Genomic DNA, 72,089 nt, shown 5'->3' with positions numbered 1-72,089 from the left:
ACCTTTCCCAGGCAGTGTGGGATTGCACAACTTACCCGGTCTTTCCCCTTACGGATCACGGGATTCTGATTGTCACATCAATAAGGCTTGTCCTAAGGACTGCTTCCCCTTACCTCGGATCGACCAGCTCGTAGATGCCACAGCGGGACATGGGCTTATGTCATTCATGGACACCTATTCTAGATATAACCAGATTTCCATGCATACCCCTGACCAAGAGCATACGAGTTTCGTGATGGACAAAGGGCTATATTGCTACAATGTCATGACGTTCAGACTCAAGAATGTTGGAGCCACTTACCTGCGACTCGTAAACATGATGTTCTATGAACAAATAGGTAATAACATGAAAGTTTATGTTGACGATATGTTAGTTAAATCTTAACATAATAATAATCATGTGGACGACCTCGAAGAATGCTTCGCCGTGTTACGGAGGTATAACATAAAGCTCAACCCTCATAAGTGCTCTTTCAGAGTATCTTCGGGAAAATTCCTAGGCTTCATTGTAAATGCCCGGGGAATAGAAGCAAATCCAGACAAGATCCAGCCTCTGATTGATATGCCCTCACCTCGAAACCATAAGGATGTCCAAATTTTGGCTCGAAGGATGGCGGCACTGAGTAGGTTTATCTTGAAATCTACAGACCGTTGTTTTCCATTATTCAACCTTCTAAGGGGGGCAATAAGTTCGAGTGGACAAAAGAATGCGAGTTAGCTTTTCAGGAGCTCAAGAAGCACCTCGCGGAACCCCCTATCTTGTCGAAACCCATCACGGGAGAATTTTTGTACCTGTACCATGCTACGACCAAGCACGCCATCAGTGCCGTACTCGTCCGAGAAGAACAGAAAGTGCAAAGGCATATGTACTATGTCAGCAAAAGGTTGTTGGGGCAGAATCGAGATACCCCTTAATGGAGAAGTTAGCTCTTAGCCTAATCCACTCATCTCGAAAGCTCCGACCTTACTTCCAGGCGCACCCCATCCATGTATTGACCGATGAACCACTAAGACAAGTCTTATCCAAGCTAGAAGCCTCGGGTCGGCTGCTAAAATGGGTCGTTGAACTCGGACAATTCGAGATAACTTATCATCCAAGGACGGCCATAAGAGGACAGGCCCTGGTAGACGTCATAGTGGAATGCACTGGAGTGACTAACGATCAAGTTATAACCCCGGCCCGCAAGCTGTGGAAACTTTATGTTGACAGGTCTTTCAATGAAAATGGATCAGGGGCAGGTGTAATTCTAATCACCCCAACAGGAAGTCGATTTCACTTTGCTTTAAGATTTGACTTCGAAGCATCAAATCACAAAGCTGAATACGAAGCTTTACTGGCAGGACTTTGTATAGCCAAGGAACTCAAGGCCAAAGCGATACATTGCTACAGTGACTTCCAGTTGGTGGTTAATCAAATTTTAGGGGAGTATCAAGCTCGTGGGATGAGAATGGCTGCGTATTTAGAAAAGGCAAAAGCAACACTCGAGCATTTCAAGTTCTACTCGATAGAACAGGTCCCCCGAGAACAAAACTCGAACGCAGATGCCTTAGCCAGGCTCGCTACATCCACCAGGGTCGATGAGTTGAATGTCATGTCGATCGAACATCTAATGACACCTAGTATAACCAAGCCTAAGCAGGAAGATGTTTGCATGATAAATTTCGAGCCAACTTGGATGACCCCGATAGTTGAATACCTTGTGGCCGACATTCTCCTAGAAGAATGGACTAAGGCTCGAAAACGGATGTATCAGATCCCAGGTACACCATTATAGATGGAAGGCTATATAGAAGAGGATACTCCATGCCATTACTTCGATGTGTGACTCCACCCGAGGCTAAGAAAATCATAGAAAAAATTCATGAAGGATTCTATGGAGACCACAGTGGGGGGCATAGCCTGTCCAAGAAAATCATACGCCAGGGGTACTTTTGGCCTACCATCAAGGCAAATTTGTTCGATTATGTCAAGAGATGCGACAAGTGTCGGTTCACAACAATTCCTCGAGCTCCACCCTCTGAGCTAACTATGATGACCTCCCCGTGGCCATTTGCGGTCTGGGGAATCGACCTCATAGGCTCATTGCCAACTGGCAAAGGCAGAGTGAAGTACGCAGTAGTGGTCGTAGATTTCTTCACGAAATGGACCTAAGCCGAATCTCTGGCAACAATCTCCTCGAAGAAAGTCTTGGACTTCGTGGCAAAGAACATCATATGTCGATATGGGGAGCCAAGGAAGATTGTGCCTGATAACAGTACTCAATTTGACAGTGATATGTTTACCAAATTTTGCGAAAAAAAATGGGATAATAAAGAGTTTCTCCTCTGTAGCCCATCCCCAGGAAAATGGCAAGGTCGAAGTTGTGAATAAAACCCCAAAGAGTTCGCTGAAGAAAAATTTGAAAGAAGTTAAAGGGAAATGGGTCGAACAATTACCCCAAGTTCTGTGGGCATATCGAACCACAGCCCGTACCTCAACATGGCATACCCCCTTTTCTCTAGGATATGGTTGCGAGGCTATGTTTCCAATCAAAGTCGAAATTCCCACAATTCATGCCCTCGCTTATGGTCAAGCCTCGAACCAATCCCAGCTCGAAGTAAGCCTGGACCTGATTGAAGAAAGAAGGGACGAAGCTCAACTAAAAAATGATGCATACCAACAACGAGCTACCTGGTATTTCAATAAAAGAGTTCGAGATAGAAAATTTGTTGTAGGGGATTTGGTGCTGAGGCATGTATTCTTGGTGACACGGGACCCAGCTGCTGGCGTGCTTGGGCCTAATTGGGAAGGACCTTATCAGATAGAATCAGTCATCCGACCCGACGCATACAAGTTGGAAAGATTGAATGGGAGTTTGGTACCACGAGCATGGAATGGCGAACATCTACGACCTTACTATCAATAGTGTAGGAATGATGTCACCTGTAACCTTGCCTGTTAATCTTTACTATATTTCGGTTAACAAATTATTCGAATAAAGTTTGATTTCGTTTTAATATGTTGTAATTTTTGCAATCTCTCTTAATTAAATAACCAATGGTCACACTCATAGGATATTAAGGGGACAATAGTGGTACATATACCATCAGCTTGAAAAAATGAAATAGCATATACAAAAACCATACAAGTGTTTGGATATAACCAAATGCACAAGCTAAGATAGTTTGGACATAACCAAACTATAAAAAAAAAACATATAAGTGTTTGGACATAACCAAATGCGCGAGATAAGTTAGTTTGGACATAACCAACTATCAAAAAGATATAAGTGTTTGGATATAACCAAACACGTGAGCTAAGTAATTATGGACATAACGAAATTATCAACAGATAAAAGTGTTTGGATGTAACCAAATATGCAAACCAGATCAAAAACATAAGTGTATGGACTACAAACCAAACACAAGCTTAATAGGTTTGGAACAAACCAGATAAAACTAATCGACAGTAACTTGAAACGTAAACCTACTTCGCGTTAAGTCGAGATCGAGGCTGGAGTATCTTGCAAAATGATAGTTTCGACCTCATAACTTTGGGGAGCTACCCGAGGATGAGGGAAAGTAACTAAAAAAGTAAGATATAACTAAACCACTAGTGTTACGCGCCATATAAGTACCTTCAGGTGCATGGTAAAAGCAATCTCTAACCTTGACAAAATAACGAGATTGGATCCGGATATTTCGAGCAAACTGTGCATGAATGCATTGAACCTCAGGCTTAAATCCACCATATGTTTGTATGAATAAACAGACATATAAGATACTTTAATATAAAATGCGTAAAATATTTCGACCTAAGAAATGTAAAGCAAGTATAATAAAGCAAAATAAAAAATGGTATCACAAATATCATTAGTATGAGCTCAAAAATAGCTCATAAGAAGGCAGCTCTTTCACGAGTTGTAACCCAGGAGCATAAAAAACAAAAAAACAAACACAAAAACTATTACAAGGTATTCAGAGGGACGCAACCCTGAAGCAAGATCTAGGAAGAAGGAGCATTTTCCTTGGCCTTCTCAGCATCTTCCTTGGCCATTTTAAGCATCCTCCTTGGCTCTCTCTGCCTCATCCCGAGCAGCCTCCTCCTCATTAAGCCGAGCTTCCCATTTAGCCATGAGTTTTGCCTCAAAAGAGCCTAAGAAGCTAGTGTCGAGGTCGACATTATTGGCCCAGATTCTATACATGGCCAGGTCGACCGCCCGATCCTTCTTCTCCTTAAAATTTGCAAGGAGACGAGCTTTTTCGCCCTCCATGATCTCGAAAGTGGCGGCCTTATCTTCCTCAAGCTTGGCATTGATCTTCTCAAGCTCCGCAACCCGGGCATTCACCTTCTCAAGCTCCGCGAGCCGGCCATTCAGCTCCTCGAGCTCGACTGTCTTGGCCTTTAGCTCTTCAGCTTCAGCCTCCACCTTTGCCTTTGTGGCCCTAAGCTCATCACTGAGCTTGAGTTGGAGATCCCTCGACTCCTGAGCATAAGACATGCTCGAGTGGACCTCATTGTTCAACTTATTGTTAAGTTGAGCCGAGATAGCAAGATTCTGACATACAAAGAAATCAAATTAGAATATGAACTAAGTATAAAAACAGCTAATAGCGAGATGAGAAAGATTACCGCAGCAGTGATCTCGATGCTCCTCTCATAAAGAGTGTTGCAGTCTCGAGCATTATTCAAGAACTACCAATGAGGGGCGTCGAAGCTGCCAAAACTCTGGCCCACCCGAGACAGAACGTCTGAGCCAAGCACAGCCCCATGAGGTCCGGCTGCGTTATCAATTACATACTCATCGATGTGAGTAGAAATCGAAAGCATATGTGTTTTGGAGGATGAGGGTCTTTTTGGAGGTGGGCCAAGCGTGGATTCGACCTGGATCGAAGGAGGAGAGGGAGGCAAGGTCGTAGTGGATGCCTCAACCTGAGGAGTTTGATTTACAGATGAGCTCGGAGAAACTGGAGCTGGTTGAGGAAGTGTCTTCTCGGTCCTCTTAAGGACCTTATCAGGTCGGTCTGACCTCCGCGACCCCCTCAAGCGCTTACTCCTTTGGGCTACATCGCCAGCAAGTACATTGTCGAGGTCAGAATCCATGTCACCTGCACATTCACATCGCATTATGAGATATTCCAAAACAAAAAAAATTAGCATGATGAAGATAGGCAAAGAATGAAAAGACAAGCGGAGAGAAACCTAATTGGATCTCCCCCCCCTGAGCTCGTGCTCGGCGACCACGTAATTCCCCATTCTTCAGAAGAAGCAGGGGAAGTGCCTTCCTTATAAGTGGAAGTCAACCTCATAAGGTCTCTATAGTCATTCGTCCCATATTGAATGGCTATTCCGTCCCATACCTCATTCAGACTATACATGGTGTCATACTTCCCGAGCCAACTATCAAACCTATGAACCCTCTCATCTACCCAAGACCATACATAAATGATCCCTATCGTCCTCACACAACACTAATATGTAGGGCCTATGCTTAAGTAGTGAGGGAGACCACAAATTCGAGCTAATAATGACTGTACCTCTGTCACCCAAGCTCGAGCTTAAGGCTTCGTCGTTAGCCTCATTCCCCGATTGCGGGCTCCTGTGACGCAAAGCTGGAGATGGAGGCTTAACATTTTGCCTCGGGGGGAGGTTGCTGGTTAGGAGAGGCACAAGCTCCCACTGAGTATACTTTTTATTGGACCAGTCAAATGTGGACTGATCCCCCTCCAAGAGGCCCCAGGCTCGGAGCTTGTCTTCGTGGAGGAGATAGAAGAGGGACCTCCTGCCATAGGGAATTCAGAGGAAAGCCTCCTTGTGCTCTGCCATCTCCTTGGAGAGGGTGGGACGACGATAATTGGCTGGAAAAATGAACATATTATGACTAAGTGCAAGCTTAAACAAAAACTTGAGCACAAAAAAGAAAGAATTTTTAGATACTTACGAATTCGCCTGAATGAATAGTATCGAGATGAAGCTAGGCCATCTGTCCAGAAGAAGGCCTTCCTGAAGTCCAGAGGATGGTTGGGAAGATCCTCAAAGATCTTCTTCTCCTTGGGATAGCTTGAGAGGTATTAGAAGCCGTCTCCTCCCCGAGCTCGGGAGGGATTGCTTTTCAGACAAAAGAGAAATAAGATCTCTTCAGGCGAAGGTCCTTCCCACTTTAGCTCGTGGTAAAGCGACCTCAGGGCGGACAGAACCCTATAAGAATTGGTGTTGAGCTAGAATGGAGCCAACCCAACGAAATCCAAGAAGCCTTTAAAAAAGGACTTCAAAGGCAGTACAACCCCCGCATTCATGTGCTCCTGGCTCCAAGCTGCATACCCCAGCTTGCTGTCAGGATTCCCATCTCCCGGAGCTCCACACCTTAGTGAGCCTGACACTCCAATGTTGTGAAGGGCCAGAATGTCAAAGATCTGCCCTAATGATGAGATCGAGCTCCGATAGTGCTCGGCTTAGAAAAATTCCCTTCTCAGGGTAGGTACGGAGGTTGGCTGCAAGGTAGAAGGTTCCACCATCAGCAAGAATTGGAGATCACCCGGCTTGAAAGCAACTGTCACCCTAAGCGTAGGGTCTAGGGGGATCGGTCTAGGCTCGGGGTCTGGATCTGGGTAGAGGGTGACCCTTAGTGTTTTCCTTTTTCCTTCTTCGACCTCATCTATCTGACATCGAAAGTGATCTCGAATGTCCTATTGCTCACACCTCAGTTCGTGCTCCCAGATCAAGCGCTGGTTCCGAGTGAAAGGAGGCTCTGGGCTCTGAGTTACTGGTGAATAAGGAATCGCAAGCTTTGACCCCCACCACTTTCTCGAGTTCTGTGGCATCTAACAAGAAAGCCAAAGGGTGAGGGCCAAGCGATTAGGAAAAATGAAAAAACTAGAAGACCTAAGCTCGAATGATCGAGGCTACAAGGCAAACTCGATCCAAAGGACGAGGCCAGTCTCAGGGTGTGCATTCCACTGAAGGAAAGGAAGGTGGACTTGTCATTGGAGATCCCGATATATCAGGGAAAAAAGGTGGCAGTTACTCAAAAAATAATATTTTTGGAAACGTGCAATTTATAAAGCCCTAATTTTGTACCCAATATCTTGGTGTACAAGATATGTCATCCGAAATTCAAAAACTCAATAAAAGAACCATATTTGGGTCTTTCACACATGAACTGGGTTTGGAACCCATGATGTTAGAACTTAAGTCTAATATTTGTAAGAAGAAACATTCTAGTGCGTTAAACTAACGAGTGGAGCAACAGTGCAATAATATAAGCGCGCATGAAAACAATGCATATATATAGACATACGAAGCCATGAACATAAAACTTACACAATATGATCGGCGGAAACTGAGAAATTGATGATTGTATAAGCGGCTGCAAATACGATCTCACAAAATCAAAGATGCCAACGTTGCTTTGTCTTCTCGGCTTGGAGAACATGCAAGAACTGGGCAAAGAAGTTTCTGGTTTTCTCTCTCTAAGAAATTGAACGTAAAAGAGAAATGGGGAAGACGAGTGGGGATGTATTTATAGGCCCCCAGGAATGTTAAAAGTTGAATTAATCAGGGCCATTGGCCAGATTCCGTATCAGATCTGACGGCCAGGGAAAAATGAAATGATAGTACCATAAAGTTCGCAGGTGAACGAACGTGGGCAGAGTTTCGAGGCACTCAAGTACTTTGGTTGGCTAATACCCAACTGACGCATGTCCACACTCAAGTATATTTGATGGTACGGTTCCTAATGTAAGTAGTTCAAAAGTTTCCTTCTCATAGGATTCGAACTAATACTTTTGAGGGGACAAAATGTTACACCCAGATTTCGAGACCAGAGATTATGACCTCGAAAACTGGATTCATCAAGTATGAGCTCGAAATATATGAAAACACATCACATGGTCCAATTGTAAAACCTCCGAAATAAAATGGAAATCTCGAAGACGTAACCTCGGGATTCTTTCTAGGCTCGAAATGGCATGACATCGGGATATATCCGTTATTGAGTGCCTTCGGATTGAGCAAGCCCGAGCTTAAGAAGTGCAAGCTCGAGTGTGATAACCTCGATAGTATTTATCTGCTTCAAGTAGATCTTGGAGTAAGATGGCAAGTTCGTAACGAGTCTGTAAGTCTTGACAGTCACGATGCTGATTGCTGGCCTCAAAGATTCAATGAGTCACCTAAGATAACCCGTTGTGTATTTGTGAACATATTTATTGTTGTAAAATCCCAACATTAAGGGGATATTATTTAGTTTGTTATTCATTCCCGGGTCTTCAGGGGACGTTTCCTTGTATGTAGAAGATATAGCATTTTATGTCATTATTTTAAATTGATATACATAATATCTTCCCGAAATATGTGGGAACAAACTCTGTAAACTTCCCTATAAATAGAGAAGGAATGACCATTTGTAAGGGATCGATAATCAGAGATCTTGAGAGAAAGCTCTGGGTAATTCATTCTTGAAGAATTTCTAGAAAACTCTAAGTCTTAATAACACAGACTCGTGGACTAGGCCGATTTAACTGATGCCCTCTAGCTGGTTTACAAAGCCACCCGATACACCTTGGTAGATGGAGTCTTGTATAAAAGAGGCATCTCCACCCCGCTCCTCTAGTGTATAAATAAGGAGGAGGCTTTGAAGGTTCTATGAGAGATACACGAAGGAGAATGTGGAAATCACGCTGGGGGCAATCCATGGCAAAAAATGTCTAATTTAATCTTTAGTCTATGGCGATGACATGTCGTCGCAATAGGGTCAAAAATATGGTGGGAAAGTTGACCGCAAAAAAAATTCAGTCAAATTTCACTTCCTATAAGCGACGACAGACTGGACGCGTAGCACACGAAAGGATTTGTGCAGTATTAACTATCATACAGTGACGACATGTCGTCGCAGTAGGGTCTCACCGTTTGAGTGAAACGATGCATTTGATATATGTGACGACATTCTTGTAGTCTATAGCGACGACGTGTCATCGCTATAGAGTCAGTCAATATAACTCCCTGGCCCGAGCCTTCTTCTTCATTTTCTACCAAAATTTTCTGGAAAGACCAGAGTCCATCCGAGCCTTCTTCATCAATCCGAGCCTTTTCCTACCATTTTTTCCTTGTTTTGGTAATCTAATCTCATTTTTATTGTATTTTATGGTTTAAAATGTATTTTTTGTTAGTATATGTGTGTATGTTTTTGTGGTTATTTAGTTTTTGTTAAAAATGAGTTTTTGAGATTTTTATGTTTGTTTTTTTTCTTTTCGTTTCTCAAATAACAAAGGAATCCACTTGGGTATTGCTCAAATTGTAGAGATCCTCCCTTGGGTATTGTTTTTAATTGTATTTTTTTAGTAATTGATGAATGTATTGATGTATGTTTAAATTATAATTTATAGGTGTGTGATTAGTTATTTTAGATAGTGTTAATTTTTTTCAGATTCGTTTTAAATACTTAAAATGATTATTAGAAGTATATTTTTTTATTAATTTGATTAATTTTGTGTTTTTTTAAGATGAAAATTGTATATTTATATATTTATGTTTTAAGAAAATATGAATGTATGTTATAAAAAAATGTTAGTTTGATGATATAATTTTTTTAATTGTATGTTAGGTTAGATAAATCCATGTTAGATGTTTAATGTTATTTAAGATTATAGTTTATAAATAAATGTTGATGAATTTATTGATAAATCATGTTAAGATTTTGTATTATTAATTTATAATGTGCTTTTTTTTTTATGTTGATATGAGAATTTAAATGATTTTATGTAATTTTATGTATGCTCTAGGGCTGATTTTTTAATTTATATGCAGATTTTAAATTTTGGGATAGATTAGAATTGAGTCGTTATGCTGCCGAAATTTTTGTAGATTTAGAAAAACTAAACATTACAAAATAGTTTTAAAGTTAGTGTGATTAAATTTTTTAATTAGTAAATTTTAAATCAATTAATAAAAATTAATTAAAAAATTATAAAGTGTGAATTAAAAAAATACTTTTACAATTATAAAACTTTATTAATATTTTTTATAAAAAAAGTAGAAATTAAAATAATAATTTTTAATGGTAAATTAATAAATTTGTAATTAAATATTTATTTATTTAATTACTTCTATAATATATTCATAAAATTTGATAATATATGTAGATAAAATAGGTAATTAAGTTAATTTTACTCTTAAAATTAAGTTAAGATTTAAATAATAATTTTAATATAATAAAACTTTATTGTTGTTTTTGAAAAAATAAAAGGTGAAAATTTTATTATGAATTTGATCATTATTTAATAACATAATAATAATTATAATTAAACATTTTATTATATAACGAAACGTTATAATACATTCATAACTAACAATAATATATATTCATAAAATTTGATAATATATATTCATATAAAATAATAATTTATTCATAAGATTTCACAATCTACTTAAAAAAAATTAGTATTTTGTGATAAAAAAAATTATTAGCAAATAAAGGTGGTTTTTTATGATTATCACACTATGATAATTTATTTTCCAATTGAATCAATTATGACGATTGACAAGAGTTGGATAACTAATAGACGGCGTAACTCTGATGATTTTTGGAATGGTCTTCAAGAATTTATACAAATGGCCAAGAATCATGTGAATGCTTCGGAAGAAATCAGAGGCCCATGCATTCAATGTGTCAATATGCTAAATCAAAAACTGGATGTGGTGGAGTCTCATATACACAAATATGGGTTTCTGCAGCGATACGTGAAGTAGACCTACCACGGTGAAGTTGATATACCTCCAATAGTGGACGACAAGGCTCCAGTGACTGATGAGATGATTAACATCATCAATGATGTTACTGGTGAACAATACACTAGCGAAGAAAGCGTAAATGAAGGAATTTCATATGGTGGTGGCAATAATGCGGAGAATCAATTTGATGACATGTTTCAAGAGGTGGAAACTGAGTTATACTTTAGTTGTACTTGGTTGTCTTCCTTGAACTTCTTGGTGAAGATGATGCACATGAAGGTTATGAATAAATGGACAAATAGTTCCTTTGATGAACTTTTGAAGTTAATGAAATCTTCATTCCCGAAGGAGAATAACATTCCGGCATCATTCAATGAGTCTAAGAATAAATGAGGAACTTAACCAAATGTATCGTTTTATTCCTGAGGACCTTGTCCTTTCTGTCAAGTATCTGGACTGGTTGTTCCTCATAAGAGAGATCTGCCTCAAGTTCCAGCTCTTCGTAACTCAAAACATGAGTCACATCAGATACATACCTTCGAAGAGCTGAAGCATGAAATATGTTATGCATGACTGACAACGCTGGTGGTAAGGCCAACCTATAAGCCACCTGACCAATCCGCTCCAGGATCTCAAATGGACCTACAAATTTAGGGCTCAGCTTGCCCTTCTTCCCAAATCTTCTCACCCCTTTCCATGGCGAGACTCTAAGGAAGACATAGTCTCCTACCTGGAATTCCACGTTCCTACGTTTGGGATCTGCATAACTTTTCTGCCTACTCTGAGAAGCGAGCATCCGAGCTCTAATCTTCTCAATGGCCTCACTGATCCTCTGAACTCCCTCAGGACCCATGTATCTCCTTTCTCCTATCTCGTCCCAATGAATGGGAGATCTGAATTTCCTACCATACAACATATCATAAGGTGCCACCCCAATGGTAGATTGATAAATGTTGTTGTAGGAAAACTTATCAAAGGTAGATACTTACTCAAGGATCCACCAAAGTCCAGCACACATGCTCGCATCATGTCTTCTAAAATCTGGATTGCCCTCTCATAATGTCCATCTGTCTGAGGATGATGAGCAGTAATGAACTTCAACTGTGTTCCCATGGCCTTCTGTAAACTTCCTCGGAACTTGGAAGTGAAAGTGGGGTCCCGATCTGACACGATCGACCTCGGTGCTCCATGGAGGCGCACTATCTCTCTCACATAGAGATCTGCGTACTGGTCAACTATATATGTAGTCTTCACTGGTAAGAAGTGAGTTGACTTGGTGTAGCGATCCACAATAACCCATATTGAATCATGTTGACCAATAGTCCTGGGTAACCCCACCACGAAATCCATCGTGATGTCTTCCCATTTCCACTCTGGAATGTCTAAAGGCTGCAATAACCCTGCTGGCCTCTTATGCTCAGCCTTAACCTGTTGACATGTCAAGTACTTAGCCACATACTCCACTACACCCATTTTCATCCTCAGCCACCAATACAATGATCTCACATCCTGATACATCTTCGTGGTGCCTGGATGCAAAGAATAAGGTGTAGTATGAGATTCAACCAGAATCTCCCACCTCATAATAGTGTCTAACAAAACATATATCCAACCCTTGTATCTCAGCAAGCTCATCTCAGACACTATGTAATCTCTGGATACTCCAGCCAAAACATCATCTCTAATCTTGATCAGCTGTGGATCACTCAACAGCGTAGACTATAGCATAATATTAGCTAACTGACCCACCACCAGCTCTTGTCATATCCTCAGCTAACTCTCTGGCTATCAGCCTCGCATTATAAATCTGTCCTGGACCCTTTCGGCTTAAAGCATCAGCTTCAACGTTGGCCTTTCCTGAATGATACAAGACCTCACAATCATAATCTTTTACTAACTCTAGCCAACCCCTTTGTCTCATATTCAAATCTTTCTGTGTGAAGAAGTACTTCAGGCTCTTGTGGCCAGTTAAATCTCACACTTTTCCCCATAAAGGTAATGCCTTCATACCTTTAAAGCAAAGACCACAGCCACCAACTCCAAATCATGAGTGGGATATCTCTATTCATACTCCTTCAGCTGACGTGAAGCATAAGCAATCACATTTCCTGCCTGCATCAGAACACAACCCAAACCATGATGTGAGGCATCACAGTATATCACAAACTTCTCCTAATCTATTGGAAGACTCAGAACTGGAACTGTAATCAACATTTGTTTCAGTTCCTGGAAGCTATTCTTACACCTGTCTGACCACACAAACTTCTGATTCTTGTGTGTCAACTCAGTCATTGAAGTAACAATCTTAGAGAACCCTTCCACGAAATGTCTGTAATAACCTGCCAATCCAAGGAAACTTCTAACCTCAGAAGCATTCTTTGGCCTTGACCAATCTCTGACCGCCTCAATCTTGGCTGGATCTACTTTAATCCCCTCCTTACTGATAATGTGCCCAAGGAAAGACGCCTGAGACAACTAGAACTCACATGTCTTGAACTTTGCAAACAATTTGTGCTCCCTCAGTCTCTGTAGAACCAACCTCAGATGTTGCTCATGTTCTGACTCTGACTGAGAATAAACCAGAATATCATCAATGAAGACGATCACAAATTGGTCCAAATAATTCTTGAACACTATGTTCATCAAATCCATAAAAGTTGTTGGGGCATTAGTCAGACATGACTAAAATCTCATAATGCCCATATCTAGTATGAAAAGCAGTCTTTGGTATGTCTCCCTCCTTGACCCTCAAGTGATGATAACCAGAATGAAGATCTATATTTGAGAATACCCTTTTACCTTGCAACTGATCAAACAGATCATCTATCCTTGGCAGAGGATACGTGTGCTTAATTGCTAACTTATTTAACTCTCTGTAATCAATGCACATCCTTAGAGAACCATCTTTCTTCTTCACAAACAAAAATGGTGCACCCTAAGGTGAGAAACTAGGTCTGATAAAACCCAAATCTAACAGCTCTTTCAACTGTACTTTCAATTCTTTTAACTCAGATGGGGCCATTCTGTAAGATGCTCTAGACACTGGCTTCGTCCTTGGTGTCAGTTCTATCACAAACTCAATCTCTCTGTGTGGTGGCAACCTTGGTAAATCTTCTGGAAACACATCCAGAAACTCACAGACTAGTCTGGTCTCTTTTGGTCTCACTGGCATGACTTGAGTAGTGTCAACCACACTGGCTAAGAATCCTATGCAACCTCCTTGCAATAGGTCTCTAACCCTCAAAATAGATATCATAGGTATGCGAGGTCCATGCACGTACCAACAAACACAAAAGGATCCTCACCTTTTAGGCTCAAAGGTGACCATCTTCCTTCTACAATCTATGGTTGCCCCATACTTCACTAACCAATCCATACCCAGAATCATGTCAAAGTCAGTCATGACTAACTCTATCAAATCCAGTGACAACTCTCTACCCTTAACTGTCACTGGCAAAGATCTGACCCATCTTCTGGATACTACCAACTCCCCAGTGGATAATAAGGTCCCAAACCCCACAACATAATAATCACATGGTTTGCACAGTCTATCAATAATTCTACCAGAAACAAAAGAATGTGTAGCACTAGAATCAATCAAAACAGTATAAGGGGTTCCAGAACTAAGAAGCTGACCTGTAACTACTGAGGGTGAAGCCTTAGCTTTTGCTTGAGTCAATGCAAACATTCGAGCTGAGGCTGAGTTGTCTGCCTTCCTGGTTCTTCCTTTCTTGCTTTAGGGAAATCTTTCTTGAAATGATCCACTGCTCCACATAAGAAGCAAGCCTTTGCCCTACACTCTCCCAAATGGCGCCTCTTGCACCTAGGGCACTCTGGATAAGTCTTCCAAGCCTCAGTGTCACCTTGGTGGCCCTTTGTAATACCACGTGGTCGCCTATCAGGGCCTGGATCTGGGAAGGTATCAAGAACCTTCCTCTTCTAATCAATGGGGCCTTCACCCCTACTTGAACCCACAAATGGAGGACTTGTCCTCCTCAACTCTCTTTTGGGTGCATTGTCCCGCCAGATTTTGTTTTCTGCACTCTCAGCTGTAAGTACCTTCTTCACCACCTGTGCATAAGTAGTTACTTCTACCACAGTGGTGATACGACATCTCGGGCTAGTCTAGGCTATAGCCCCTGGAGAAACCTCTCCCTTTTGGTCTCATCAGTGGGCACCAACTCCGTGGAAAACTTTGCCAATCTATCAAACTTCAGGGCATATTCAGTCAATGATAAACCTCTCACCAAATTCGAGCATCTTCTCGAAACATGTATGTGGCACAGGCCACCCTCTCATTACCAGACACCCTCATGAAGTCAAGGATGGTGGTAATCATGCTCATCCATTGCTCTGCCTTAGCTGGATCTGCACTACCCTAAAAAACTGGAGGTTGTTGTTTCTTGAACCTTTCACAAAGAGGTTCCCATTTGATTCCAGCCTCAGGCAGCTGCTCAACTGCTGGCATTGATACAGGTGGTGCCTCTGGTAAAACGTTCACTGTAGGAACTTGTTGTTGTCTGAGGATGCAGATTTCTTCTTCCTGCCTCAATACTCTGGCTTGTAAGTCATTAAACAACAGCTGCCATTTATCAGGAGCTGGTTGTGGAATCTGATTCTGGTCATTCTCTTAACCCTATCTGTTATTCTAGCCTTGATCTTCTTGGCCAGCTAGTGAATCTGTCTGTCTTGGAATCATTCTATCACTCATACTGTGCTGAAACAATCAATGCGACCAGTTAGCCAGTGATAACTAAACTTCTTGCCGCCTCACGATCCAAGATCAATAGATATTCACCCATATTCCACAATTATATAGATATACAAATGGATACATGATCATAACATTTAGCATGTATTAGTTGATAATTCACAATGAACAGTACTAATAAGTATGCACTAGCAATATCAGCGCTAATAAGCACATTCTTACTTATGATGCAGTAGTCAAGGCCCAGCCTTATCAATATATTTCATGTAGACATGTAAACCATTTATATTCTATTTAAGCAGTTAAACATATAACCACATAAATAGTTACCAAACCATGAGTCAAGCTTGTCTTCAGTGGTGAGTGTTCATGCCCAGCCAGTCTATAGGAACCCTAAACCTTGGCACGCTTTGATACCAAGTTTTAACGCCCTAGTTACTCCAAGACCGTTACTGTGAACTTTAAACCGTGCTTAACTCGCTAAACGAGCCATTTGGTTATAAACGTGCATCTAGGTATTATTAATAGGCTAAGGTGAAAAATCTCAATCAAAAGGAAATGATATATTTTATTTAAAACATAAAACTATACCTGGGCCCATAAAAGCATTTACAAGTTATTTCCAATCCAAAATGGTCATTACAGTGTAAAAATTACAACTCGCCGACCTAAGAGGCAAAAATAGGGTTAACCCCTAGTTCCCCTGAGAAACTCCTTGGCTGTGGTGGTCAAGCGGCCGTATATGTACATATCTCCACCTAAGTTGTCCACTCAAGGCTGGTGAGCTTTTCTTTCCCTTTACCTTCAGCGCATAGCACTTGTGAGCCAAGGCTCAGCAAGAAAACTCATTACTGCATGTATACAATATCAATGAATGATTATGATAATCGTATTGGGCTTGTATCCCTAATTAGATAATATTGAGATTCTAATAATCATGCTGGGGCGTGTAGCCCTAATCAGATGGTATCGAGATTCTAATAATCATGCTGGGGCGTGTAGCCCTAATCAAATGGTATCGAGATTCGAATAAACATTCTGGGGCTTATAGCCCTAATCAGATAAGTGACATATGAGTACGTCACAAACTTAAACCAGATGAGTGACTATGGAGTCACAAACTTGAATCAGATAAGTGACTGATGAGTGAGTCACGAACTTGGGCTCTGCACCCTTAGCTAGGTGACGATGCAGTCACCTGGGCCTTCTGGCCCTAGCTCTAAGTAACTAGCCTTTAGACTAGACAAGCACTTTTGTTTTCATTGAACTTAAGGTCGGTCAAGCATTTCATGCTTATGAAGATAATGCTTATGTCGATTACATCTAATATTTTTGGCTTGCGTTAAACACGCTAATATCGTTCTTGACTCATAAGCAATACCATACGACCTGTGCTCAATACTACTGTTGAACTTGACTAATGAGTCACAACTTCACAGTCAATACTGACACCATTGCCGATTCTGACTAATAAGTTAGTGCCACTCACAAGTAAGCAAGATTGCTAAGCATGTAATATGCAATCAATGTCCACATTTAGAGCACTCAACATGCCTCATTAGTAACCATGCATGTCACATACTGGGTGCAGTTTTCTTACCTCTAGTTCGAGCGTGAAAGAATGAAAGAACGACCCTTGAGAATGATCGATCCTTTGGTCCCTTAGCGGTCACCTAGTCATAACGAATTATGGAACTCCATCAATAAAACCAATAGTAAAAGGTTCATGATCTTAAACCTCTCTCCCGGAACCTAGAATCGTACTTAAACGGTTAGTAGATTCGATCCCGAGCCTTAAGAATTGAAACCCCGAGCCAAAAACCCTCAAAAGTGCCCAAAATAGTACCCTGGAAAAATAGGGTAGCGCTATAGCGCTACCCCCCTGGTGCTACAAGTAGGGCTGACATGCCCTGGACAGCACTGTAGCGCCATCCTTGGGCGCTGTAGTGCTAAAACCAAGGTGATTCAGCCCTGGTTTTTCCTTTTTGACTTCTCTAATTTCTTCAAGAATTGATTCCAAACCTCAACTAAACTCACAAATGAACCCAAATACCCATTCTACAAATCCTAGGCATAAAAACCCAACCAAACTTTGCCAAAAACTTCCATGAATTCTCAACTACCCAATCCAAAGTTCCAGCTGAAAACTAATAGAAAAACAAAGTATAAACCAGAGTTTCCATGGCTAAATTCTTACCTCAAGCTCAAGATTAAACCCTCTTCAATGGTAGAACACAATCCTAGACCCTCAAGGCTTGCTTCCCTAGCTCAATAGAAGCTTTAAAAATTCAAAGAAAAATGGAAGAAAAGGATGATCGGGAGGAAGAGGAAGATGAGCTTTGTTTTTGGTTAAGTTTAATCCACAGCCTTCTAGTTTGATATAACCCTTGGTCAATTGACCAAAATTCCCCTAGGTCATTAAATTTCTCTTAAGGCTAACAAGGGTAAAACCGTCCTATCCAGCCTATCTCATTAATTATAATTAACGTCCTCTAATTCCCATTATTCCCAATATTGTCAAATGCTAATAAATCATATCTCATTACCCTTTAATTCCCTGTAATGTTCTAATCATCAAATTACCCCGAGATTCACCCCAAGCCCTGAAATTAACCCTGTTATGACCAAACCGCTAACTCGTATTTAAAATAGCTCAAAAAAATCCACATAATAATGTGGCCTCATCATAAATCACCAATATGCATGAAAATATACAAATATGCCCTCAACAGGCCAAATTACCAAAATGCCTTTATAATGAAAAGTAGACCCACATGCATGTAGTTATCATCATATAGTAGTATAATTCACATAATCATGCTTATAATCATTTAATGGCATAATAAATCAATTATGGCCCTCCCAGCCTTCTAATCCGACCATTAAACCTCATTAGGGATTTTGGGCCATTACATCACCTAACTGCTTCTCCTTAATCCTCTCCAAAAGAGTAGACTACCAGGTGATGTTGGCTAACTCACCCACTACTAGCTCAATCCCTGCTCTATTCATGTTGTCAACCAACTCCCTGGATATCTGCTTAGAACTATACAACTGTCCCGAACCCTTCCGACTTAAGGAATCTGCTACCACATTGGCCTTTCTTGGGTGATAGAAGATTTCGCAATAATAATTCTTCACCAGCTCTAACCAACATCTCTGCCTCATGTTCAGATCAATCTAAATGAAGAAGTACTTCAAAATCTTGTGATATGTGTATATCTCACACTTTTCACCATATAAGTAGTGTCGCCACACCTTCAGTGCAAAAAGTACTGCTGCAAGTTCCAGATCATGTGTGGGGTACCTCTGCTCATACTCCTTCAGCTGACGTGATGCATAGGCAATCCCCTTTCCTGTCTGCATAAGGACACAACCTAGGCCCTGCCTCGAGGCATCACAATAAACCACAAACATGTCCTGATCTATAGGAAGACTCAGAATCAGAGCGGTGATCAAACTCTTCTTCAGTTTTTGGAAGCTGTCTTTACACTTGTCTGGCCATATGAACCTCTGGTTATTGCATGTCAATTCTGTTAGTGGTGATGCAATCTTGGGAAATCCTCCACAAAGTGTCTGCAATAACCTACCAATCCCAGAAACTTCTGATCTCTGAAGCGTTCTTCGGTCTTGGCCAATCTCTGACCGCCTCAATCTTCGCTGGATCCACCATAATACCATCCTTACTGAGTATGTGACCTAAGAAAGTCTCTAGTGGCAACCAGAACTCACACTTCTTGAATTTTGCATACAACATGTGTTCTCTCAACCTCTATAGTACCAATATGAGATGTTGCTTGCGTTTTGTCTCTGACTGAGAGTATTCCAGTATATATTTGATAAAGGCGATCACAAACTGATACATGTAATCTTTGAACACCGTGTTCATCAGATCCATAAATGTTGCTGGGGCATTAGTCATTCTGAATGACATCACCAAAAACTCATAACGCCCGTACCTAGTGCGAAAAGCTGTCTTCGGTATATCCTCTTTCCTAATCCTCTGCTGGTGATAACTAGATCGAAAATATATCTTGGAGAATACTGTCCTACCCTGTAACTAATCAAACAGACCGTCAATCCTTGGCTGAGGATACCTGTTCTTGATAGTCAATTTGTTAAGTTCTCTACAATCAATACGCATCCTCATAGAACCATCTTTCTCACGAAGAGAACTGGTGCGCCCCACAGCGAGAAATTGGGCCTGATAAAACCCAAGTCTAGCAACTCCTGTAGTTGAACCTTTGGTTCCTTTAGCTCTACCGGAGCCATCCTATAAGGTGCCCTAGACACTGGCTCTATCCTTGACACCAATTCAATCACAAACTCTATCTCCTTGTGTGGAGGTCACCCTGGCAGATCCTCTGGAAACACGTCCAGAAACTCACAGACCAATATGGTCTATCCTGGTCCCACTAGCACGACCTGAGTGGTGTCCACCACACTAGCTAAGAACCCCATGAATCCCCTCTACAATAGGTGTCTAGCTCTAAGTACAGATATCATAGGTGTATGAGGTCCATGCACAATGCCAACAAATACAAAGGGGTCCTCACCATCAGGCTCAAAGGTTACCATCTTCTTATTGCAATCTATCGTTGCCCCATACTTCTCTAGTGAGTCCATACCTAGAATTATATCAAAATCAATTATAACCAACTTTACCAAGTAAATTGACAATTCCCTACCATCCACTGTCATTGGTAGTGATCTAACCCATTTCGGGGAAACCACTAACAGCCTAGTAGGCAGTATAGTACCAAACCCCATAGGATAAAAATCACACAGTCAGCATAATCCAATTATAATCCTACTAGCAACAAAAGAGTGTGTAGCACCCGAATAAATCAAAGTAGTATAAAGGGTCCCAGTACTAGAAAGCTGACTTGTAACCACCGAGGGACTAGCCTCGACCTCTGCCTAGGTCAAGGTGAATACCCAAGTTGGCGTCAGGCTGTCCACCTTCTTGGGCTCTTCCTTTCTGGCTTTCGGGTAGTCCTTCTTCAAGTGTCCAACACTTCCACAGATGAATTAGGCCTTCTCCCGACATTCCCCAATATAGCGCCTCCTACAAGGGTACACTCTGGAAATTCTTTCCAGGTCTCACCGCTACCCTGGCGGCTTATCTGTATGCTATGTGGCCTCCTATGTGGCCCTAGAGCTGAAACTATATCTAGAGTCTTTCTCTTTTGGTCACTAGGGCCTTTGCCCCTACCAAAGCCCGCGAATGGAGGTCCCGACCTCCTAGAATCTCTTCTGGCCACATTCTCTTGACAAATCTTGTTCTCTGCATTCTCAACTATAAATGCCTTCTCCACAACCTATGCATAGGTTGTCAATCCTGGCACAGTATTAATACGAACATATTGGGCTATCATAGGCTATAGCCCCTAGAGAAATATCTCTCTTCTAGTCCCATCAGTGGGCATCAGATCCCCAGAAAACTTTACCAATCTATCAAACTTCAGGCATAATCAATCACTGTCATTTTCCCTGAAGTAACTTGTTGAACTCTTCAACCTTCGCAGGTTTAACTGCGTCGTTGTAGTATTGCTCGTTAAACAAAGTTCTGAACTCTTCCCATTCTATAATGTTTACTGCTCTAGTCTGGGATACCACCTCCCACCATATTCGGGCATCCTCCCGAAACATGTAAGTGGCGCAAGCCACTCTCCCATTACCACCTACCCTCATGAAATCTAGGATGGTGGTTATCATAGCCATCCACTGTTCAGCCTTAAGTGGGTCTGAACTACCTTAAAAAATTAGAAGGTGTTGTTTCCTGAACCTCTCATACAGGGGTTCCCATCTATCTCTCTTGCTGGGGTTGTACTACCACGGTTACCTCTGGCTATGACACTACCAATACTATGGGTTGTGAGTTCCTTGCTGGAACCTGATGTTGTCTCAAGAGGCAGATCCCATCCTCCCACCTCTATAACATGGCTTGCATATCAGCAAGCACCTATTGCCAGTTTTCTAGAGCTGGTGGTGGGGCCTGGCCCTTGTCATTCTCTTCCCTGGCATGTATCTCTTGGCCAACCAACCTCTCTGACCTTCGAGGAATCATACTGATATCTAACCCACTCTGCAATGATCAAATCAATCGTTAGGTAAGTAATAACTATACCTCTTGTCGCCAAACAATCCAAGACCAAACAAACAAACAGATGCAATGCTAATAAGCATGCCAATACATAATATACACAATCATGGTTCTAATAAGCACTTCCTGATATTCATCAGCAAATGACGATGCTAATAAGTATTTCTGGCATTCATAAGCAATTAACGATGCAAATAAGCATGTTCAAACATTTATACATGTATAACAATGCTAATAAGAATTTTCTTCAATCCCTGCCAGTGTTAATAGTGCTAATAAGCATTTCTTGGCCTATATGCAAATAATAATGCTAATAAGCGTATCCTGACCTACATGTCCATTTAATAATGCTAATAAGTAGTTCCTTTATACTTACATGCAATAATGATGCTAATAAGCATGTTCTTTATCATTCATGCAACAGTCAAGGGCCAGTCCCTATCAGAATATCTCATGTTCCCTAAACATGCACGTAGATAAGACATTTATATCCTATTTAAGCAGTTAAACACATTACCACATAAATAGTTACTGAACCCTGAGTCGAGCTTGTCTTTAGTGGTGAGTGTACATGCCCGATCAATCTTCAAGAACCCTTAAACCTTGGCAACTCTGATACCAAGTTGTAACGTCCTCCTAATCAAGGATTGGTACACTGTGTACTTTAAATGGTGTAAAACTTGCTAATAAAGTCATTTGGTCATAAACATGTAACTAAGATTAATGTCAATGGTTAGGGTTAAAAATTTTGGTCAAAGAAACTGTTGACTTTTCATTAAAGAATTTAATACATACATGGGATCCCAAAATATAACAAACAAATGTTTACAAGGGTATATACAAGTCAAAAGTACAATCAACCAACCTAAGAGGCAAAATCAGGAATACGACCCTAGTTCCTCTGACATATCCTCGTTCGTGGTGGATGAGCAGCTATATATGTACACTCTGCCTCCAAAGCTCTCCAACTTATGGCTGGTCTAGCTTTCCTTTTCCCTTATCTGCACCACATAGCACCCGTGAGCCAAGACTCAGCAAGAAAACTTAAACATGTGCATGAACAGTACATACATATTCCAAATACTTATCTAGTATGCCCAACAATAATAACCTACTCATGCATGCATACAATTCCAAGTAAGAGAGCTTCCTCAAGGAATTCACCCAAAGTTGAAAGAGAATGAAGGAGAGAGAGGGAGTCAGTTGGAAGAGAGCTAATAAGAATATTTTTGTGTGTTTGTGTGGTTTACTTAAGGTTCAAGTAACCTTAAGTAAATCCCGAGGCTCGAGGTACCAAAAACTTCACCGAGGGCAAAATGATCAAAATCCTTGATATTCCCTCCTAATCTCACTAACTCCAAATATATCCGCAAATATTTATTCTCGTCTCCTGATAACCCAGTAATGAACTAGATACCCAAAATACCCCTTGACTCGCCCCAAGCCGGGTATTGGGTCCCGTTGTGACTTTCCCGCTAACTTTGTCCCTAGGATCGTCTTATGTCGAGTCACCCAAATAAACCCACCTAATAATGTGGTCTCTCAAATATATCACATATATGCACCTATATACAATTTTTCCCATAATAGGCCAAATTATGAAAATTTCCCTTCTAATAAGAAACGGTCCCACATGCCTATTTAATACACCTAAACATGCATATCTAGTCATATTATCATATAAATCACATAATTACACACAAATATCTCTCACATAAACATATAATTCCATAATTTTCCCTCCTGGCCCTCTAATTAAAGCCCTAAGCCTTATTAGATAATTTGGGACGTTACATGGACTAACACAGGGATGGAACCGGTATCTGAGGCATTGTATGGAATGGCTCCAACATAATGGAAAGAATTGAAAGTACAGTTACAAGAACTACTGAATTTAGGGCTTATTAGATCTAGCTTCTCACCATTGGATGCACCAATTTCGGTTTGTGAGGAAAAGGATGAGACATTGAGGATGTGTGATGAATATAGATACTTGAACAAGTTTATTGTCAAGAGTAAGTATCCGTTTCTAAGGACTAATGACTTATTTGATCAGTTGCGAGGTAAGACATGGTTCTCAAAGATTGATCTTCGATATGGTTATCACCAGCTGAAGATCAAAGAGGAAGATGTGTCGAAGGCAACTTTTCATCAATTTTTTATGGATTGGATGAACAGAGTGTCCAAGAGTTATCCAGACTGATTTGTGATTATTTCCATCAATGATATCCTGATTTACTCTCAGTCAGAGACAAAGCATAAACAACATCTACAGTTGGTATTATTGAGATTGAGGGAGCACAAATTGTATGTCAAGTTCAAGTTCTGGTTACTTCAGCTGACATTCTTTAGCCACATTGTTAGCAAGAATCTAAAGCTTGCATGGTCAGACAAATATAAGAACAACTTTCAAGATTTAAAGAGACGATTAATTATTACTCCATTAATGAGTCTTTTATCTGGTCAATAGCAATTTGGGGTATATTGTGATGTATCGAGACATGGGTTCGCCTGTGTCCTTATGCAGATTAGGGAGGTGAATATGCGTCATGACAGGTACAAGAATATGAACAACAGTACCCCACACATGACTTGGGACTACCAACAATGGTATTTACATTAAAAAGAGATATGTAGGATTTACAAGGATTATGAGATTTTGAAGTATATCTTTACCCAGAAAAGTCTGAATATGAGACATGGATTTTGGGTAGAGTTGGTGGTGGCCCAGTTCTCCAGCGTTATCTTGTAGTCTACTCGTTAGGAGGGAATAAGGGAAGATTAGTTAAGTGATCCTCACTTGATGAGTTATAAAAGGGACGTCCTAGCTGGAGTGGCTAAGGACTATACATTTCTAGAGATGGGTTTATTGACGACAAGGGCTAGATCTGTGTTCTGATGGATGTTGATATTATATGGGAAACTATAACACCCTGGTTACCCCATAACAGTTACGGTGAACGGTGAACCAGAAATTTAACTCACTACCCAAGTTCTTTGGTTAAAAACGTGCTTCTAGGTATTATTAACAGGCTAAGGTGGAAAACCAATCAAAAGGAAATGATATATTTTATTTAGAACATAAAACTGTTCATGGGCCCATCAAAAACATTTATAAGTTATTTACAACTCAAAATGGTCATTACTGTTTAAATTTACAACCCGCCGACCTAAGCGGCAAAAATAGGGTAAACACCCTAGTTCCTCTGAGAACTCATTGGCTGTGGTGGTCAAGCGACCATATATGTACACAGTATCACCTAAGCTCTCCACTCAAGACTGGGTGAGCTTTTCTTTCCCTTTACTTGCACCACAGAGCACCCATGAGCCAAAGCCCTGCAAGAAAACACAATATAGCATGAATATAATATCAACAATGATTATAATAATTATTCAGGACTTTGAGTCCAAAACAGATGAGTGACCGTCGCAAAAGTCACTAGGGTGGGTTCCGTTCCCCCTAGCCATGTGACAATAGGGTCACCGAGGCTTTACAAGTAAGTGAACCTTTCACTAGCTTAAACAGGATAGGTGCTTGATGAACTAGTCACCAACATAACCTTCCTCGTGACCATAGAGTCACAACCATGGGATTCCGCTCCCTAGCCATGTCACAAGCTGTCACCTAGGCCTTTGGCCCTGGCTCTGAGTAACTAGTCTTAGACTAGTCAAGCGCATATAAGTTTCATCGACCTTAGGGTCGGTCCAGCATTAATGCTCTAGAGTCATTCAACGCTGATATCTATTAGATCTAGGGTCAGTCTATAATATTTCTCGTTGAACAATGTCTGAAACTCTTCCCAACTCAGGGCATTAACATTTCTAGTCTGGGTAATAACCTCCCACCAGATTCGGGCATCCTCCCAAAACATACAAGTGGCACAAGCCACCCTCTCATTACCAGTCACCCTCATGAAGTCTAAGATGGTGGTAATCATACTCATCCACTGTTCTGCCTTGGCAGGATATGCACTGCCCTCAAAAATTGGAGGTTGCTGCTTCCTGAACCTTTCATAAAGAGGCTCCCATTTATTTCCAACCTCAGGCAGCTGCCCAGCTACTGGCACCGACACAGGAGGTGCCTCTGATACACTGGCCACTGCAGGTGCTTGCTGTTGTCTCAGGAGACGAAGTTCTTCCCCCTGTCTCAACACTGTAGCCTACAGATCGCTAATTATCTGCTGCCAGTTTGCAGGAGCTGGCTGTGGAACCTGTCCTTGGTCATTTTTTTACCCTGATTGTTATTATTCTGGCCTTGATCACTCTAGCCAGCTGACATATCTGTCTGCCTTGGATTCACTCTTATCATTGATACCTTACTGAAACAATGATCAATACGGCCAGTTAGATAGTAATAACTAAACCTCTTGCCGCCTTACGGTCCAAGAACAAGTAGACAATTATCATATTCCACAGTCATACAATTATACAAGCAGATACATGTTTATAGCATTTAGCACTTAGCATGTATCACATAATTATCCACAATCAACAATACTAATAAGTACGTTCCAGCAATTTCATAACTATTTAGCACACGGTTTCTGAGAATGTATTATTCAGGGCACAGGTTTAACATAGTGTCTCATGCATACAGGTAAAGCATATATACTATGTTTAAGCAGTTATACATATAACTACATAAATAGTTACCAAACCATGAGTTGAGCTTGACTTCAGTGATGTGTGTACATGTCCAGCCAGTCTACAGGAACCCTAATCTTGGCACGCTTTGATACCAAGTTGTAACACCCTGGTTACCCCAGAATAGTTTGTTGAACCGGAAATTTAACTCGCTACCCGAGTTCTTTGGTTAAAAATGTGCTTCTAGGTATTATTAATAGGCTAAGGTGGAAAACCAATCAAAAGGAAAGGATATATTTTATTTAGTACATAAAACTGTTCATGGGCCCATCAAAAATATTTAAAAGTTATTTACAACTCAAAATGGTCATTACTGTTTAAATTTACAACCCGCTGACCTAAGCGGAAAAAATAGGGTAAACACCCTAGTTACTCTGAGAACTCCTTGGCCGTGGTGGTCAAGCGGCCGCATATGTACACAGTATCACCTAAGCTCTCCACTCAAGGCTGGGTGAGCTTTTCTTTCCCTTTACCTGCACCACATAGCACCCATGAGCCAAAGCCCAGCAAGAAAACACAATATAGCATGAATATAATATCAACAATGATCATAATAATCATTCAGGACTTTCAGTCCAAAACAGATGAGTAACAGTCGCAAAAGTCACTAGGGTGGGTTTCGTTCCCTCTAGCCATGTGACGATAGGGTCACTGGGGCTTTACAAATAATTGAAGCTTTCACTAGCTTAAACAGGATAGGTGCTTGATGAACTAGTCACCAACATAACCTTCCTCGTGACCATAGAGTCACAACCATGGGATTCCGCTCCCTAGCCATGTCACAAGCTGTCACCTAGGCCTTTGGCCCTGGCTCTGAGTAACTAGTCTTAGACTAGTCAAGCGCTTATAAGTTTCATCGACCTTAGGGTCGGTCCATCATTAATGCTCTAGAGTCATTTAACAGTGATATCGATTAGATCTAATCTTAATCGGCCCTGCGTTCAGGACGCTTATGCCGTTTCTGACTCTCAGGTTAGTATTATGCGACCAGTGTCGTCCCTGACTAATTAGTGCCATACACAAGTAAGCAAGCTCAGCTAAGCATTTAATATGCAATCAATGTCCACATTTATCAACCAACATGCCTCAACAACAATCATGCATGTCATACACACAGGGTTCAGTTTTCTTACCTCTGATTCGAGCGAGAATGAATAAAAGAACGACCCTTGAGAACGATCTGACTTTTAGCCCTTTAGCGGTCACCTATTCATAATCAAATATGGGACACCATCAATAAAATGAACAACAAAGTTTCCCAAACCAAGATATAGCCTCTGGGACATAAATCCCCACTAATCCAGGTAATAGGAACAATCCCGAGGCCTAAAACCAAGTTCCTGAGGTCAAAACACTCAAACGGCCTCAAAACCACCCAAGAGTTGCAGCCCTAGCACCTTGAGCCGTGACCCCCAGCCACATCAGGAGCAAGGGCCGTGGCGCCCACTACCAAGTGTCGTGGCACCCAAGAACAGGGCCGCGGCCCCCTACCCAGAACCAGCCAAGAACTCGATTTCCTTCATCCCAAACCCTCCAAAAACATACCTAAACACTTCCAAATCCAAAATCAAAGTTCCCAAACTCCCCAATGATCCAAAACCATCAAATCATGAGGCTCAAACAAACCAAAAACTCAATGATTCACAAAATCCAATTCAACTCTTAGAAACTCTAAAAACTCAAAACTTAAAACTTAGATTACCTTTGATTAGGTTGTTTCTCGTCAAATCCTTCGATCAAGAAGCTTCTAATCTATCCTAGGATCGCTATGCCTCTATCCTCGCTTGATTCCAACTCCTAGAACTCGAGATTTCTTCGAAAATGCCTCGAACGGCAAAATGAACTAACGGGAAGAGAGAAAGTGTTTTTCTAACGTACGGTTCTATCGGACAAGCTACTTCAAGCTTAAGTAACCTCAGATAAAACCTAGTGCTCGGGGTCCCGAAAACACCCCCGGGGACACTATAGTCAAAACTTCCAAAATTTCCTCCTCATCTCAATAACTCTCAATTTATCATCAAATAAACATTCTCATTACTCAATATGCCAATAAATGACCCCGTTATGACAAAACCGCTAATTAATAATATAATACCGTCTCATGCTGAATAGCTCGAATATATTTCCATAATAATGGGATCTCACCCATAACTCACAATATTCACCAAAAGACACAAATATACCCTCAATGGGACAAATTACCAAAACACCCTAATAATCAAATGTGGACCCACATGCATGCATATAACATCATATTATAATATAATTCACATAAACATGCATATTATAAGTTAATGGCATAATTAAACAATTATGGCCCTCCTGGTCTACTAATCCAGCCACTAAACCGCATTAGGGATTTCAGAGCATTACAGAAACTTTGGATGAATCCCATACTATACCCTTTCATTGTATCCAGGCGTCATGATGGAGTATCAGGATTAAAGACTTTTTATTGATGGCCTAGGGTAAAAAGAGATGTGATGAGCTTTGTGGCTAAGTGCCTAACGTGCTAGCAAGCAAGAGTTGAGCACTAGAGAGCAGTAGGGCTATTACAACTTTTGGGTATTCCTAAGTAAAAATGGAAAGATGTTATTATGGACCCCACAGTTGAACTGCCCAGGATAGTGGGTCAATATGATTCAGTTTGGGTTACTTTGGACAGATATGCTAAGTTAGCTCACTTTCTACTAATGAGGATGAATTTTGCAGTGGATTAATACGATGATCTCTATGTGAGAAAGATAGTATGCCTTCATGGGGCTTCAAAGTCTACTGTGGTAAATCAGGACTCCACCTTTACTTCCATGTTTTGGGGAAAGTTTACAGAAGGCTATGGGTACACAATTGAAGTTTAGTGTCGGCTATCATCCTCAAATGGATGGACAATCCAAGAAAACGATCCAGATACTGTTAAACATTCTTTGGGTGTGTGTATTGAACATTGAAGGGTCATAGAATGATTATTTATCTTTTATTGAGTTTTTCCTATAATAACGATGATTAGTTGATGATTGGAGTGGTTCCATATATCATGCTATATTGTAGGAAGTGTAGATCACCCCTCCATCAGGATGAAGTGGGTGAGAGAAAATATTTGGGTCCTGAAATGGTTTAAAGGAACAATGGGGTTATTGAGAAGATTAGAGCTCGAATGCTCGGTGTTCAGAATAAAAGAGCTACAGTGGTCTTAAGCGTAGGGATATAGAGTTCCAAGTTAGAGACTATGTCTTCCTTCAAGTTTTAGCTTTGAGAAAAATAAAGCGATTTGGAAGAAGGGCAAGTTGAGTCATAGGTTTGTGAGACCTTTTGAGATCTTGAAGACTTGGAACTACAGGCAGATGTATTATGTGAAGAACGACCGGTTTAGGTCCTGAATAGTAAAGATAAAGTCTTGAGGGACAAGACTATTCCTCGGGTTATGACATTATGGAGGAACAATAGGATCGAGTAAGTGACCTGGAAAGTAAAGACAGATATATGGGATCATTATCCTGAATTGTTCAGATAAATTTCAAGGACGAAATTTATATAAGGAGGGGATAGTTGTAACGTCCCAAAATTCCTAAGAAGGCTTAGTGCCTTGATTAGGGTGCCGGGAGGGCATAACTGTAATTATATGCGATATTGATTGAATAGTATGTGATTATGTGATTTACGTGAGTTGTACAATAATATGACTGCTTGTGCATGTTTAAGTATGTTAAATATGCTTATTGGCTTGTTTCTGCCAAAAAGGGCATTTTTGTAATTTTAACCAGGTGATGGTATATCTGTAATTATATGTGCAATATGCTTGAGTGCACATTGTTATGTGGGTATAATTGAGATATTCGACAGGTGATGGACCCAAAACGGGTATGTTTTAAATATTTATAAATCGCAAGCGCACGAATCGTTCATATAGAATAGTGATCGTGTAAGCAAGGATGTCGAACCCAAAGGAGTTGTCTAAAATCGAAAAGAAAACTATTTTAAACCAAAATTAATAAATTCTAACCTAGCTCCAAAAATTGATGAAAATTTGTAACAATAAAAATAAAATAAAAGATAATAATAAAGATATTAAAGACAGTATATATAACTAAATTAATAATTGTAAACAAGATGGTTAAAGAAAGATTATTAAGATAATAGAATCCACAAAATATAAGTTCAATAATATTTATAAGTACATTGATTCCCAAGTTTTAGTGATAGTAAAAATTAATCAAACCATCACTTATTCAAATTAGATATTCTATCTAAGTACAAGTTTTTATAAAAATATAGGATCCATTTTCACTTTTAAAAATTATAATTTCAAAGCATTTATTGTAAATCAATCTAATGAAATAACAAATAAATCAATTAACATTATTTATAAGGCAAAACATAATATTTTTGTTCTAAGCATGGATGTGTACAATTTAATGACACATCTTACACAAAGAATATTATGTTTTTGCACTAATGAAGGATAAAGTGTAAATATGTGCTAACAATCCAAAATACATGATATTTAAGATTAAAGAAGATATTTGAACAAGAAAAATCCATAAACTTTGTTGCACAAAATGGGAAATCAACATACAAAATAAACATTATCTATTTACATATTGTTTCATCATCACTTTAATAATCTTAAAAAGATTAGAAACTCATAAGTAAAATAGCAAATACAAACTAAAAATTACAAACATAAATAGGAAAATTTGGAGGAGAAACCCCCAAAATTTTCCTCTAAAAACTCACAGGAAAAATGACCAAAAAGAAGAAGATGATGAAGAGAATTGAGAGGTTTTGAAAGTGTCGAACTTGTGGTATGGTAACCTCCCCCCAAAAATGAGCACTAAACTCCTTTATTTATAGCAAAAAAAAATGCATTAAAATAATCAATTTAAATTAATTAAATTGATTAAATTAATAATAATATGGAAAATAGGGGTAAATTATAGGGTGTAATGATTATTTTGGGGTAAAATGTGTAGAAACGTTTGGGTAAAAATGTGGTATTTTTAGACAATGGGACAAAATGACAATTTGTGGGCTCAAGAAAAAGTGGCTTTGGTGGGTGTTGGCGGCTGTGGAAGGCTGGTTTGGGCGTTGTTGCTAGCTTCGGCCAAAGTGGGTGGGCTGGGAGAAGGGAGGCACGGGCCTGGGCGGAAGGCTGGGTTGGCATTGATGCAAGACAGGTGAAGGAATTTCTGGTGGGCCGGCTGGTGGAGACGGGCCGAATGCAGCAGGAGGTGTATGGCTGGGAGAGTTGGCTGGGTGCTGATTGGCCAAAGGGTTGCTTTGAATGAGGGTGAGGTGCCAGGCGGCTGGAGATGGCTCCAGGTGCCTCTAGGCGGCTCCAAGCGGCTCCAAGAGGCGTATGGGCCATGGGACAAAAGGTGGGCTGGCTTTGGGCCTTTGGAAAAAAACACCACATCTCTTACTTTTCTTTGAAGAATACCACTTTTTCCTCATTTTTCTTGCTTTCAAGAGCTAAAATAATACCACATAATTCCTACAAAATAAGTCATGATAAAATATTTTCAATTATAAAATAAACCTTTAAAGATCAACAAAAGAGCATTTTTGTTTACATCTAACTAAACTCAATAATTCAAATAATTAAATTACAACAAAATAACTATGTAACAGGATCTGAAAGTTTTATATTGGTAGCTTGGGATGAAGAGGGACGTTATTGAGTACGTGGCAAGGTGCTTGACTTGTCAACAGGTCAAGGAAGGGCATCAAAGACCAACAAGGCTATTGCAGCCTCTGGATATTCCAGAGTGCAAGTGGGAGGACATCGCCATGGATTTCGTTGTAGGATTTCCCAGGACAGTGGGCCAGCACGATTCAGTCTGGATCATCGTGGATTGGTACACAAAATCAGCTCACTTTCTACCAGTGAGGATGAATTACACGGTTGACCAGTATACAGATCTCTATGTGAAAGAGATAGTTCGCCTTCATGGGACTCCAAGGTCTATCATGCCTGATAGGGACCCTATCTTTACTTCAATGTTTTGGGGAAGTTTATAGAGGGCGATGGGTACACAACTAAAGTTTAGTACAACTTATGATCCTCAGACCAACGGTTAGTCTGAGATGACTATCCAGATATTGGCGGACATGCTAAGAACATGTGTATTGGACTTTGAATATGAGATGTTGTATAGTAGGAAGTGCAGAGCCCATTCACTGGGATGAGATGGGTGAGAGGAAATATTTGGGTCCTGAGGCAGTTCAGAGGATCATTAAGGCTATTGAAAAGATTAGAGCTCGGATGCTCGCTCCTCAGAGCAGACGGAAGAGTTATTCATACCCAAAGCGGAGGATCGTGGAGTTCCACGTGGGAGACTATGTCTCCTTAGGGTTTCACCACTGAGAGGGGTGAAGAGATTTGGGAAGAAGAGCAAGCTAAGCCCTAGGTTTATTTGACCATTTGAGATCTTGGAGAGGTTCGATCAGGTGGCCTTTGGGTTGGCCTTACCCTCTGCACTGTCTAGTGTGGACAACGTATTTCACATTTCCATGCTGAGGAAGTATGTATCAGATGGGACTCATGTATTGAGTTATAAGGATCTGGAACTGCAAACAGATTTTTCCTATGAGGATCAGCCAGTTCAAATTTTAGACAAAAAGGACAAGGTCTTGAGGAACGAGACTATACCTTCAGTTAAGGTATTATGGAGGAACAACATGGTCGGGGAAGCGACCTGGGAGCTGGAGGAAGATATGCAGACTCAGTATCCCGAGCTGTTCAGGTAAAATTTTGAGGATGAAATTTCTGTAAGGAGGGGATAGTTGTAACGTCCCAAATTACCTAATAAGGCTTAGAGCCTTAATTAGGGGGTCGGGAGGGCAAATTATGGAATTATATGTTTATGTGAGATATATTTGTGTGTAATTATGTGATTCTATGAGTTATATGATAATATGGCTAGATATTCATGTTTAGGTGTATTAAATATGTATGTGGGCCCGTTTCTTATTTGAAGGGCAATTTTCGTCATTTGATCTGTTATGGGCATAATTGTATTTTGTGATATATGTGAGAGACCACATTATTATGTGGGTTTATTTGGGTTACTAGGCACGAGACGATCCTAGGGAGCAAGTTAGCGGGAAAGTCACAACAGGACACAATACCCGACTCGGGGTGAGTCAATGGGTATTTTGGGTATCTAGTACGTTACCGGGTTATCGGGTAGCGAGAATAAATATTTGAGGATATATTTGAATTTAGTGAGAATAGGAAGGAATATCAGGGATTTAGATCATTTTTCCCTCGGCAACGTTTTTGGTACCCCGAGCCTCAGGATTTACTTAAGGTTACTTGAACCTTAAGTAAACTACACAAAACACAAAAATATTCTTATCAGCTCTCTCCCAACCGACTCCCTCTCTCTCCTTCATTCTCTTTCAACTTTGGGTGAATTCCTTGAGGAAGCTAAGGATATTATTGGCTAAAAGCTTGGGAAATTTAAGGCTTGGCTCTAGAATTGGATTAGCTATACCTAGGAAATCATCAAACACAGTTGAGGTTATTGCTAGAAACTTTAAGGATCGTTCTTATTATACTTTGCACTCGGGCCTGAGGTAAGAAAACTGCACCCAATACATGGTATATGTGATTACGGCTTGGCCCAATTGTTATTATAATTGTGAATAGGGCTCGACCCCTGAGAATAAATGTGAATTAGGTTATGCTTGAATGCTCTATGTCTGATTAATTGTTTAACGAATGCTTTCCTTGTTGCATAGGTAGGGCTTGGCCCCATTAAGGAACATGGTTATGATTGTGTTTGTGCTTGATTGGTTAAGATACCATGAATTATTTGTATGCATACTTGTATTGTCTAGAGTATGTGTATCTATATCTGTATCAGTATCTGAATGTCTGATTAAAGCCTTGACTTATTAGTCATTGGTGGTAATAGCGTGTTGTGCGCTGGTCGAGAGGCTTTGGCCCAATCAAGAACGTACTATTACGTTGGCCAACCCAATGGTCATTGAAAAACAAAGTGCTTGGCTATCTCTTTGGCTAGTTACTCAGAGCGAAGGGAGAGGGCCCCATGTGGCTCTATGGTCACATCGCTAGGGCATAGGGCCTCGGGTTGAGTCTATGGTCAACTATTCGAGGCAGTGGGCCCCAGAATGATCCAATGATCATTTACTTGTAATTGTATGCATGCATGAGTAGGTTATTACTATTGGGCATGCTAGATAAGTATTTGGAATCTGTACTTACTGTTCATGCACATGTTTAAGTTTTCTTGCTAAGCTTTGGCTCACGAGTGCTATGTGGTGCAGGTAAGGGAAAAAGAGATTAGACTAGCCATGAGTTAGAGAGCTTCGCTGGTGAGGTGTACATATGCGGCTGCTCGTCCACCACGGCCAAGGATATCTCAGAGGAACTAGGGTCGTATCCTTGATTTTGCCACTTAGGTCGGTATTGTACTTTTGACTTGTATATACCCTTTTAAACATCTCCTTGTAATATTTTGGGATCACATGTATGTATTAAACTCTTTAATGAAAAGTCAATGGTTCATTTTACCAAAAATTTTAACCCTAACCCTTGACATTAACCTTAGTTATATGTTTATGACCAAATGACTTTATTAGCAAGTATGACACCATTTAAAGTACACAGTGTAACGGTCCTTGATTAGGAGGACGTTACAATCCCATTGCAAATTCACTCCCCCGACGCGATAGCAACCCAAGTACATCCTCGAGAAACCCATCTAAATACCTTACTAGTTACTCTAGTTTCTCTCTAGTCTAACTAATACAACCCTGGTGGTACCTACCACAATAGCTAGGAATCCCTTAAATGCAAACCGGTCCATTCTTTCAAACTCAAAAGTTAGCATCTTTTCTTATAGTCTATGGTTGTCCCATATTTGGCCAACCAGTTTATACTCATAATCATATCAAAGTCTTCTATAACCTGCTCAATTAATTCCACTGATAACTCACTACTAGAATTGATCTGACCCATCTTCGGGAGATTACCGATTTCCCCAATAGACAATAAAATCCCAACCCCATGATGTAATAATCACATAATCTGCACAATATGTATCTTCCTCTGCTAGATACAAAGAAATACATAATACTAGCACTAATTATCACAGTATAAGAAAAACTATAACTAGAAAGCTGACCTATCGCTATTGAGGGACTAGCCTCAGCCTCAGCCTCTGACTGCGTTAGAGCGAACACTCAAGCTGGAGTCAAGCTGTCCACCCTCTTTACTTCTACCCTCCTCATCCTTGGGCGATCCTTTCTAAGATGCCCAACCACTCCACATAGGAATCATCCTCTCGCTCGACATCCTCCCAGATGGCACCTCCTGCATCGAACACACTCTTGGTAAGTCTTCCATTCCTCACCCCTGCCTTGTTGGACTATCTGAGTGCCTCGGAATCCTTTCTGAAGTCCAAGGGTATTAAACGTGTCTGTAACTTTTCTTTTCTCATCACTAGGGCCTCTGCCCCAGTCAAACCCAGTAAACAGAGGTATCACTATCTGTACATCGTGCCCTACAGTGCTCTCCCTCCATACTTCATTTCATGTGCCCTCAACAACAAAGGTCATCCCTACCACCTGATCATCAGTAGAAATTTCATGTACTGGAGCAATCTTGATGCCATAAGCTATCCCGAAATTCAATCCTCGGATAAATCGCTACTTCCGAGCCACATCTGTTGGCATCGTATTAAAAGAAAATTAGACCAACATATCAAATTTATTAACATACTCTGTCACTGTCATGTTTCCCCTAACCAGATTCATAAATTCATTTGTCTTCGTCGTCCTAACTGCGTCACAATAATATCTCTCATTGAAAATTTGTCTAAATTCTTCCCAGCCCATCGTAGCAACATTTCAAGTCTGGGATACCACTCCCCACCAGGTTCGGGCATCATCTCGTAAAATATACGTGGCACAGGTCACTTTATTGTTGCCTACCACCCCCATATAGATGATGCCCATCCATTGCTCAGCTCTGAATGGATCTAGGCCTCCCTCAAAAGATGGAAGGTGATGTTTTCTGAACCTCTCATATAATAATTCCCATATGTTCTCAACCCCAGATTGAGCCCAAACTGGTGCCACTCCTGGAAAAACAAACGAAGTGGTGTCCTCTGGCATAACCTGCTGTCTCAACCACCTGATCTCTTCCTCCTGCCTATGCAATCTTACTTGCATATCTGTAAACATTTGTTGCCAATTCCAAGGGGCAGGCAGAAGGTTCAGGCCCTGATTATCATTTTCAGTCTCAATATCAACATTATCTGGTCCAATTGGCTGCCTTGGATAAATAACCTCTGAATTTTTCTGCAGCCATTGGCCTATCAGGCATGGTAATCATATCCAGAAGTCGTCCCACGGGCAAAACCAAACAACACAGTACCCACATACCGCAATAGTACTAAAACACATGTCCATATTATTCATGCATCAATTAATAAGCTTTGCTCTTTAACAATATAAATAATATGGTCTCTATTGTAGCATACCGATAAGGTATATATTTATCAATTAAGCAGGCAAGCACCTAATCATACCAATAGTTATCAAACCTTGAGTCGAGCATATCTTTAGCGGCGAGCCCAGCTAGTCTTCCCGAGCCCTCAAGTTTGGGTTCCCGCAACCCAAAACACATTTTCCCACTTTTACCCTATTTGAGCCACAGCACTCAACTAGGCAAAGAGCCCTATGCCCAAAATCCCTGCACACACACCGTGACCCTAAGTTGGTGGCACCTCCTGCCTCGCTGAGTTCATGCGGACCGTGGCGCCCTAAGAACTGTGCCACGACGCGACTCTATGAACTTAGAATTTATGGGTTTTTCCAGCATTTTTTTCCAAACCCAATCTCATCCCAACGGATCCAAACTTGTTCCAATCCCAAAAACAGCCATTTATACAGATATTATGAATACAATCCTAAAACAACCTAATAACACCCAAGAACTCAAAAATCATCACTTGAGCTTCAAAGCTCAAGAACACAAACAACTTGGGGAAATCCTTACCTCTACTAGATGAATTTGAAATCCTAGCTACACCCCTTCACTTCCCAGTCCTATAATTTCTCCTCCAATCTTCTAATCCTTAAGTGCAAAGCTCCAATTTGCTCCTAGCACGAAACCCTTCTAAGAAGGTATCCACAAGAGAGAGAGAGAGAGATGAAAAGGTATGTCATGTAGGTGACTCATAGTGCTCAGCACTTAGTTTTATCTAGCTTAGCCAAATGGTCAAAATACCATTTTTCCCTCAGCCTATAACCATTCACAAGGCATTCCCCAAGGGTAAAATTGTCATTTTGGCCTTATTTCCCATTATCCTCAAATTACACTATCAATTCTCAATTAAATCCATTCAACCGTAATACTCACCAAATAAATTCTCATTACCCAATAAATCCCGGTAATTTACCAAATTACCAAAATACCCCTAATCTCACATCGAGTCGGGTATTAATCTATGTTGTGACTTTACTGCTATCTTGCTCACGACTACAAAGTTGTCAGAAAAAGAAAGAAGATTGCTGATTTTGTTCTTGATAGCCAAGCCTTGAAGGCAATCCAAACTTGTTAGGAGCATCGAAATTCTTATCCGCCAAATGCTTATCCATTAAAGATCAAACTAGTCTAAAAGTGTTGGTGGAGGGACATTTAGGGGGATGGTTTAAGTGGCATTCTTTCAATAGGACTAAATGTTATTGCATTATTTGAGTAAGATAAGATTTTTGTTGCCTACCATGACCCTTGTCTCTCTTCAATAAAGATATGATGGAAACTATCTAAGGAGAAAGAAATCATGTCGACAAGTTCTCCACCTTTACACAATAAAATTTATTTTCAAAGATGTCAAACTCAAATAAATGTATTTAAATAGGAAAGAGCATAAAAATATATGATCCATATTTATAGTTGTTAATTATTATTTCTAAAAATAAATTTTGATTTTTTAAATTTTTGGAAGGTTTACCTGATGAAAAAAGTGTATTTATTATGAAAATATAATATTGAAACTTTTCATTTTTCAAATACATGTCAATTTTTAAATATAGGAAGTATCTCTCATTGGTTGGACACAACATTAATTATGGCAAAAGAAAAATAACTAAATTCGAAATTAATGTAGAAAAAAAATATTTACCTGTTGGTGACTTGCTATACCAAGTCACTATGTTATCAAATCATCATAATTGTTAGTACTCATCTATGAATAGTAACCATTAAGAAGTCGTTTATATATATATATAAATATTAATATTACTATATTTGGTGTTTTTTTTTCCAATAGATGCCTAAGACGAAAACTCATATTTGGACAATCATTAAAAGTTTAAATATGATATAGTGAATAATAAGAACTTATTGGAAAGGGCTTGTTATTGGTATTTGATATAAGATACCAACAAGGTTATGTTTACTCATCCAATCTAAAACAGATGAACAAAAAATCTTAGAAAGACTAACTATCAGAATCCAAACAAGAAAAACAATCTAACTATTGTACAGAGTTGAAAAAAATTATTAGAAACAAGTCACATAAAACAAGATTAATTCAATTATATGAGTAAATTATTCAATGATATTCTTTCTATCTATTTGACGTTTAAGAAAGAAAAACAAAACAAAACAAGCAATCTCATCTTATTACCACTGTATAATTTCAAATCACCATTTGAAGGAGTCCAAATAATAAAATAAACAGTCCAAACATCCCTAATTCTATTATTATACATGTAATAAAAAGGCTTTTCTAAATAAATAAATAAAGCGAAACTCAAATAATAACAAACCTAAAAGGAGACAAAATCAATGATCAATTTTTCTCAGCTGCTTAGAATCCACCAACAAGCATTACATATAAAAGATTTGACTACTATAAATAAGAAAGCCATATAATTATAATTACTAATTTATGGTTTATCAATATATGTCGGTAAAATATTTAATAACTGCATATCAAGCTACAAAATATTTAGTAGTAAAATTGGAAATTAAAATACTTTGCTACTTATAAATTTTTTTGTAGAATAAACAATTCATATATGAAAAATTCTAAGAAGAAAGAATTCGTACTTTTAGCTAGAACTACATAGTAGCAAAATATTGGTTGCTCAAATTCTTCTTTTGCTGCAAATTATTTAGCAGCAAAAAGTTTCAAAATATAGACATTTTTTCTCTTCTTCTCTCATTTTTTCATAGCCTTCTTTTCCAAATCTTTAGATCGTATATGTTAAGTACATCTAGAGACAAGAATTTGTCCTATTTATTCTGTGTCTACACACGTCCTAATACTGAGGATTAGCTTAGAAGATCATGATATAGATCTCAAAGTCTGCTTGCATGGATTGATGTTTATTATTATATACTAAAAGATAGCTAGGACACTTGATAAGTTATAAAAGGTATAAAATCTGGATATATCTTTTGTGTTCATAATTTAATGTATAGATATATATTGATCTTGACTTGGTACTAAAATAAAAAATTTCATAACATCATCTGCTGCACACTCTGATATACACATTTAATATCAACACAAACATGATTTGACGTTGCTCTGGCTGAGAGAGGATCATCAACACAAAGAACTCAGGCGGACAGTGCTTAAAGGGAAATAGAAAAAAAAAAAAAAAAATCCCAAAGCACAAACCAAATGATTTTTTATTTATCAAACATAGTTTTTTTAAAAAAATAAGATAAAATTTCTATAATTTGAAATCTAACTTAAATAAAATAATTTTTAGTTACAAATATATAATTTCAAAGCCTTAATAACGTTGTAACTAATTTTCTTCTCAAATTTGTAATTAATTGAAATAATACTAATTTTCAATTTTAATAATGATCAAATCTAATAATTTGGAAATAATTAAGAAGAAGAAAAAAACAACATTGTTAATGTTTTTATAAAGTAATTTAATTGATGAAACGCTAAAAAAAGTTAATTTTCTTTTAAAAAAATAGATATAAATTGTTGATGTAATTTTTCGCTAATAAGAAATACGAGAAGATTAGACTTAAGAACTTACAAAGCTCAAGTTAAGATCTGTTAAATGCATTTGCTCTCTTGTGCTCACCTAAATAAGTCGACTTACTTGTGTTTCCAAGTAACCTAGTTTGGTGTTGATAGAAGGGTTTCGACAGTACACAGTGTGGTCGCATCCTGGGAAGTGGCTGACAGTGTTAGCCCAAGTGGCGGGCAGTGTCAGGCAGTGCACATCCATTTCCCTAGTGTGAATCTATTATCATGATATTACAAATTGTTAATAGTACGAAGCTGACAATCACTCTCTCCATGCAACCACTACGTTACTAGTGGTATATGTGATTTTAGGTCAGGTCATGCCCACATTCTTTTTGTCTTTACCTGCATGGTCGGGACTACTTCTACAAGTCATGCTAAAGCCTGGGTAGCCATTCTCCTTGAGGAACTCGGAATCTGGCCACTTGGATAAATATCTTAAATGTAAACTTTTGGGATTTAAAGAGCCAGTCAGGTTCCATTTTAACTAGTTCACAAGCAACATCGATCAGTTGCATACTTAGGGACTTAGGCAACTGCATGACGGGCTTCTCGTTGAGGACAAAATCATCCATCTTAGGTGCGACACGTGTTCTAAGATGCACATGTGCCCTCGAGATTGCCTTGCCTTAGAGGTTTTGAAAAAATAAGAATAACTAAAGTAAAAACAAAACATATTATTATTATTATTATTATTATTATTATTATTATTTCAATCAATAAAAAGCAAAATAGCTAATTTTGTTAAATTTTAGGATTTTAATTAATTAAGAGTATGAGTATTTTTTAATTTTAAACCATGAGAGATTCAGGAGCGATCGTCATTAAAATGAGAATGTAGCGTAGGTTTAGAGTATAGGTAGCTAGGTTGTAGATATGTATTATATTGCAATATCACAGGTGTCGGATAATACTTGAGTCTTGGGAAGAAGACATGAATTTGTCTTGTCAGGCCACGCACAGTACAATATTATAGCTGACCTGGTTTGGTCAGGTCCCTCTGGTCTGGTTCTTATTCACTTTTGTTACTGCCAAGAGCCATTTATATTCTTCACACCACCATTTCACAATCATCAGGGGCTAATCTCTTTCTCTTTCTCTTTCTCTTTCTCTTACTGACAACCCAGCACTATACTATACTAGTGGCCGCAAAGCTGAATATCACCAAATATTCACGTTTGGCCGGCTGGCCGTCAGGGATCAGAATTTCGTTCAACACTTACATGCTTTAATCATTATACTAGATTTTTCAAAATATTGATAAGATTTTCCTTTATTTATATTTTATTTTAAAAAAAATATGATAATTATTACAGAATACAACTTTTACATGGCTATAAACGAATTACATAAAAGTTTATTATATGTACGCTCTTCAAATGTATTTATCATTGACCAGTGATATTAAATTCGTAAAAGGTTGTCTGTTAGAGCATCTCCAACCTTATTATGGTGTTGCACTAACACAAAAATTAAAAAATCTTAACACCATATTTTTTTTCTCATTCCAATCACAATACAAAAAATTACACCAAAAAATATATTATTTTTTAATAAAATAAAATATTCTTTTTATTATTTTATTATTTTATCATTTATTTATTCAATTAATCAATTAAGTAAAAATGTCATTATTAATTACATGAAACTTATTTCATATATATTAAAACTTGAAAATTATAATAACACATTACATTTTCCTATTTAAATATTACACTACTAAAATAAAATATATTCAATTAACTCTAAAATATTACACACCCTTGAAATATTAATTAAATTAAACTAATTTTTCGATACTATATTTGTCCTACAAGTGTTCAATTAATGCATTTTGAAGTGCAATGTGAGCATCCTTATCTTTGATTTTTCTATGTCGAGCTATAAATTCTATATCCGATCCAGAGTTTCGCCAATTTTTTTTTTTTTTTGTGAATAAGAATCATTATATTGCTAAAAAACAATCATGTACACTATTGGATCTCTGTTGGAGTTTACCCCTATATGACTACCAACCCCTATATCTAACTTATATCCATGAATCTAACTGTACAACTTTTGAATCCAATCATTATCTCTATCTTTTTTCCCCTTATACAGTAAAACAGTAAGTCGCATTTTCATCTCTGTTTTGATACCCTCTAAAGTATGATTAACCTGCCAAATCTTGCATGACCACAAGGCATCATTCTGAACTCTCCATAAATGGTAGACTAAGGCAGTGACAGTTGCAATGCAGAACTTCTTCCTGAGTTTGCTGAAATACTTCACCTTGGAGAACCATTGCAGTAACTTGTAAAAGTCCTCTGTTTGTGCTCGACAGCCTAACCAATCCTTCATCTTCTTTAGACATTGATTGCTGTAGGTACATTGAAAGAAAAGATGAGAAATGTCTTCATTGTGATCCCCACACAGCAAGCATAACTTGTCCATCTCATGCCAAAATCGACTAAGATACACTCTGGTTCTCAATCTCTGTTGCATAGCAAGCCAAAGTATGTATCTATGCTTCGGAATGGTGCACCTCTCCCAGACATATTTACTCCATTGAACCTTTGTTTGTTGATCATATAATATTGAGTGTCCAGTTTGAACACTATACCTCAGCGCAACAAACAATGCCCTGTCCATTTTTGCTCTGAACAACTCCTTAATTTCTATGATTTTCCTCCAATACTAGCTGCAATTTTGATGCACTGGGTAAGTCCACCAATCCATGTTTTTCAGATAGATACTGTGAATCCACCGTACCCATAGATTATCCTTCTTAGCTGCTATTGCCCATACATACTTTCCCAAGGCAGCAAAATTCCATTCCAATATTCTCCTGAAGCCTAATCTGCCTGCTGATTTTGGTGTGCATACTGTAGACCAAGAAACAGCTCCTGGAGTATGAGAATCAGCCACTCCCTTCCAAAGAAAGGCCCTGCAAATGGTTTCAACATCCTTCAATAACTTTTTTGGCAAAACCATAATTTGAGCCCAATAAGAGTGTATTGACAGCAAGACTGAGTTGATCAAAATAGCTCTAGCACTATAAGATAGGTTCCTAGATCTCCACTGTTGAATTCTAGCCACCATCTTTTCTAGTATAATCCCACATTCAGCATTTGTGATGCGCTTAGAGCAGATAGGAATGCCCAGGTATTTGAAAGGTAAATAGGCTTGACTGAAACCCGAAACCTGAACCACTCTATCAATCTCTAAGTCAGACATACCACTGCAATAAATGGCAGATTTAGCTTCACTTGGAAAGAGTCTCGAAGTCTTAGAGAAAATTTTAAGTCCCCTAAGCAGCCATAATATAGATACAAAATCTCCATGGCTGAATAATAAAATATCATCAGCAAAGCAAAGGTGGTTCAGTTTCAAACTTGCACATCTATCATGGAATTTATAACCTGGAGAAGAACTGACTTTAAGCATAATTCTAGATAGATACTCCATGCCAAGCACAAATAGTAGGGGAGATAATGGATCACCTTGCCTTAACCCTCTTTTGGCCTCAAAAAAACCATTTAGTGAGCCATTAATCATCAGTGAAAACCTGGGAGTTCGGACACATACCATGATAAGTTGTATAAATTTATGAGGAAAGTGAAATTCAGTGAGCATTTCTTCAATAAAATCCCATTCTATAGTATCATATGCTTTCCTTAAATCCAATTTAATCATGCAACTTGGCTTACAACTTATCCTCCCATAAAATCGAACTAAGTCTTGACATATCATGATTTTATGAGCTATATATCTTCCATGCACAAATCCCCCTTTATTCTCTGCAATTATTTCTAGTAACACTTGCCGAATTCTTGAGCATATCATCTTAGAAGCAACTTTATAAAGGACATTGCAACAAGAGATGGGTCTAAAGTCACTCACTATACCAGGGCATATGTTTTTAGGAATTAGTGTAATAGCTGTGTTATTAATCTCCTTCAGAAGTTTACCCGAATTCAAGAAGGACAATACTGCTGTAGTAACCTCCTGACCCACCAAGGACCAATTATCTTGATAAAAGTAACTGCTAAAACCATCTGGTCCTGGTGCTTTCAGTCCTGGAATGCCAAACATAACATTCTTGACCTCCTGAGTTGAGTAACCTCTTGTGACTTCCTGAATCTGACTTTCATTCAAAACTGGTCCAAGCTTCATAATTGACCGAGATACTGGTATCCTGTGTACCATTTGTGTCCCCAAAAAACTTTGGTAAAAGTCCAAGAATGCTCTTTTAATATCAATAGGAGAGTCTACCCAAACCCCTGTCTCTGTCTTGATAGACAAGATCCTATTCTGAATTCTCCTAGCCTTGAGAGAAGCATGAAAGACATGTGTATTTTCATCCCCATTAGCCATCCAAGCCACTTTAGCTTTCTGAGCTAAGAAGCTCATATAAGCTTTATGGAAAAACAGAAAATATTCTCTAGCTCGCTGTTCTTGAATAATCAATCGAGCATTTAACGGGTTCTTCTGCAGTTGTTCCTGAGCATCCTTCAAAGCTAACTCTGCCTTCAACTCTGTTTGTTGGATGTCTAAGAATCCTTCTCTATTGATACTCATAAGCACTTGCTTCAATCTTTTTAATTTAGAGACTACCTGAAACATTGGTGATCCCACAACTGAAGAACTCCAGTTATTGCTTATTTTTTCCTCAAAACCAGGCGCCTCTTTCCACATTCGAAAGTACCTAAAAGGCTTCTTCTCCCCTGAATCTCAGAAGAAAAATGAATCAGAATCGGACAATGATCAAATACTCCTTCGGGTAAAATCACAGCCTCTGAGTTAGGAAATTGGTTAATCCATTGTGAATTCACTACAGCTCTATCAATCTTTGAATACACTCTCTCCTCAGCTCTTTGTTTATTATTCCAAGTATAATAGCACCCTGAGAATTTCAAATCTTCTAATTGGCAGAATTGCAAACACTGTAGAAAGTTATTTGACAACTTAGTGGTAGTCCTTTTGCCAATTCTATCTTGCAGTGAAAGAATTTCATTAAAATCACCTATCACCATCCAAGGTTCATTGATACAACCAGCCAAGTCTTGCAAATCCTTCCATAATTGCTCCCTGAAAGACTCAATATTATATCCATATACAAAGGTGACCAGAAATCTACCTATTTTATTTGGAATTTGTACAACACAGTGAATGAGTTGTGCATTACATAACTTGATATCCAAAGAAAAGACTCTTGGATTCCAAGCAATTATTATCCTCCCTCTATCAGCCCAAGAATTATTATTCGTGAAACACCATCCAGAAAACAGACTTGTATATAAAGAACCCATATTCTTATTTTTCACTTTTGTTTCGAGCAAACTAACCAAGCCAACCTTCTTTGAAATAAGCAACTGCCTAATCTCCCTATGCTTTTGGTGGCTGTTAATCCCCCGTATGTTCCATGTAAGTATTCTATCCATTTTGTGTAGAGGGTCCTCCCCCCTCTCTTCCTGTGTTACTCCTTGGTGACCCTTCAATCTCAGAATCCCCATCCAACAGACCAAATTTATTATTCACAATCGTTTGATTAATTTTAGATACCGGTATCTTGACTCCTTTGGTAACTGTCTGAAAGCCATCTTCATCTACTGCAATTCCATTTTCCTTTGGATCTGAAGCCCTCTGTTTTGGAACCCACTCCTGCCTGACTGCTTTAGTCTTCCTACAACTGTGAGCTTCATGTCCTAAACCAGAGCAATTCGTGCATATAGTTGGTTTCCATTCATATTCCACAAAAATATCCACTTCCTGATCCAATTCATTCCAGAAACTGATTCTATTTGGAAATTCCTGCTTCATGGTCACTTCAATAAGAATCCTAGGATAGGCTAACCGATCTCTGTTCCTGGTAATAGCATCAACTTGAATTGGTTTTCCAATTTGACCCACTATCTTCAACAATGATCTCTCACCCCAATACTTAAGATCAAGACCACCCAATTGAACCCAGGTCGGAATTGAGTCAATATCTTCTTTAGAAAAGTCATCGACTGGGTTCCAAGGTTTCATTATCAGCGGTTTCCTTCCAAAAAACAAATATCCTCCATCCAAAATTATGTTCCTCATTTCCATAGTCAAAAACCGGATGATGAAAATACCTGATGAGAGAATCCCAACCTTGTCTACTTGATCTTTCCAGAGTCTCCTCACAAAGCCTTCCAGAATTTGAATTGGTGGATTTGCACCAAGCTCATAGCAAACAATGGAGGATTGCCAGTAATTTACCTCGTCTGCAATATCCTCATCATCGATTTTAACTCCTGAGCTCCTACCCTGACTTATAAAACCCGATCTTACAGCACTCGCCTCTTTAGTCCCTGAAGAACCAACATTAATAGGATTAGTCTGTAAAATCGGAGACAGAGCAGCCTTACCCATATCAACATCTTGCATAACTTGTTTAGATGTCGAGAACCAGTCATCCACATTCTGATATATTCCTTTGTTCGATACTGGATTAGTACCACCGCAAGCTCGCAGAACATCGTCACCTTGTTCATCCTCTGACACCTCCAGTTCTTTAATCCCTAAAATAGCATCCATAGATCGCGTTTTGATAACTCTATCAGATGAAGTAGGCCCTGTTTTCTTGATCTTGCCCTTCGATTTGCCTTTTCCCCCAACCTTTGATCCCTTTGCCATGGCGTCGATGAGTACACCGAGAGAGAAAAAAGACGCGGGAAAAAACTTTCGAAAAATATCACGAGTTTCGCCAATTTATTCAAAGCGAAAAGAGAAAAATTTACAGATCAAGAGCACAAACATCCGAACATGAAGAACAAGGAGAACGACCTCAATATCAGGGATCTCAATATCGAGCATCTCAGTTCCAAAGATCTCAATATGAAGAAGAACACAGAGAATGAGCTGAAGATGAACATCAACGATCTCAAAATCCTTCACAAGATTATAGTCAATATTATGACTATTTTGGCGGAACTGAGAATAATTTTTAAAATTATTAGAAGTATGTCTTAGTTTGTCTTGTGTTCTATATATAGATATTGTTTTCCATTTTATGTTTGGTGTATTTGATTTTAATATTAGAATGTAAGTTTGTAATATTTTAATTATCTTTTGTATATTTAATCAATTTCAATGTTAATTTTATTTTCTTATAGTGAGAATTTTCACACAAATTAAAATTAATTATATAAAAAATTAATTATGAAATATTTGAAATTTTATTTAAAAAATTAAATTATATGTGTATTTATAATTTAAAAAACTCAACATAAAATATAAACCCAAATAATACTCATATGTTTATATATATAAAAGATATAAATATATTTATCTTAATAAAAAAAAATGTCGTGTGAACAGTGCACGACATATATGCCGTGGCACTGTTCATAAACAGGTAAATGCGGGTATTTTTGGAGTTGGGTTGGAGCTGGATTTGTGCTCTCCACGACATATATTGCCATAATCCCGTGTGATTGCAGTTCGCCTTAGTAGCGCTCTTTTTCCCTTGTATTTCCCCCTTGTCTATTATAATTAATTACTATAAATAGTTTTGATAGATTTTAATATAAATTCAATATAATATAAAAAATAAAATAAAAATTAGCGTAATTATAAGATTTTAAATAATTAGGTTAAATTTGGAGCTACAAAATATACTGGACTTCTTTATCAAGTATATTCTCGGTAATATTTTTTAAAAAATACAATAAGTATTCTATCACCAGATCACATTTTTTTATATGTTACATACGTCCCGATCATAATAATTTATTGCATTGACTATAAATTATTAGGATTTATTAAAATACAAAACTTAAGTAGTATTACACAAGTTAATATAAAATCCTTAATAACGATTTCATATAATAGAGGTGTAAATTTTGAGTTTGAATTGCAAGCATTTCAAAAATTATATTTTTTGGTTTAATGTGGTACAATAAGGTATTTAATTATGTCCAAAAAAATTTGTGAGCATTTGGAGGTATTTAATGTCACTTTTGGGAAAGTTGATCGGCCATTCCAGCGACGTATCACCTCCTTAGAGGTGAAGAAGTGACGCATCGCACACAGTGACAAGAAATACACTGACAATAGCATGTGACACGGTTTGGTCCGTATAGTGTCGTTTTTAAGCTCCAAATAATGTGTTTAAAAGCTCTAATCTTATTGGCTAGACTTAATGATAATGTCTACACTATAAAAATCGCCTTTTAGAGTTTTGAAGCATTAATCATATGACTCAACTTTCTCTTTCTAGCTCTCCAATATCATAAGTTTTCTTCAAGAAATTCATGAAGAATATACTTGTCTTGTGAATTTATAAGGTTTGTTCAATCTCAATTCTCTTTATTCTTAGAAAAAGCCTCAAACATCAATGGTGGGCGAGGAAATAGATAATTTGGATAGCGACACTCCTCGTGTACATGAGTAGTGGTGTTTCTTTCCCAAGTTTGAAGTTTCACTTGGTGTTGAGTAAAGTATTGGAAAACTTATACAATATCTTTATTTATTTTCATGTAGATGTAATATTAAACAAATTAATATGAGATAACCTAGAACATGTTTCTAAACTTGAGTTCAAAGAAAAATAATGATAAGAGTACTTACATTATACACAGCAGAATAATAGAGTTTTTTCTTCAGTTTCTCTAACCCTTGTATCCTTTCTGTTGCAGAGTATTACCAAGAAACTAAACCAATCTTCAATTTTCTTCACAGTCTTCCAAAGTATCCTTGGAAACATCTAGACTAGAGTGGGATATTCTCAATACATGAGATAGATACAGAGAGAAGAAGAGAAAAGAACAAAGAGGCTTAGAAAATGACTTGTATTTAGAGAGAATCTAAAAACTACCAGAAAACTAGTGTCTGTCATCTGTCTGACTTATGTTTTCAACTCTCTCTTAACATTCCTTTTATAGACTCAATTAGGTCATTTATTTAATCAAAAAACCCATAAAATAATAGCCAATTAACAGCCCTAGGTCGAAATTATCATGGGCTTTAGGCCCGTGAAATTTCTCATTTGATTATAAGCCCATTGGTCTTAAAATCAAGGCCTGTATTATTTTCTATTGATTTAATTAATTAAATAATTATTTAACTCTTTTATCAAATTAATTATTTATAATTTGAATCTTGATTTAAACTTATTTAATAATTTAGATACCAATTTATCTTAATTAATAAAATTTCCCTAATTTCTCTTTTTCTTCTCTAAATAATATAACTTTGTGAAACTATCCAAAATTGACCTGGTCAACTTTAATAATTCTAATTGATAATTAAATCAATTAATTAAGACTATCTAGATGATTTTATCCAAGGTACAGAGGGGACCATGGGCCTATGAAATCAAGATCCAATAAGTTATCAAAAATCTAACAAATAAATGTACTAACTTATTAATTACTTTTGACTCCACTAAAGACTCGGAATTGCACTATTAAATTTATAGAACACTCTATAATAAATATAGATACGCTATTAATTATTCATTGTTACAACTATAATTTTCACTCAATCATCTATAGACAGTCTACATTGAGATGAGACTAAAATACCGTTTTACCCCTCATTGTATTTTATCCTTAAAACACTTAGTTCCTTGTAAATGATATTTCAGTAAACAAATATTAATTACTGAAATGAGATTTCTATCTTTTAACACCTTGAACCAAACTAAAAGAAAACCATTGTTTCACTTCTTCAACAGAAGCTATAGATGTTCGTATCTATGATTAACACTCCCACTTAATTATACTACTGAGTTCCCAAGATGTAAGTATGGGCTAGTCCGTAGGGTAAGCTGGTAATGAACAAGTCAAAGAACTCAAATAATACAATCAGTTAGAATACTAACCACTCAGAATTGAGATTGAATTAACCTATGGTCAACTATATGATATAACTAAAATAGATAATAACGGTATGTTTACTTATCCTATAAATTGTCAATATCGGTCCAGTCCGATGTAACAAATACATCTGATCTTATCTACTTTGCTAATGTTCTAGAAAGAACATAACACTACAATGTGTAAGTAGATCATATCGAAGATTGGCAAGTCAGTGTAAATACTATGCACTGACTAATCTTAGGACTAACTTATTTTGAACATATAATCATATTTATATTCCACTGTGATTACGTCACTATAAATACGATTAGTTATATGCTCTGGATTTAATAAAAGTTTATATTAAACAAATAATCATGAAAATAAAACATTTGAACAAAGTGATTGATCAGGTTAAAAGAATGATTTCTATTCTTTTATTGATAATAAAATGAGATTACAAAGAAATTGGATTTTAATTAGGGCATAAAACCCTAACAAACTCCCACTTGCACTAATTGAAACAAATGCCTTAATTCTATTAATCTCCTTTCTTTGATATGCTTATAAAATGTAACTTCTGGTAGTGTTTTTGTAAATGGATATGCAAGATTGTCTTCAGTTGCAATCTTCATAACCTTCACATCTCTCTTGGCCACATATTCTCGAATAATGTGATACTTCATTTCTATATGCTTACTCCTCTTGTGACTACGAGGTTCTTTCGAGTTGGCTATCGCTCCTGTATTGTCACAAAACAACACAAGCGATTTATCCATTTCTGGAATAACACCAAGATCCGAATAGAACTTCTTTAGCCAAACTACTTCCTTAGCTGCTTCTGCTGCGGGTATGTACTTAGCCTCCATTGTGGAATTTGAGATTACAGACTGCTTTACACTTCTCCATATCACAGCTCCACCCCCAAGAGTAAACATACTTCTTATCATCGACATTAGTCTGAAAATCTGAATCGGTGTAGCCTACAGGGTTCAGAACACCACCCTTGTAGACTAGCATATAATCCCTAGTCCGTCTTAAATACATCAGGATATGCTTAACTATTATCCAATGTCCCGGTCCTGGGTTTGACTGATATATGCTCACTATATCTGATCTAGTACACAACATGTCATACATCAGACTTCCAACTGCAGATGCGTAAGGAACTTTTCTCATTACATCTTCCTCTTCAGGAGTTTGGGGAGACTGCTTCTTTGAACGATGTATTCCATGGCGGGATAGTAAACGTCATTTCTTGGAATTTGTCATTGAGAAACGTTCAAGCACTTTATCTATGTAAGTTGCTTGGGATGGAGCTAAGAGTCTGTTTTTTTTATCCCTGATGATCTGGATACCTAGAACATAACTTGCTTCACCCAAATCTTTCATCAGGAATTGAGTGCTCAACCAATTCTTCTCATCTGATAATTTATTAACATTGTTTCCAATGAGTAAGATATCGTCTACATAAAGAACCAGGAATACCACTATTTGATTTGCCTTTAGTTGGTAAACACAAGACTCATCAATATTTTGTTCAAAGCCATAGGTTTTGATTATTTCATCAAACCTAAGATTCTAGGAACGAGAAGCTTGCTTAAGTCCATAGATGGACCTATTCAACTTGAAAACTTTTCCTTACTAAAAGTTTCCTCATAGTCCACGCCTTCTCTTTGGGTATAACTCTTTGCCACTAATCGAGCTTTATAAGTCTCGATATTTCCATCAACACCTCGTTTCTTCTTGTAGATCCACTTGCACCCAATGGCCTTAAAGTCACTAGGTGCTTCCACAAGATCCTAGACGGAATTTGAGTACATGGACTCCATTTCATGTTTCATGGCTTCAAGCCATAGTTCCTTTTCAAGGCTTGCCATTGCCTGTTTGAAAGACAATGGATCATCGTCACCAGTGTCACCAACAACCATATTGGTTTCACCATCCAAACCATAGTGAACTGGGTTCCTTGAAACCCTCCCACTACGACGAAGCTCCATGACTGTTTTCTCAGGAACAGTGGTGTTATTTTCATTTAAGTCGACTTGCGTCGGTTGAACATGAAGAGTGGGAATTTCATCATCAACTTGCGTTGATGACGATGGAACATTGGTTGGAGTCAATTCTTTAACCATGTCCTCTAAAACTACTTTGCTGCGTGGTTTGAAGTTTTGGACATAGTCATTTTCCATAAAAGTAGCATTTGTAGAAGTAAACACTTTCTATTCTGAATGACTATAGAAAATTCCACCTCGAGTACCTTTATGATGGCCATTAAACATGCAAACTTTAGTTCGCAGTTCTAACTTTCCCTCCTGTTTCCTCAGGACGTGGGCGGGACACCCCTATATTCTATAATGGCATAAACTAGGTTCACGCCCATTCTAGCATTCTAAAGATTTTTTTGGGATTGATTAAGATGACACGACATTGATAAAGTCATTCACGGTTTCAATTGCATCTCTCCAGAACGAAGTTGGTAGAGTTGAGTAAATAAGCATGCATCTAACCATTTCCAATAAAGCTCTGTTTCGGCGTTCCGCTACACCATTTTGTTGCGGAGTACCTGGGGCAGTAAGTTGTGATAATATCCCAAGTTCAGTTAAATGATCTTGGAACTGCATATCCAAATATTCTCCACCCCTATCAAATCGCAAGATCTTTAACGTTTTACCCAATTGGTTCTGAGCCATCGCTAAGAATTCCTGAAACTTTGAAAATGTTTCTGATTTCCTATGCATTGGGTAAAGACATGAGTATCTAGAGTAATCGTTAATGAAAGTGACTAAATACTCAAAACCACCCCTGGCTTGTACATTCAAAGGTCCATAAACATCTGAATGCACAAGTCCAAGTGGTTCTTTGGCCCTATCACCCTTTGCAGAGAATGGACGCTTGGTCAGTTTGCCTTCTAGACAAGATTCATAGACAGGTAATTCACCTAAGGTGAGTTCCCTCAAAGTCCCATCCTTTGTATGTCTTTGAATCCTATCATAGCCAATGTGACCTAGTCTCAAGTGCCATAAATATGTCATATTATCGTTATCGGTCTTTTGACGTTTATTGGTCATAGGTTTAGCTACTTTGAATAAATCATTGTTAAGAGCGAGAGGTTCGTTAGGTCGCAGAATATAAAGCTCGTTTTTCCAAACATGCAATACACAATTGTGATCCATTGAAGGAAATAGATATATTAGAACTTGTGAAAGTCATAACAAATTGTTCTAATTGTCACATGAAAACTGAAATAAAATTTATGCTAAAATCCGAAATAAAAACTACATCATTTAAAATTAAGTATTTATTTCCGAACTTCAGACGAGCTCTACCTCTAGCTTGGACTGCAACGAACACTCCGTTCCCAACTCTAAGCTTTAAGCCGCCTTCGTCCACTTCCTCCCACGATTCAAGAAGTTGTAAATAGTTACAAACATGGTTAGTAAATCCAAACTAATAATCCAAATAGATTTATCATTCTCTAAAACACATGCTTCCAAGATAAATGAACTATAATCATTACCTTTGTTTTTAGCTGCTAGAAACTTGGGGCAATCCTGTTTCCAATGCCCCTTCTCTTTGCAGTGAAAGCACTTATCTTTACCTTTCTTATTTTTCTTGTTCTTCCCCTTAGGTGTCTGTGCATTTGGTTGTGCACTCATCTTTGCAGCGTTTGCAGGCCTGGGGTTAGTTTTTTGTCCACATTTCCTCTTGTTTCCAGCTTTCGAAGATGAAGTTGGGTTAGCTTCAGCCTTAGCTGGATTAGCAGCAACATCAATAGGCTTATTTTCTCTTCCTTTACTAGGTCAAACCATGATAGTCTAAAAAATCTGAAGCTTGTTCATGAGATGCGTCAGACCATAGTTGAGTTGATCACGAACTTGCAGACATGGTGCCATCCGAGCATTCACGGTGTCATCATGTATGTGCGGAGACGGTGCTATCCAAGCATTTATGGTGCCATCACGAGCATTGACGGTGCCATCACAAATGTGTAGACACAGTGCTCGTTCCGGGGATTCCTCAATCATGACGAACTCGGAGTTGTCACCAATCAACTCTATGTTGATATTTTGCTTCCAATTAAGGAAGTTTTCTCTAGTGAGTTTCTCCATCGAAAGTTGAGAAATGATGGGAGTAGACACAACCATAACTATACTACAAATTGTCAATAAAATGAAAATCAATCACATTTGCTCAATAAAACTTCTATTCACAAAATTTCAAGAAACAGCACAACATATACCAAAAATATGTAAGATATGAGAAAAAAATACCAAAAACAATCATATCTCTATTTCTTTAGGTTTTTAACTAATCTATGATATCCTTGTCCCGGTTGGCGAGAGTAAAAAATACCACTAGTTAAGTAAAGTTGTAAACTTATTTAATAATGGACACTATTATTAACAACCTACTATTTGATCAAAATAAGAAAACAAAATCTCTTACTTTATGAGCTAGACCCATAGTTTCTATAATCATAGATTTAGTCCTAGTAGTCACCGTTGGGGTGAGTCTAGTAGAATTTTGACCTATAATTATCTATCTTACCTTGTCAAAATAACTAATGAACACCTTCCATACGGGGACAAATCAAAGCGTCTCGAGGCCCCATTAAGTTATTGACTTTGTTAACCCAACGATGGAAATCGAATATAATTCTTAAAATAAGCTCATTATAAAATTAAAAAAAAAGTATTTTTATTATTTATTTATATAAAATTAATGACTATGGTTCTCCAAAATATTGAAAGGATTAAATTTTTAAAACCAAAGTCCTATAATTTCTTATTAATTCTAAAGTGTCACATTGAAACAAATTCAATTAATTTAGAATTAATTTGTTGCTAATCAATATTTAGGTGTAAATAATATAATGAATCTATACAATTAAGTCAAGCTCAGGTAAATGGGCCTTAACAATTGTGCTTGTATGGAAGAGGGTTGGGTCCAGTATGTCGTTCCCACTACAAAGGCCCCCAAACTTCCATACAAGGTCCAAAAGATAGGAATTTAAACATTTGTTTTATTAATTGTTATTAAATGATTAGACCCACTATAATCATGCAAAGCAAATGAGCCTTCACAAGTAGAATCACCCACAAGAGAAGAATTTAAATTTTACATTTTATAATGGGTCTTCACAAGTAGAATCACCCACAAGAGAGGAATTTAAACTTTACATTTTATAATGGGCCCAAATAAAACCTATCATTTTATTAATATTTTATTTGGCAAAAATCATATATCTTACAAACATATGGGACACTATATACGTCTAAGTCCAATTGCAAAAGTACCACATATAGTGCAAACAGACATATTATAATTGGATAGGCTTAATCATGTTACTATATGAGCAATTCTATGAATTTATGTAAAAATACCATAATTTTTTTTCATTTGCAAAAATACCACAACTAATTATCTAGAATTTATCAAAAAATTCGAATTAATTAAATTTTTACAAAAATAAGTCAATTTAAATGAAATTTATCAATAATTAACAACAATTAATTTAAATTTCATTTATCAACAATCAACTTGATTTAGGTTAATTTAAAAAATATTAATTTAATTTAAATATGATTTATCAAATTAACCAAAGTTAATTTAAATCCCATTTATTAAAAGATATTTTATTAATTGGTTGAAAAAATGATATTTTTCAAAATTTAACCAATTTTAAATTTTAAAATCAATATCTGTTTTTCAAAAAATATCTTGTGTTGTTACAACAATAAGCTAATATTTTAACCATTTGAAAAAAAAAAATATTAATAGTTATAACAACCCTAAAATATCTTAAAACAGTTAAACAAATTCAAATATCCATGAAAATATCTAACTAAAAAATTTCAAATAATTTAAATATTAAAAAACTATAGAATAAACAAATATTTATATTTTCAAATAAAGATTTAATAAAAATATCAAGTATTTAAAAGAAAATATATTAAATATCTAATATCTTAATTTTAATATTTTAATATATTAAAAGATTTAAAATTAAGTTGTTGTTAGTCTATTTTTAAATTTGAATTTGAATCTATGTAGAAAATATCTAATTATTTAAATCTCAACCAACAAAAATATCTTATTTTAAAAAACAGTTTTAAATGATAAAACAAATATGATATTTTTTTGGCTTTGATTATAAATAATTAATTTTCACAATTTAATTTCATTAATTTAAAAAAAATTAAAAAAATGAGACGGACACTGTTCACCGTGCGCGCTGATGGCAGGGGTGCACGTGCGCGAGGTCTTCTGGCTGCCGAGGAGGTGCGCGCAGGCAGCAGGTGCGAGTGCCCACGCATGGCAGCCAGACCAAAAAATTTCCAGAGAATTTTTTGTGCAATTTTTCAAACCAAAACTATTTTCCAATTAATTTTTAACATGCTTTACACAAAATAAATCATATATAAAAATTAATGGCATAGAAAACACAACAAAATAACACAATCATTGCTAATTATCACATAAAATTAGTATGCTTCATAATAACATGAAAATCCATTCAATTAGTCAAACACATCAAATAATCCAATTTTTAACATGTTCATGCATGAAAATAAAGATTATCAAAGGCTCTGAGGCTAGTTGTTGGGAAACTTATACATGATCTTTATTTATTTTCATGTATATCTAATATTAAACAAATTAATATGAGATAACATAGAACATATTTCTAAAATTGAATTCAAAGAGAAATAATGATAAAAATACTTACATTATACGCAGCGGAATAATAGAGTAATTCCTTCAGTTTCTCTAACCCTTGTATCCTTTCTGTCGCAGAGTATTACCAAGAAACTGAACCGGTTTTCAATTTTCTCTACAGTCTTCCATAGTTTCATTGGAATCACCTAGACTAGAGTGAGAAATTCTCAACACATGAGATAGATATAGAGAGAAGAAGAGAAAATAACAAAGATGCTTAGAAAATGACTTGTGTTTAGAGAGAATATAAAAACTATCAGAAAACTAGTGTCTGTCATCTGTCTGACTTATGTTTTCAACTCTCTCTTAACATTCCTTTTATAGAATCAATTAGGTCATTTATTTAATCAAAAAACCCATAAAATAATAGCCAATTAACAGCCCTAGGTCGAAATTATCATGGGCTTTAGGCCCGTGAAATTTCTCATTTGATTATAAGCCCATTGGTCTTAAAATCAAGGCCTGTATTATTTTCTATTGATTTAATTAATTAAATAATTATTTAACTCTTTTATCAAATTAATTATTTATAATTTGAATCTTGATTTAAACTTATTTAATAATTTAGATACCAATTTATCTTAATTAATAAAATTTCCCTAATTTCTCTTTTTCTTCTCTAAATAATATAACTTTGTGAAACTATCCAAAATTGACCTGGTCAACTTTAATAATTCTAATTGATAATTAAATCAATTAATTAAGACTATCTAGATGATTTTATCCAAGGTACAGAGGGGACCATGGGCCTATGAAATCAAGATCCAATAAGTTATCAAAAATCTAACAAATAAATGTACTAACTTATTAATTACTTTTGACTCCACTAAAGACTCGGAATTGCACTATTAAATTTATAGAACACTCTATAATAAATATAGATACGCTATTAATTATTCATTGTTACAACTATAATTTTCACTCAATCATCTATAGACAGTCTACATTGAGATGAGACTAAAATACCGTTTTACCCCTCATTGTATTTTATCCTTAAAACACTTAGTTCCTTGTAAATGATATTTCAGTAAACAAATATTAATTACTGAAATGAGATTTCTATCTTTTAACACCTTGAACCAAACTAAAAGAAAACCATTGTTTCACTTCTTCAACAGAAGCTATAGATGTTCGTATCTATGATTAACACTCCCACTTAATTATACTACTGAGTTCCCAAGATGTAAGTATGGGCTAGTCCGTAGGGTAAGCTGGTAATGAACAAGTCAAAGAACTCAAATAATACAATCAGTTAGAATACTAACCACTCAGAATTGAGATTGAATTAACCTATGGTCAACTATATGATATAACTAAAATAGATAATAACGGTATGTTTACTTATCCTATAAATTGTCAATATCGGTCCAGTCCGATGTAACAAATACATCTGATCTTATCTACTTTGCTAATGTTCTAGAAAGAACATAACACTACAATGTGTAAGTAGATCATATCGAAGATTGGCAAGTCAGTGTAAATACTATGCACTGACTAATCTTAGGACTAACTTATTTTGAACATATAATCATATTTATATTCCACTGTGATTACGTCACTATAAATACGATTAGTTATATGCTCTGGATTTAATAAAAGTTTATATTAAACAAATAATCATGAAAATAAAACATTTGAACAAAGTGATTGATCAGGTCAAAAGAATGATTTCTATTCTTTTATTGATAATAAAATGAGATTACAAAGAAATTGGATTTTAATTAGGGCATAAAACCCTAACAAACTCCCACTTGCACTAATTGAAACAAATGCCTTAATTCTATTAATCTCATTTCTTTGATATGCTTATAAAATGTAACTTCTGGTAGTGTTTTTGTAAATGGATATGCAAGATTGTCTTCAGTTGCAATCTTCATAACCTTCACATCTCTCTTGGCCACATATTCTCGAATAATGTGATACTTCATTTCTATATGCTTACTCCTCTTGTGACTACGAGGTTCTTTCGAGTTGGCTATCCCGTGAAATTTCTCATTTGAATATAAGCCCATTGGACTTAAACTCAAGGCCTGTATTATTTTCTATTGATTTAATTAATTAAATAATTATTTAAATCCTTTATCAAATTAATTATTTATAATTTGAACCTTGATTTAAACTTATTTAATAATTTAGATACCAATTTATCTTAATTAATAAATCTGCCATAATTTCTCTTATTTTCTTTAAATAACACAACTCTGTGAAACTATCCAAAATTGACCTGGTCAACTTTGATAATTCTAATTGATAATTAAATTAATGAATTGAGACTATCTAGTTGATTTTATCCAAGGTACAATGGGGACCATGGGCCTATGAAGTCAAGCTCCAATAAGTTATCATAATCTAACAAATAACTTTATTAACTTATTAATTCATCGTGACTCCACTAAAGACTCGGAATTGCACTCTTAAATTCATAGAACGCTTTATAACAAATATAGATACGCTATTAATTATCCATTGTTATAACAATAATTGTCACTTAATCATCTATAAATAGTCTACAATGAGATGAGACTAAAATACCGTTTTACCCCTCATTATATTTTATCCTTAAAACACTGAGTTCCTTGTAAATGATATTTCAGTAAACTAATATTAATTACTGAAATGAGATCTCTATCATTTAACACCTTGAACCAAACTACAATGAAACCATCGTTTCACTTCTTTAGCAAAAGCTATAGATGTTCATATCTATTATAATGCTCGGAATTTCCTAATAAGGTTTAGGACCTTTATTAGGAGGTCGGGAGGGCCATAATTGATTTATTATGTTATTTAATGATAATATGCATGTTTAGGTGTATTAAATATGCATGTGAACCCATTTATGATTAATTGGGTGATTTTCATATTTTGGCCATTTCGGGCATTTTTGGCATATATGTGAAATGGGCGTGGTGCTTTATTATTGTTTGGTTATGCCAGGGTTACCCAGCACAAGACGATCCTAGGAGGTAAGCTAGTGGGAAAGTCACAACGGGATTTAAGCTTGACTTGGAGTAAGTCAACGAGTATTTAGAGCATTACCAGGTTATTGGGTAATGAGAATTAATATTTGGTGATAAATTGGGAGTTAGTAAGATCAGGGGGAAATTCTGGAAGTTTTGACTATAATGTCCCCGGGGGTGTTTTCGGGACCCCGAGCTCTAGGTTTTATTGGAAGCTACTTAAACTTGAAGTAACCTTTTTAAGAAATAAAAAGAACGTTCTGTACATTCTCTCTCCCTAAAAGTTCCATTTTCGTCTCCCGATCGTGTTTCCGAAGGTATCTTGAGTTCTAGGGCTCGGATTCAAGCGAGGATCGAGGCATATCAATCCTAAGGAAAATTAGAAGCTTATTAGCTGGAGGATTTAGTTGGAAACAACTCAATCGGAGGTAATTCAAGTTTTAAGTTTTAAAAGTTTTAAGCTTGAATTGGATTTTGTGAATCGTTGAGTTTTTAGTTCGTTTGAGCCTCAGGTTTTGGTGGTTTTGGACCATTGGGGAGCTTGGGAACTTCGATTTGGTGATTTGGGAATGTTTAGACATGTTTTTTGGAGGTTTTAAAAGGTTAAAAACGAAGGAAAATGGTTGCCCCGAAGTTGGGCCGCGACCCTATTCTTGGGCGCTGTGGCCCTTGCTCGATGAAGCAGATGCCCCAGTTCTGTTCTTGCTGGGCGCCGCGACCCTTGGTGTTGGGCGCCGTGGCACTTGCTTTAGGTTGTGCTGGGGACCGCGGCTCAGGCAGGTTTTTGAGCCCGTTTGCGTGTTTTGACCCCAGGAACATGGTTTTAGGCCTCGGGATCATTCCTACTACCCGGATTAGTGAGGATTGATGTCTTGGAGGCTAAGTTTTAGTTCGAGGATTGGTTTTAGAACTTGAACTCATTGGATCACCATTTGTGGTTGTGACTAGGTTATCATTAGAGGCTTGGAATCGGGATCGTGCTTGTGGCTCGTTTGTTGGTAACCTGTGCTTGGACCGAAGGTAAGAAAACTGCACCCCATGTGTGACATGCATGGCTATCGATGATGCATGTTGGATGTTTAAATGTAAACATTGATAGCATAATGAATGCTTAGCAATCTTGCTCATTTGCATATGATTATTATTGAGGCATTCTGGATAATTAAGTGTGATGCACGAGAAACATGTGATTAAGGCATGCCATGAATGATGAATATGAGATTGATTAGAGCTTGAGTCTCTGTGTTTGTGCATGATCATAATTATGCTTGCAATTGTTAAGTAAGCATGCTGAATGCCCCATCTTTGGATGTTTGACATATGATATATGTTTGGTAGCAATGCTTACTTGTGCATGGTACTGACTCATTAGTCAAAATTGGCAAAGGTGTTAGTATCAACTGTGAAGATGTGACTCATTAGTCAGGTTCAGCTGTGGTACTGGGCACTGGTCACACAGTGCTGACTCATAAGTCAGGATGTCCATAGTGTGTTTAACGCAAGCCAACAAAGATTAGATCTAATCTACATCTGCATTAGATGACTCAACAAGAGCATTAATGCCGGACCGACCTCACGTTCGATGAAAACTAAAAGCGCTTGTGTGACTTACCCATCAGTCACTCATCTGTTAAGTTAGAGACTTACCCATCAGTCTCTCATCTGTTAAGGCTAGTGGCTTACCCAGCAGCCACTCTTTTGTTTAAGCTGGTGACTACCCATCAGTCACTCATTTGGTTAGAGCCATTACACGAAAGCCCAGGTAACGGTGTCGTTACACGGCTATGGTCACTGAGCCCCATAGTGACTTGTTTGGCAGTCACTCATTATGGTTTAACAGGACCTCAAAGTGATATTCACTCATCTGATCAGAGCTATGAGCTCTGTATGATCATTTTGATCATCATATGCACGGCTTTGGGTGTTGAGCCCCGTAGTGACTTGCTTGTTTGTCACTCAGTATGGTTTATCAAAACCTCAAGTGTTGAAACACTCATCTGATTAGGATTGACTTGATAGTCATCCAATCAGAAGGGCAGGATTTCTTATCCTTGATACCCCAGCATTGTTTGAACTCATTTGCATGCCTGAATAGTTATATGTTTGTTAGGCATGCCAGATATGATTTGATATCATGATATGACTGTTAATGAGCATATGAGTTTTCTTGCTGGGCTTCGGCTCACGGGTGCTTTGTGGTGCAGGTAAAGGCAAAAGGAAGTTGGACCATCCTTGAGTTGAAGGGCTTAGGTGATGATGTGTACATATGCAGCTGCTCGACCAATACTTGGACGAGGTTTGAAAGAGGAACTAGGGTTAAACCCTGTTTTGTTGCTTAGAACGGCCTGTTGTAAATATTTTCTTGTAATAGACTCTGAAATTATATTTTTGGGAACCCAATGTATATAGTAGACGTTCTAATGAAACGTTATGTCTTAACCAAAATTTTTAATCCCTAAACCGCTAATCATACTTAGTTACACGTTTATGGCCAAATGATTTGATTAGCGAGTTTAACACTGTTTGCAATGTGCACTGTAGCGGTCCCTAAAGTTGGGGCGTTACAATTTTGGTATCAGAGCATGCCAAGGTTTATGTGTTCCTGAAGACAAGCTGGGCATGTACACTCATCACTGAAGATAGTTTCGCTCAAGGAATGGTAACTATTTCTGTAGTTATGTGTTTAGCTGCTTAAATAAATCGTAAATACTTTACCTGCACATTGTATTAGGGAGCATGAGATTCTGATAGAGCCTGGCTCTTGACTATATGATTATATGCTCCGTGAATATATCTATGAACATGATCATTTGATTACCTTCTCCATGATTACATAATTGTGATATTTGCATGCTGGAGTGGAGGCATGGTGTGAATGTTGGAAGAGCAGGGATTTTGATTGATGTATGAATGCCATGGGAATGTTTATAGCACTGCAATGATTTGTGAATGTGGTGTGGTAAGATTGATCCCATGGGGGGAAAACTCTTGATATGCTCATCATGTTTAATGGGTCAAGTTATTGACTGCAGATTCAATCAGCAGGTTTATAGCCAAGGCAGATAATGAGGCCTGGTGGTGGTTATACAGAGGCTGGGAGTTTCAACCAGGGGTTGAGTTCTTCATCTGCCCCTCAGGATTTTCAACAGATAGTCACAGATTGCAATCAAGATTGCAGAGGCATGAGGAAGAGATCATGTGTCTGAGGAAACAATAGAATCTATTGGAGAGCACCTTTTCCTATGTTGTGCCAGGAGTGGCACCAGGTTTGGCTCAGCCTAGGGCTGAGAGTAGATGGGAATTTCTATGTGGAAGATTCCAGGAGTATTACCCTCCAGTTTTCGAGGGAGGCCTTGATCCATTTAGAGCTGAGCAATGGATGGGCATGATCAGTTCCATTCTTGACAGTATGGGGCTAGTAGGTCACGATAGGGTGATCTGTGCGACATTTGTATTGCGGGATGATGCTCAGACATGGCGGGAAGTGATATCCCAGACATGAGACACAGTTGTGATGGATTGGAAAGAATTTAGGCAGCTGTTCAATGAAAGATATTATTGTGATGCAGCTAAGACTGCCAAGATGAATGAGTTTCTGAATCTCGTTCAGGGAAAGGCATCAGTATCCGAGTATGTTAATAGATTTAGTGGGTTGACCAAGTTTTCTTTAGACATGGTACCCACAAATGTAGCTCGGAAGGATTGAATCCTGGAATAGCTCAGGGCATTAGAGTTGCCCCAGTCCATGAAGTCTCTACCTATGCTCAGGTGGTAGAGAAGGCTCTTGCTGTTGAGAGAATAAGAGATGAGAAGAAGAGTGCCATGGAGCATTGATCTCAGATAATGGTATCTCCATTTATTGGAGCAAGCAAGAAGAAAAGCTGGAAGCCTTACCCAGAATGCGCTCGGTGCAAGAGGCATCATTTGGGAGAATGCCGAGCAAGGTCATGTTTTGCTTGTGGCATTGTTGGGCATTTAAAAAAGGATAGCCCAAGGCTAAGAGAGCTTGAGCAAAAGAGGATAGACAGCTCGACTCCAGCTCGAGTGTTTATTCCGAGGCAATCAGAGTCTAAGACCGAGACTAGTTCCTCAGAGATGGCAGGTCAGTTTTCTAGTTCTGATTTCTGAGTTATGCTAATGGGTTTTGGTGTCATGTTGTTCCTTTGTTTATTGCATATAGAGAGGCATAAAGTTGATATGATGATCACATGATTATGTTGTGATGGGAACACAGTATGGAATTGGTAACTTAAGAGATAAGTTTGGTTATGGAAGGGCTCATCAGTGATTTTGATAAAGCCGGTTATGACTGGCTTCGGTTTGATCCTGGATATGGATTCGATAATTAAGTGAGGGGCAATGCTAAAAGGCAAGGAAAGAATAACATCTCTTGGGCTTGGGAGCTAGAGTTTTATGGCGGAGAAATGCATAGAACTCTTAGCTAGTGTGATGGACACCACTTAGATTGTGCTAGTGGGATTAGGACAGGCTGGACTAGTCTGTGAGTTCCTGGATGGGTTTCCAGGGGATTAGTCAGGGTTTCTTTTATATCAAGAGATAAAATGGTGGTTTGATTAGTGCCAGGGATAGAGTTGAATTGAGGGTTGTTTACCGAGATTTTCGGAAACCACACTAATGAATATTAGCTAAGAATAATGATATGGAATGTAGAAGATTAACACAGGGTTATTACGTGGTTGGGGCGTTAATGAGCCTTAGTCCACGAGTCTGTTGTATTAGAGCTTGGAAAGTCTTTTACAATGGAGTTTCTCTCTATTTTTTGACAGAGTAACTGTATACAAGTCGAAGAGAGATCCTTTTTCCAGTGTTCTATCGCCTGTATTTATAGGCCCAGGGGAACACTGGGTCTGGGCCGGGTATGGCCCGGGCCCATCAAAGATGTGAATGCTCTTGGCTTCTCTGGTGGAAGCCCAATATAAAAGATAAAACACACATAAATTCAAGACTAATTAAGGCCCAGTAGGGCGGCCCAAGAACTATGTTTCGCCCGACAAAACGGTGCTTTTGGTCTGGACACTTTGAGTTACGAGGCTGATTCAGGGGACCAAACCAGTAAGAGTACTTGTCAGTGCAGGTCTGAAACATCAGTGTGCAATCCCGAGGTGGCCTTTTCCACAGGTGAAAAGTGGGGACAACCCCCATGCGTCGTGGGGCGGCTTCAGGGTCACGGATGCTTTTCCTTGCCAAATGGGGAGGACCTAATCTAGGTTCGTTTACCTTTGTCCCTCTTCGTTTACCACAGTCCCAGACCGTTTACCAGGCTCCGAGACCGTTTGACGTATACTTCAGTGGGGATCCGAGCTGTCTGTACGTCTCCTGGACAACTGTCCTGGATCGCCATCCCAGACACCGTACGGGCCCAGAATCGCACTAAGGCCATGGCCCTTGGATATTCCTGTACCAAACGGGCTTAGGCCGGGCCCACATTTGAACGCCCAGACCATGGGTCTGGACCGCCGTCCCGGGCCCACGGCAGGAAATGGGGATAACATTTACCCCCCAAGCCTTCGCCTGGGGCCGCCAGGTGGAGGCTTGCCTTGCTCCCGGACGCCCCACGGTTGTCTTCCCAGTTCCTACTTGAACTCGTGGGTCCGTGACAAAGGGCAGTGATGTTGGCCGTATGCTGGGCCCGGACCATTTACCAGTGTTAGGGTACGTTTACCTAAGTCCCACTTTGTGGTAGGGGTACACGTGTCACCAGGTGCTTGCTGCATGGATGGGTCTCGACCTTGAAAGGTAACCTAGCCACCTTAAGGGTCGCTAGGCCTAGGCTAGTGTGTCAACACAGATCTCGAAGCGTCCCATCCGCACGGGGGTCCATCATTAATACTTCTGGGTTGATGTGGACCGTAGGATGGGGCGGCCTTTGGCATCCGCCCCTCCTGGGCCGTTAGATCTGAGATGGCGAGGATCCAGCTTGAGAGGGCTCATCAATGCCCCTGCATGATTCTGGACCGTTCGATGGGGAGACAGTTGTCCGTTGGATCAGAGGCCAGGATTTGGGCCTTTATAAATACCCCACAGACACTCATTTGACATTTTTACACTCTCGAGCCACCTTAAGAATTGATCAGCTTTGCCTAAGCTTTGCATGTCCGATATCGCTGATGACATCCACCATCGTCTATTAGCTCTACGCCGTCGCCTATTCCCCATGGCCCTAGCGTCTGCCCATCCGCTTGAGAATATGTCCTGGGTCTGTCCTATCGACGAATTGCTGAACCGACTTCACTATTTCAAGGACAAAGTTCTGCAGTTCTTACCGTCGGGAAACCACCATCTTCTACGGCCAACAACTCACAGTAAGCTCTTTTGACCTTCTTGACGAATATATGAACTTAGGATATTCTTCTAATTCGCATGTTTAGGTTTCTAGAATCTGATTACATTTAGGAGTCTTTAGGAAGGCCGCCTGGTTCGGGCCGCTCCGTATCTGGATGCTTCCCGGACAGATGGCGGAGCCTTAGTGGCTCTTTTCCATTTCTGATCGGGGTCTCGTGGTTCTTTGGTGATCCCAGACCCGATCCGAAGGGGCTCCAAGCAGTCCTTAGGAGACCCCCCCCGTACCTTAACCGACTTTCTTGGGTTTAGGTACTGACTGCTTGGCTTTCTTTCTTTGTTCCCAGATCATCCACAATGGCAACGGGCGTCACTCTCTACTCCGAGGAAGAAGTCAACAGGGCCCTCGTCGTCATCTCCGGGTCCCGGACACCCAAGGGCAACAGGTGGGAAATGGACGTGGTGCCCAACCTGTTTCGGAATTACCGGATGATGTACCTCTTGGAGAAGTGCCTGGGCATAGAGTCCACTCCCGGACTCTTCCACAACCGCATGGCTAGGATCAAGGAGCGGGCGCACACGTCCGTAGAAGGGTTCGGGGCTTGGAGCGCCGGCCACATCAGTGCGGGAGCGTCACGACTACTTCGTGCGATTCCTGATGTATGTGGGGATCGCACCGTTCCAGCTTCTGCCACAAGCGTACTGGCTACTCGCAGGATGGCGAGTATTCTGCATCGCGAGGGAGATCACGGAGCCAATCCCCGCGGAAATCTTGTATTTCTACAAGATGGAGCCGCAGGTCAACGTCAAGGACAAAACCTTGGACGACTTCTACAGACTGAAGCCACGGAGTAGCTACCCCGCTCTGGCCAGCTCCTGGAAGCATCGCCCGGACGTCCATCATTACTGGTTTATGATGTCCGGGTTTCTCGTGGAGAAGAACCCCACGCCGTCGGTGGACTTCCAGTGAGTGGGTAAGCGCTTTCTCGATCCTTTTTCTCTTTGTTTTGTTTTTTCTCTTTTTCTTCGTTTCTCATCTTGTCCTTTTTGGTGGCAGGGCCTTTCGCTCAAACTCCCCTCACCAAGTTCATCATGGAAAGGAGGAAGTTCTATTCTGAGCTGAGCGCGATTGACCTGGACGTCAACCTCCGGCTGGTCGGGATGCTCACGGCCACCCAAACCATTGTCATCCTGAACCTTCGGGGCATCCAGTGCGAGAAGAGCGTCGTCATCCGGGAACAACTGGCCTTGGACCACATTGTAGAAGTGGAGAAAGCGGCGTGAGCTGATGCAGCCCAGCGCAAGAAGGACCAGGCCCAGACGGAGACGGCCACTTCGGAGGAGCTCTTCGAGGACGCCCTACCGAACACAGGGACTCCCGGGGCTAGCGTATCGGGGCGGGGTAACTCCCCTTTAATATTGACTTATGCTCCCCAAGTCGGGGACTTAGCTAGGGATAGGCTAGTACTCCGAGGCCCTGCGTTCGGGGCTGACGGGGAGACGAGACCTTCGACTCCCGTCCCCGTAGGCTCGGAGGTCCTTATGTTCCTATTCGGGTTCCTTCAATACGGGAATTTCCTGAACCCGGACGACATGGGGGATCGAGTCCATTCCTTCGCTTTAGAGGAGTTGAGTCACGCTCGGGGCATAGATGAGGGTTCGTCCCGGGTCATTATTAGTTTTGATGTTGATATTATTTTTTTTTCTTTTTTGTTTAGTTTACCATACTAATTCCCTTTTCTGTGCTTTTGCAGGAGACTCCGGCACCCGCCAGCGAAATGAGGCAGCTCCTCAAGGACAGGGCAGCCAGGAAAGCAAACGAGGTGACGGGCCAGGAGCCCAGCCTCAACAAGGAAGTGTGCGAGACAGAACTTTGTCTCGGTGGGGAGCCCTTGCCGCGGTCCCCATTCAAGCCATGGAGCCGGCTGCAGCCTCCAGCCCCGCCCAACACCCGGTGATAGACTTGGAGGCGGGTGCAGCGGCCAGCCAAAGCTCTAGAAAAAGGGGCTTGGACGCTGGCGCTGAGGAGGCCAACACCGGGAAGAGGTCCCGCATGAGGCGGGCTGGCTCGGTCGACGAGTCGCACGGCGAGAGTCAGCTCGCCGTGAAGGAGGTCCCTGCCCCACCAGTTCTCCCCATACGTCCGACTCTTCTCGAGGAGGGGGAGTCCGTTGTGCGGGATGAGCAGCCCCGACTGATCAATCGGACTTGGGAAAATGGTCAAGGCTGGAGGGACAAAACGTACAGGGCCCTGACGATCTGCCGTCAGGTGGAATTTGCGGAGCGTCCAGCGGCGTTCAGCGCCCCTCAGCCGATCGTGGATCGGCCAGCCGCCGAAACGGGTTTCCGCCCTAAGCTCGGTCAGGAAACGGCCCCCCTGGCGGCTGACCTGCTGGACCAGGTGGGGAACACCATGTCCAACCTCCAGCTGAAGCGGTACGCCACAATAGCCAACCCGGACATGCTGTTCATCTCCCAAGCGCTCCGCCACCAGGCCACCGCGGTAAGTTTTACTCGTCTTTTTCTTTCCCCTTCTTACTTGTTAATTAGGATTTCTCCCAACTTTTCTTTGCTCCAGGTTGATCTGTTGTCCCATCGGAGTGCCGATCTAGTGGCCAAGCTAGCCATGAAGATGGAGACGACCAAGTTGGAGCTGGAGGCGGCCGTGAATCAGAGGGAGCCCACCAAGGGGACCCTTGGCCGAGAGATGGCCCAGGCCCGGGCGGATCGTGAGGAGTTCGACCGTGTCAAGGTCGGACTTGAAGAGGCCTTGTCCCGGAAGGGAAATGAGGCCGATGAGAGGGCAACACTCCTGGAGGCGGTCGCGGCTCAGTCGGTCCGGGACAAGGAGGAGATCCAGGCCTTGACGGCACAGGTCCGCAAACTAGACGATTCCCTTCGTGAGGAGAAGGCGACGCACGAAGCGACCTGCCGTGAGAAGGAGGAGGCGGAGGGCCTGCTGGAGGTCACCTTCGAGGAGGCCATTTACATGGCTTGGTGCAAGAACTAGAGTATGAACCTCCTGGTCTTCCCCGATCCAGAATCAAAGGGGGCCGAATTCGAGGCCAAGAAGAAGGAAGACGTGGAACTCCTGGGGGATGAAGCCTAGGCCCGGATCCTCACTTTGTCTCCTCTACCTCTTTTCTCTCTGTAATTTTGTTAACTTTTTCGGATGCGTACGCGTCCAAAACACTATGTTGCTTTCTCCGGTTTCTATATACAGTTTTTTTTTGTTATTCCCTGGGTAGAAATTTCACTTTATTGTCGTGCCTGATTAATTCTGAGGGTTTGGTCCTAGTTCCAACGGCCTGGACTAGACCAACTGAATAGCTTGTCAAGTTTTCAGATCTAACCGCCAAGTTTCTATTCCCGGCTCCAACGGCCAAGGCCAACGTGGCTGAGTTTATTTTTGGAACCTTGCTTTCCCTTTACCAGTTGTAGGCCATGGCTTTGCCCTGGGGCATACCGGATGCTTCTCTCCCAGACCTTGCTCATCCGGAGTGGGACCGACCTTGGGCTTCGTCCCTTTAATTGTATACCCCCGGACATTGTTCGTCCGGGGCGGGACCGGCCTTAGGCTTGGTCCCTTTAATTTATGCCCCCCGGACAACGTTCGTCTGGGGTGAGACCAGCCTTGGGCCTGGTCCCTTTAATTTATACCCCCTGGACAACGTTCGTCAGGGGCGGGAGCGGCCTTAGGCTCGGTCCTCTTTAATTTATACCGCTGGACATCGCTCGTCCGGGGTGGGACCAGCCTTGGGCTTGGTCCCTTTAATTTATGCCCCCCGGACAACGTTCATCCAGGGTGGGACCAGCCTTGGGCTTGGTCCCTTTAATTTATACCCCCCGAACAACGTTCGTCCGGGGTGGGACCGGACTTAGGCTCGGTCCTCTTTAATTCATACCCCCGGACATCGCTCGTCCGGGGTGGGACCAGCCTTGGGCTTGGTCCCTTTAATTTATACCCCCCGTACAACGTTCGTCCGGGGCGGGACCAGCCTTGGGATTGGTCCCTGGGGTTTGTATCACCCGGACATCGTTCGTCCGAGCCGGGACTAGCCTGAGCTTGCGCCCTGCCGGGTATTTGCTTATACCCGGGATACCCCCCGCAAGTGAGCGGAGACTGGTCTGGGGTCACTTGAGAAAGATTATCGTTGTTTTACAATATTTCTTTATGACGTTTTGTACACGCCATTTTTATTATTCGAAAGGGGTCGCCCTGAGGCGTACATTGTTTACAATGAAAATACTAAATTGGAACACGCTCTCCTGACTACTGATAGTATTTACGGAGATGTTCCGCATTCCAGGCTCGCGGGACTTCCGAGCCATCGAGCCGCTTTAAGCGGTATGTCCCGGGGCATACTTCATGTTGGATCTCATATGGCCCCTCCCAATTCGGGCCCAGAACCCCCACTCCCGGATCTTGAGTAGCAGGGAAGACTGTTCGCAAGACTAAGTCACCGGTTCTGAACTTTCGGCTCTTGACTTTCGAGTTGAAGTGTCGCGCGATCTTCCCTTGGTACATCTTCAGCGGTACCTGCGACTCCTCCTGGATCTCCTTGATGAGATCTAGTGATTCTTGGAGTAAGGCGTGGTTCTGGGCGGGGTCATAAGTGTCCCGTCGGTGAGATGGGATGGTCATTTCAATGGGGATTACGGCCTCGCATCCATAGACCATGGAGTAAGGAGTGTGGCCGGTTGAAGTCCTCTCGGTCGTCCGGTAAGCCCACAGCACTTGGGGCAGCTCCTCGGGCCATTTGCTCTTGCAGGCCTGGAGCTTTTTCTTCAGCGTCCCTTTTAGGATTTTGTTCATGGCTTCTGCCTACCTGTTTGCTTGGGGCCTGGCAAGCGCGAAGAAGCTCTTGACGATACCATGTCTCTCACAAAAATCCGTGAAATGAGCGCTGTCGAACTGCTTCCCGTTATCAGATACAATTTTGTTGGGGAGGCCGTACTGACACACTATGTTGTTGATGACGAAATCCAAGGCCTTCTTGGAAGTTATTGTGTTCATGGGCTCCACCTCAACCCACTTGGTGTAGTAGTCCACGACCACGATGGCATATTTCACCCCTCCCTTCCCGGTAGGGAGCGATCCCACAAGATCGATCCCCCACACCGCGAAGGGCCAGGGGCTAGTCATCAAGGTTATTTCTGTCGGGGGGCCCGTGGGACCTTCGCGTACCTCTGGCACTGTTCGCACTTGCAGACGTAATCGATACAATCTTTCTTCATGGTCGGCCAGAAGTATCCTTGGCGCAGGATCTTCTTGGATAGACTGGGCCCGGCTGTATGATCTCCGCAAAAGCCTTCGTGCACTTCATGCATGATGGTGCTTAGCTCTGTCCCGGACACACACCTGAGGTAAGGCATGGACAACCCCTGGCGATAGAGTTTTCCATCCATCATGACATATCGGTGGACCTGATACTGAAGCTTCCTGGCTGCGGCCCTGTCGGCTGGTACCTCCCCGGCTGTCGGTAGCGGATAAGCGGTCCCATCCAAGACGTGGAGTGATCGATGGTGTGGAATGCGGGGGCCCTGATGCTTGGGACAGGGAGATGGTTGACGGGGACTAGCCCGACCAGTTCTGCCTTGGCGTCGGTGGCCAGCTTTGCTAGTGTGTCCGCGTAGACATTTTGCTCTCTAGGGATCTGACGGATGGAGTGCATTGTGAACGCCTACAACATCTCTCTTGTCTGGGTCACATAACCTGCCATTCTCTCTCCTTTAGTTTGATATTCCCCCAAGATTTTCCTGACAACTAGCTGGGAATCGCTGTAGATTTCTAAGTTAGCTGCCCCTACTTCCCGGGCCAAATGCAGCCTGGCTAAGACAGCTTCGTGCTCCGCGTCGTTATTCGATGCCTTGAACTGGAAACGAAGGGCTTTTTGTAACTGGTGTCCCTGCGGTGACATCAAGATGATCCCGGCCCCGACCCCGTTCACATTCAAGGCCCCGTCCACGAACACCTTCCAAACGGGCGCTGCGGGGACCTTGGGATCACTGTCTTCCTGAGATATCCTGGAACATTCGACGATGAAATCGACCAGGGCTTGTCCCTTGATGGACACTCTAGGGACGTA

General features: G+C 39.6%; 1 protein-coding gene across 1 annotated transcript; it reads right to left on the bottom strand.

Annotated features, from left to right (window-relative positions):
* Nucleotides 1-42,248: 42,248 nt before the first annotated feature.
* On the bottom strand, nucleotides 42,249-42,836 carry LOC133814203 (uncharacterized). The gene has a single exon (XM_062247197.1). The coding sequence runs from the start codon at nucleotides 42,834-42,836 to the stop codon at nucleotides 42,249-42,251; it is 588 nt and encodes a 195-aa protein (XP_062103181.1).
* Nucleotides 42,837-72,089: the final 29,253 nt, after the last annotated feature.

Source organism: Humulus lupulus, chromosome 1 (genome assembly GCF_963169125.1).
Source record: "Humulus lupulus chromosome 1, drHumLupu1.1, whole genome shotgun sequence".
Classification (NCBI taxonomy): domain Eukaryota; kingdom Viridiplantae; phylum Streptophyta; class Magnoliopsida; order Rosales; family Cannabaceae; genus Humulus; species Humulus lupulus.
This window is presented reverse-complemented; position numbering and strand designations above follow the sequence as displayed.

Coding starts and splice junctions, on each gene's coding strand:
- LOC133814203 (XM_062247197.1), bottom strand. CDS start 42,836: ATGGACAGGGCATTGTTTGTTGCGCTGAGGTATAGTGTTCAAACTGGA.